This window comes from Pelobates fuscus, chromosome 12 (assembly GCF_036172605.1).
Source record: "Pelobates fuscus isolate aPelFus1 chromosome 12, aPelFus1.pri, whole genome shotgun sequence".
NCBI classification, from domain to species: Eukaryota; Metazoa; Chordata; class Amphibia; order Anura; family Pelobatidae; genus Pelobates; species Pelobates fuscus.
The window spans coordinates 123265239-123337327 of record NC_086328.1 but is presented as its reverse complement, the minus strand read 5'-3'; positions in this window follow the sequence as shown (position 1 = coordinate 123337327).

Below are 72089 nucleotides of genomic sequence, written 5' to 3'. Positions count from 1 at the left end.
CTGGGCCCCTTTAATATTGCCAACCAGCACAGGTCACTTCCTCCCTGTTAACATACATGGAGCTGCGTAGAAGGGAAAGTGAGAGACAGAGAGGGTGGCGCAACTCCCAGCATCAGCCTGTGTGTCAGTTTGTGTTTCTTTGTGTCTGTGTAACTGCATGTGTGTTAGTGTTTGTATCTACTTGTCTGTGTATCTGCACAAGTGCCAGTGTTTGGTTTTTTTGTGTGTTGATGTATCTGCATGTATGTCAGAGTTTGCATCTTTGTGTATGTCACGGTTAGTATCTGTGTATCTGTAAGTTTATCAGTGTATATGTATCTGTATGTCTGTGTATCTGTATATTGTGTCAGTGTGTGCCTATGTGTATCTGTATGTGAATCAGTTTGTTCATATTATTATTATTATTGGTATTTATATAGTGCCAGCGTATTCCACAGAGCTTTACAATAAAAGGGAAATTGACCAAATGAGACAATAAAAAAGTGTAACATGAACAATAGGTAGTTGAGGACCCTGCTCAAATGAGCTTACAATCTAGATATGTGTGTCTGTTTATCTGCATGTATATCAGTGTGTGTATCTGTGTGTCTGTGTATCTACATGTGTTAGCATCTGGGTATTTCCATGTGTGCCAGTGTGTTTATGTGTATCAGTGTGTGAGTGTGTGTGGCAGTGTGTGCGTGTGTGTGGCAGTGTATGTGTATGTTTATATGTGCATATATCTCAGCATTCAAATACACACATATACACCTCTGCATTAAAAAGTCAACACTACATACAGACACGCCTCTATATTAAAACCCCAACATTATAAACACACCCCTGCATTCAAAAACCAACACTACACACAAATTTACACCTGTATTCAAATACCAACACTACACACACATTCATCACTCCTTTCAAATGGAAAAAGCAAAACACACAACTGCATTCAAATGCCAACAGTACACACAAACAAACCCCTATATTCACACACACATACTTCTTAAAAAAGCAAGCTTACATTCAAACACACAAACACTGTTCAGTGCGAATACAACCCTGCACAGATGGGCAAATGATATAGTCCCTGATGGCAAAGTATTGTGGAACTTGTACAACGATGGGGATCTACTTTTTGACCACCTTTGCGATAGGAGGAAGCCTAAAATAAATAAATGATTGCACCAGGGTCATCTCTATGTTAGTTCCACCACTTCTGAGCACATATATTTTTGATCATTTCCAATTGGAAATTAATTAACTAAAAAGCGGAAACTAAAGCTGATTTGCTATTATAAAATCCAGTCCATTTACAGTTAGAAGAAGTTGTGCATGCGCAAATTATATTGCACAATTACTTTTCATGGAGAAATTCATTAATTTAGTAAATAAAGTCTGAGAACATGTGTTCTTTAGATTGTGAACTCATTTGCGCAGGGCCCGCTTCTCTTTCTGTTCCCATTTGTCATACGTGTTTTGTTAGAATTCAGTTTTTGTCTTGTTTCCTATTTGTACAGCTCTACAGCCTATGATGACGCTATATAGATAATTGTAATTGTAACTTTACAAATGTATCACAGAATAACTCCAGGTAATGTTCTCTGCTCACTTTTCCTTGTAACTATAACAGCAGAGAAGGGTCAGGATGAATTTCACTTGTTTGACGGATAAAAAGACAATTCTAGAAGAAAATTAGATGAACAATTCCTAAAACATAGCCCGAGCAGAATAGGGATTAAGTTTGTTAAAAGGGGAGGGTCTCATTCAGAACAAGGAACTTTCTAGGAGTTCAGACCTGCATCTCTTGAGACCTGGTAATGACTTGTAATTAGTAATGTCTCCAGGGCAAAAAAAATCAGTAGAGTTCCCATGTGTGTTTATAAGTAAGGGATTACATGGGGGGAGTCCCGTTGCTGATACAACTATTATATAACCTCTGCTATTTGGCCATTACATGCTGACATCATAATTAATATCACCATGTGCTTTCAGATTTCGAACACTGGGTTATTCAAAATATTTCAAGTAACTACAGAGAAATCTACACTGTGAAATACGAAAAAAAAGAAAAACGTACCGCTTTAAATATTTCATTACGGAAATGGATTTATTCACTAAACCGTGAATTGTGGTAAATTTAGAATTTTTAAAATTGCAAAATGTATGCTATAATAGCCAAGCTGACTTAGAGAACTTTTCCCAGTTATTTTTTTTGGCTAAATTCCGAGTTCCCGTGTTCATCCAATGCAATTCACTGTTTAGGTTAACAATTAGGATAGCAGTGTTGTCCAACCTTGGACCTTGACATGTTTTGGTGCTACAAGCCCTGAAGTTATCGCTGGTATATGTGCAGATTATTATTATTACAATGAATTGTAGTGAAATTTTTATTTTTTTACAAAGTGCAAATTTGAGGTCACAATAGCTAAGTTGGAAAAACTCCACTACAATCACAGCTTAGCTATTTATGACTGAAGTTTGCAAATGTGTTTTCGGTTAACTACATTACTTTGTTTAGTGAATTAAAAGACCAGCCACATCCATAAAACACGTCTGCTTGCTGAAGGGCTTTACGTCTATGGAGTTTCCCATTTTAAAACTAGTTTGTTAAATTTGAAAAATCGGCACTTTTACTTTTAGAAGCCCCTCCCTAACTGATATATATCACCAGGGACATTTTTTTCCTTCCTGATCGCGGTGAAGCATGCGCGTGCTCACCAGGACGGGGAGGATTCTGGGAGTTCTCGATGAGAAATTGTAAGTCTCTTTCAGGGAAAAGGGGGAGGGCTTACAAAGGCTGCAGTCACGAGAATTGCAGTTTTTGCAAGTTCTTTTTAGATATATCCCCAATGACTGCATGCCTGTATTTAGTGGGGATGTATCCACTAAATGGTGATTATTTTATTCATTTTTTTTATTTTTATTATGGAATGTTTCTTTAACTATTCGCTGGGCAAGTAAACGTGACAAATTGATAAGGGATTACAAATTTTAAACAAAATATATGAACATATGAAAATACCACTAGTGTGGCAATTTTTAAACCAAATGTACTCATTGATTACTAAATTAATACCACGAATGTAAAAATATATTCCCTAAAATAGCAGCTCAATCATAGCGTGAAATAATTTTTTTTTTATAATTCTTTATTTTTGTAGTGCTTTGCAGATTTCACATTTAAACATAGACATTGCAAAAGGTGATAACATCCAGTACAGAGCATCACATGTCTGATTCACAGCACTATTTTTTAAAGTAATGTGGTTTCATCATGGGCTAAACTTCTGTGTCAGTTACAGGTTACGACATTGGAGGTACGGATACAGAGAAACATACTGACATTTTTTGTGGGTTATTGGGTCGCAAGCTTAGCCATGATAGGTATAAAGGCAAGTTACCACCCGGTAGTGTGTAGCATACTGGGCAGACATCAGCAGAAGGCATGAAAAAATAAAAAATAACATTCACTTTAACACTAACTGAGGAGATACACATTATCAGTAAATGCAGCCTAAGTGACCTCTGATGTGGCTAACAGTGGTACAATACACGTTGTGTGTCTTGATTCTTGAGGGGGAACAGATTGAGAGCCCTGCTGTATTTGTGAGTTGGCTTTTAAGCATATGCATACAATACAGACTAAGGTTATTAGTTATACGGTCATACTCGGCTTTAAAATAATAAAATAAAACTAAACAAACTTAGCATGCGAAGTCTCGAAAGTGAGGGTTAGTACAGGAGTCCCGCATTATGTGAGTGTAGGTAAATTTTTATGTTGGTGATTTCACCACGTTGCGCCCCGTAGCGTCCGAGATCTCTCTGTGCCCTCATCCGATTCCTAGCTTGGGGGGAGGCTGCAAAGCTCTCGGCCGGCGATTCCCCGCTGGTGGAGTTTCGTCTCTGCTTGTGTTTTCGCCACACTGCGACGTGGGCTGCCGCTGCAGGGATTCGCCATCCTGAGATGCAGTGGGAGTCAGTGCCCCGGCACCATGGGCCTTGTTCCGGTGTCCCGCTGCAGCATGTCCCGTGCGCCCTAAGCGGACAGTGCTCCGGTACCTTCTTGATGTCAGCTACGCTTGTATAGCGTCTCGTAGAGCGGGCAATTTGCGTGTAAGCCCTGAAGTTGCGGCAGTATCTCGTGAACAGGTGTGGAGCTTTAGATCTTCAGGGTAGGCTGGTGCAGATGGTTGGTTGCCATCAGCGGTGTGCCCTCCCTCTGCCTTCTGCTGCGGTGAGCGGGTTTGGTGCTGGCTTAGCGGGGTGCACGGGAGTTTCGCCCATAAGGCGGTCTGGTGCTTGTCGGGCTGGGGTCTGTTCACTCAGCCAGACTGTGCATTTGCATGTTTGAGTGGCGCTTGGCGGCCATCTTGCGGCCCTCCAGAAGGGCACCGTCCGGTAGATGTTGCGCGCTTGGACAGCCGTCCAGGGCCGGCCTGGTGCGGTGGCCGGCACCTTTGCAGACCAGGATATCCCCCCCGGTCCAGAGGGGGGGGGGAGAGAGCGAGACGCCGGTCGGAGACCCGGGAGAGCGGCCGTCTCGTCCCGGCTCAAGCTCCAACAGACTCCGGGCCCCTGTCGGGTTGCTGTCGGTGCTCGGGCGGTATCCCCGGGTGCCCCAGGGACTGTGGGTCAGTGTGGTTCCTGTTGCGGGTCAGTATGCGCGGTTGGCCTCCAGCTAGCTCCGGTTTTCGGGCCCTGGAGCGTGAGCTCAGACGGAGCACGTCTGATCCCGCCGGCGGTCAGGCCCCGCCCCCAACAAAACATTTTTTGTTCATTTCTATTCTAGTTAACCTTTTACCAAGAATAATAAAAAAATTAAATGTAAATATATTTTGTTAATAATATAAATGTATTTTTCCAGATTAAACACTTGCTAAATAAATAATTAGGGATTCTTTTATTTTTATTTGTTTTGTTCATTGTGCATTTTTTTAATGTGCATTAGAAGATTCAGTGCAAGAACATGCGTTTGTTTATCATCATCGAGTACAGACAGACATGACATTAAAAAAACTCACGGAACAGATGAAATTTACAACAAAAAAAAATCTTAAGCTCTCTCCTTTTACTTTAACGTTAACAGCTCTCTGCAAAAATAAACATTTTTGGAGTCCACGAAATTGAGCTGATTCATTTTTGGCGGTGTCAGAATTCAACATAAAATGGACATTTCCTCGTTTTTTGACCCCTGCTGCCTGCCAAGGGAGGTTGTTTAAAAGAAAGGTCTGTTGTGAAAAAAGCAGTCTTCAACATTTGACCTGCAGTTGTTATGTTTCTGAGATTAGCTTAAGTACAACCAGCAGAGGTGTGCGAGAGTTTGCTCATTATCCTTCCATAACATCTGCATGTTATTTGCTGCTGTCTGGCCGATGGTATTTGGCGGCAAGTCTCAGAACTAACACAAGGGGATTGTGTTCTTGGCACATAAGCCCAAAAGTGACTCCACGAGGTGTGCACAGCAACCTATAGGAAATATAAAGAGGGTCTGCGGATTGCGGGAATCGTTCGGTTATTAGTGGGAAATAATAGAGGGAGCGTTACCTGCCACAAGCCCAAGGAAAGGCTTTCAACCATCAGACATGCAGAAAAGAAATATACAACGTAGGTCTTTGCTGGGGTCAGCAAGCCTAGATTGCTAAGGCATTCAGAAGGCCTTAACATAATAAAGCCTATTCTCTGGGGCTTGTTAACTCCTTAGCAGGCCGCCTGATAAATCAAATTGCAGAGTAACACAGGGAATGTGGAAGGAGGTATATTCTCATTGTTTGGCGGGGGGGGGGGGGGGGAATGTTTAGGCCGCAAGCCTTCCTGTGCAGTATACTGCGATTGGAGAAAAAAAAAGATAGGGAATTGGACTGCGCACTGCAGTCAAGTGGCCATTTCTGGGGAATTCAAAGGGAATTCCACAATTTAGGTAAAACTGGTAAAATTCTGTTTTCAGATTGGCTATTTCGGTCTTAAATTTGAAATTCACTTTGAATTCACTTTGAATTCCTGACAATTCTCACTGTATAAAACTGTTCATGCGCACTGATATGAATATTGGTGCACACTCTGCGGGCAACAATAAAGCTGGAAGTTACACCCGACTTTGGACTGCAGTGGGCTGGGTGCTGCCGCAGTGTGCAGACAAACTAAGCAAAACACAAGCTGACTCTGAGCGCACAGGGAAAACACAGTAATAGGATGGAGGGATAGTCTCTGTGTACACAGTAATAGATTGGAGGGATAGTCACGGTGTACACAGTAATACGATGAAGAGATACTCTCAGTGTACACAGTAATAGGATGAAGATATACTCTCAGTGTACACAGTAATAGGATGAAGAGATACTCTCAGTGTACACAGTAATAAGATGGAGGGATAGTCTCAGTGTACACAGTAATAGGATGAAGAGATACTCTCAGTGTACACAGTAATAGAATGGAGGGATAGTCTCTATGTACACAGTAATAGGATGGAGAGATAGACTCAGTGTACACAGTAATACGATGAAGAGATACTCTCAGTGTACACAGTAATAGGATGAAGAGATACTCTAAGTATACACAGTAATAAGATGGAGGGATAGTCTCAGTGTACACAGAAATAGGATGGTGGGATAGTCTATGTGTACACAGTAATAGGATGGAGGGATGTCTCAGTGTACACAGTAATAGGATGGAGGGATAGACTCAAAGAACACAGTAATCGGATGGAGGGATAGTCTCAGCGTACACAGTAATAGGATGGAGGGATAGTCTCAGCGTACACAGTAATAGGATGGAGGGATAGTCTCAATGTACACACTATTAAGATGGAGGGATAGTCTCAGTGTACACAGTAATAGGATGGAGGGATAGTCTCCATGTACACAGTGATAGGATGGACGGATGGTCTGAGTGTACACAGTAATAGGATGGAGGGATAGTCTCAGTGTACACAGTAATAGGATGGAGGGATAGTCTCTGTGTACACAGTAATAGGATGGAGGTATAGTCTCAGTGTACACAGTAATAGGATGGAGGGATAGTCTCTGTGTACACAGTAATAGGATGGAGGAATAGTCTCAATGTACACACTAATAAGATGGAGGGATAGTCTCAGTGTACACATTAATAGGATGCAGGGATAGTCACTGTGTGCACAGTCATAGAATGGAGGGGTGGTCTCAGTGTATACAGTAATAGGATGAAGGGAGAGTCACTGTGTACACAGTGATAGGATGGAGAGATTGTCTCTGTGTACACAGTAATAGGATGGAGGGATAGTCTCAGTGTACACAGTAATAGGATGGAGGGATACTCTCAGTGTACACGGTAATAGGATGGAGGGATAGTCTCGGTGTACACAGTGACAGGATAGAGGGATACTCTCAGTGTACACAGTAATATGATGGAGGGATACCCTCTGTGTACACAGTAATAGGATGGAGGGATACTCTCAGTGTAGTTTCTGTGTACACAGTAATATGATGGAGGGATAGTTTCTATGTACATATTAATAGGATGGAGAGATAGTTTCTGTATACACAGTAATAGGATGGAGGGATGGTCTCAGTGTACACAGTAATAGGATGGAGGGAGAGTCACTGCGTACACAGTAATAGGATGGAGAGGTAGACTCTGTGTACACAGTAATAGGATGGAGGGATAGTCTCAATGTACACACTAATAAGATGGAGGGATAGTCTCAGTGTACACAGTAATGGGATGGAGGGATAGTCACTGTGTACACTGTAATATAATGGAGGGATGGTCTCAGTGTACACAGTAATAGGATGGAGGTATGGTCTCAGTGTACACAGAATAAGGGTGGAGGGATAGTCTCAGTGTACACATTAATAGGATGGAGAGATAGTTTCTGTATACACAGTAATAGGATGGAGGGATAGTCTCCGTGTACACAGTAATAGGATGGAGGTATAGTCTCAGTGTACACAGAATAAGGGTGGAGGGATAGTCTCAGTGTACACATTAATAGGATGGAGGGATACCCTCTGTGTACACAGTAATAGGATGGAGGGATAGTCTCAGTGTACACATTAATAGGATGGAGAGATAGTTTCTGTATACACAGTAATAGGATGGAGGGATAGTCTCCGTGTACACAGTAATAGGATGGAGGTATAGTCTCAGTGTACACAGAATAAGGGTGGATGGATAGTCTCAGTGTACACATTAATAGGATGGAGGGATAGTCTCCGTGTACACAGAATAAGGGTGGAGGGATAGTTTCAGTGTACACATTAATAGGATGGAGGGATACCCTCTGTGTACACAGTAATAGGATGGAGGGATAGTCTCAGTGTACACATTAATAGGATGGAGGGATAGTCTCCGTGTACACAGAATAAGGGTGGAGGGATAGTTTCAGTGTACACAGAATAAGGGTGGAGGGATAGTCTCAGTGTACATAGAATGTGTATAGACAAAAATATTTACTATACTTTACTTTACTTGGTTTGTTACATTTTAATTGTTTGTATGGCCTTTGTACAGGACTGCGGAATATGTTGACGCCAGAGAAATTACAACAGTTATAGAAGCAGTCCATGTATGTTGATCCCCAAACACAGCGGTAAACAGCTTTGAGAAGTCCAGCTGCTGTGCAGAGCCACTCCCAAGAGACCCAGCCAGCTTGAGCTTCAAAAGGCTGAAACATTCATTTGTAAGTCATGGCGGCAGAGTAACCGCGTGGTCCAGCTGACTGCAAAACTAGGAGAGCGCTCTGTGTGCCTGCTCATTGTTCCACTCTTTTTTTCTTTTCTTTTTTTTAAACCAGAAATCCCATCTGCCACAGGATTGCCTTGAGGTTTAATGAAATCCTGTTTTACAAGTTTAGTTTGAAAGAATAGCTGAGCTCATTCATAAAACAGGGAGTGAAGAAAAAGAAAAAAAAAAAGAGTCACAATGGCCGCCCCCCACACAGCCACCCGCGGGATATGTGCAAGCAATGTTTCTTATTCACTCGGCATGAGTGTGTCTAATTAGAGATCCTTACACATTCAGCCTCCGTAGCATGTGTTATAAGAAGTGCTTGCACACTTAAGTTTAGGTATAAAGATTCTCATTTTCACTAGTGTAAGATTGATGTGTGTGGCTGATGTGGGATTATTTAAAAAACCTTATTGCACTTGTATTCAATTATTGCACTAACTCCATTTTAACTTTATACTGTGACAATCCTCCATTTTGTCCTCCTAAACCTGACTTCTTCAATCCTCCATTTTGTCCTCATAACCTAACTTGTTCATTTTAAAACTACCTTACATGACAGAATTTCCCAGCACATCTAATACAATAGAACAAAGACTGTATTTTCTATAAAGACATGATTAACACAGGAATTGCTGACTTTTCCTTAGATTTGCAACATAGTATAGTTTGAAGGCCATGAGAACACAGTAGTAATGAAATGTTCTATTCATAAGAGACCTTGCACCTGGCCACGAGGCCTGAGATCACCGACCGTGTAAAATGACGCTCAAGACCCCTTGTCCCCCACCCGTGTCCAGAACAATCCCACCTCTTGGTGGGTGGACACGGGACTAACCACTTAGTTGTGTGAACCAATTAATAATATTGATAGGAGGACACTAATCCCGACACTTAACAATTAATCCAATTAATGATGTTTATTTGCTGATATTCTAATAATCAATGATGACGTAAAATGTCTCTTAAAAGGACCTGCGCGTCCGCTTTTTAATCACTTGCCAATAAATTTTCTCGAAGTTATTTTAACCTGAACCTTGTGTGTCAGACTTAATTACTTCAGCGTATATACGCAATTTATTTTATTAATTTGGACAGGAACAGATAGACATTTAAACATTTTGGTTTACTGCTAAAAAGTACCATAACAACTTGGCGCCCAACGTGGGGCACCGGGCTATGTCTGGCCGGTGAGCCGTCCTAAGGAAGACGCTGTTGGACGGAGGAATCCAGGGGGAAGGAAAGGAGATTGATCACCTCCAGGTACACGGTAGAGACTTCTGCAGAGCCACCGGTATGTTCCGGCCCCTTTGATTGACCCGTCCACGTGTCTGTGACTGCTTCCCGGGAGGACATCAAAGACAGGTAATATCTTGCCCGGTGTCTCGTTACTCATTTGTTTACCTGCATTTTAGTCTATCTGTTGCCTGGGTGTGTTTGAATTGTGTTTGAATTGTTTGCCTGTTTCCCCATTTTGAGATAAAGGGGGGGGTGGACCTGCAGGGGATTTGCCTGGGGTTCTGTCTTGCTTGTTTTCCCCTTTTTGGGATAAAGGGGGGTGGACCTGAGGGGACTTGCCTGGGTCTTCAGTATATCTGTCTATCTGTTTGTATTTTGCCCCTTTTGGGATTAAGGGGGGTGGACCTGTGGATGCGTTCCTGGGGGTCCTCTGTTACCTGTTTTACTCCTTTTAGGAACCACGGTGCTGTGGTTGTAGGGAAAAGGGGGGGTTGACCTGTGGATGCGTTCCTGGGGGTCTTCTTTGCCTGTTTACCTCTTTTAGGAGCCTCGTGGCTGTGGCTGTAGGGAAAAAGGGGATTGTTGGAACTGTGGATTTTGTGTAGACTCATAATTTCCTGTGATCCTTCTCGTGACACTCTGAGAGCTTAGCTAGCCTCATTGTGCACGTGGTAACCCACGGTTTCGAGTACTGGGGTTAGTGGAATTCCAGGTTTGGTAACCACTGTCCCGAGTACCGAGGCTGGGGGGATTCCAGTTTTGGTAAACCTCAGCTTCGGCTGGGGGGATTCCAGTTTTCTTTTGGTAACCACAACCCTGAGCGCTGGGGCTGGTGGAATTCTAGTTTTTCTGTTTATTTGTGGTAGTGAGACTTATAAGTGGGTTTTATAGGGGCACTACGGGGTTGAGGGAGGTGACTTTGGAGTAAGCACATGAGTAAAGGAAAGGAATTACTGTTGATTTCATTTGAACTGTGATGCATACACTGTATTTCAACTGTATTGTTGTCTTGTTTGTTTAATGAGGAGTCTCATGTACTCCTGTGTCTGTCTCTAAGGATTTTTCCTTGCCTTTCATCTTTTCTACACTTTCTATATTATTATACTATCCACTCCCATTCCTCTTAAAAGAGAAGTGATTGGTCACACACTTCTCACCTCGCTCCAATCCGTGTCTACCACCCCGGGTAGGCGGATTCAGTGACTAGTCTACGTTTTGGGAAGACGCACCTGAGAAAGTCCCACGATTCTCGGGTGGCAGTCGAGCATTGTAGACGTTCCTGTTCAAATTTTCCTTCTCTCTCTCTCTATATCTAGGACGCTGGTATAGGGGTAGAGAGACTATGGGACAGGATTTAGATAAGCCCAGCAAGGGCTGGTTAGCATGTGATTTGGTGGAGAACAGAGAGGGTGAAGAGATGGTTAAAGGTGTTGAAAAGATTGCAAAAGTATGTAAAATCGCTGTACCGACATGTGGGAGATTGCAACCAGAAAGTTGGCGCAAGTTACTAGCAGAAATGAAAGGCAAGCTTACAGACAATGGTTTATTAAAGACTGCTGAAGCGTGGTACAGAGTAGCGAAGGCTATTCAGTTAGAAGGTTGGGTTGAGGAAGAAGTAAATCACAAAGGTGTGAAATTGTTTGTGTATCATAAAAATTGTGTTGCTGGGGTTTTCCCTCAGCCAGCGCCCCAAAATGGTGCCCAGGGGATGTCCGTCCCCAAGGTTCAGTCAGCCATAGGTGATAGCCAGCTGACTATGTTCCCCACTCCCGATCCTCCCGAAACCCATCCCATCACCTCCCCTGTCTGCCCGGTCCTGAATTCTGATGGATCTTTCTTTACCCCTTCCCTTTCTCTAACGGTCCCATCATCCTCAGCCATCCCCACGCTCCCTTCCATGTCTAATCCTAACATCTCATCTACCGCCTCCTCCCTGCAATCCCTCTCTATGGTTAATCCCCTTCCATCAGCACCCGCCCAGCTAACTACTCCTCCCTCCCATGCTACGACTCCTCTTTCTGCATCCATCCCTACTAATCCCGTCCTGTCTCCTCCGATAACCAGCTCCGCCCCAGTCCAATATCCTACCTCCTTAACCGTACCTGCCCACCCTACTCTTTTGCCCTCCCCTGCCTGGCCCTACCCCTTCCCATATCCCATGGCCTTGCCCTACCCCGGTTACCCTCCCTTTCCCCAAGCCACTCCCCAGGTTCCGGTCATGCCCAGTCCGGCCCAATCTGCCCCGGAAGTGCCCATATCAAATATGGCCGCCGCTTCTTCCCTTAATCCCACAGCAACCCCTTTCCCCGCCTCCAATATGGCGGCCCCCAGCTCGGCCCTGATGCCGGTAATTCCCGGTGATTACCTATCCCCAGGTTATGACTCACTGGCCACCCCTGCATCTGGGGCTCTTTCCCAACCACCGATCCTTTCACCTCACGCGGGACCTGCACCGCGTAGAAGAGTCAATATCATAGAATTCGATGATGACGAGATGGACAGGGTGTCCCATGTCTCGTCGGAGCTTGCTGCGGGAGCCCCAACTCATCGTTCTATCGATGATCCCTTCGGCCACAAGGGTCGGGGAGAACAGGCCCCTCCTAAATATGTAGCCTTTAACCCCACTCAAGCTAGTGCTCTGATGAAATCACTCCCTGACCCAGAAAAGCAGCCTATGCCCTTCTACCGAGGGATAGTTCAAATTCAAAAGACTTATTCAGCCGCATGGCGTGATCTATTGAGCATTTGTGCTATTAAAGCAGGGGATGCATATTGGCCAAGTATGGCCCGACACCTCAGTACAGATCAACTCAACAGTGATGTTGATTACCCCTCTGGAGTAACTTTTTGCACCCAATTAAGAGAATGGGCTAAGGACAAACTTGCGGATCAGGCTGCTGGCCTTACTGATGTTATTCAAGATAAGGGAGAATCAGTGGAAAGGTTTCATGCAAGACTGTATCAAATGTTTACAGATTTGGGGTTTGATCTTACTGACAAGATTCATTCACAAATGCTGTCAGGTGCGTTTGTCCAAGGTGTTAAGGACTCTATACGCAAGGGAATCATTGCTGCACGCCCTGAATATAAGGTTGTTCCCCTGGACACCCTACTTTTAGTTGCTAGAGGTTTGGAATCCGCTCAGACCCCAAGAAGATCCACTTCAGCTCCTCTTATGGTATCTCGCTCCACCCCAGTCCCAAAAGGTACAAGACCGGAGGAGGGGGGACATTGTTTTAATTGTGGAGCCAAGGGGCACTTTAGAAGTGACTGTCCGGAACCTAAAAAGGAGCCAAGGGAGCCCAGAAAGCCCTCCAAACCTGCCCCGGCTCCCAAAGCCACCAAACAGGTTCCGATAGTTGAGGAACCGGATGATTAGGAAATTGGCAAGCCTGTGTCTGTAACCCCTGTAATGGCAGTTTCTACAGGGGATAAGGGGGGGCCACTTGCCACAGTGACTTTGCCCATTGAGGGCCACCCTACCACATTTCTAGTTGACACAGGTGCAGCCCGTAGTGTTCTGCGAGAACAAGACCTGCCAGACCCATCCTTTCTGTCAAATATTGATGTCTCTTGCGTTGGAGTAGATGGCCAACCAAGACATAGCCCTTTAACAACTCCATTACGAGTTGGCTCTAGCCTGCTTGCCCGCTTTGTGGTATCCTCCACATGTCCAATTAACCTATTAGGTGCTGATGTCCTCTCACGCCTGCAAGCATCCATCACCTTTACCCCGGATGGGCAGGTGGAAATGTCCACACCTCTATCTGAATCAGACACCTCAGCCTTGTGCTCCTTGCCTCTCATGCTGCATTTAGAAAAGCCCCGTGAGAAAGCAGCAGAATTAAGGTCCAATTTCCCAGAGGCATTAAAAATACAGGTGCCCGCCAAGTTATGGTCCTCAGGCCCAGAGGACATAGGTCACCTAAATGTTCCCCCTGTGGTGGTAAAGCTCATTCCAGGAGCTAAATTACCAAGAAAACCACAATATCCATTAAAACCAGCACAGGCCGCTGCCATTTCTACCCACATCAAGGCACTCTTGGAGAAGGGTGCCCTGGTGAAATGTAAATCTGAATGCAACACCCCATTATTCCCTGTGAAAAAGAAGACTCCCAAAGGTGAGCCAGAGAAGTACAGGATGGTTCAGGATCTCCGTGCTGTCAATGAAGCTACCGTCCTGGACACCCCTCTTGTACCAAACCCCCATACTCTGCTCTCTGGAGTCCCACCATCTGCAAAATTTTTCACAGTCATTGACCTAGCAAATGCTTTCTTCAGTGTCCCACTGGACCCATCCTGCCAATACCTGTTTGCTTTCACCCATGAGATGCAACAGTATACCTGGACTGTCATGCCCCAAGGGGCACAAAATTCACCAAGTCAATTTGCAAAGGCCATGGCCACCATCCTTGACCCATGGCAAGCTGAGCACCCAGAAGTTGTCCTGCTCCAGTATGTGGATGATTTACTGCTCTGTGGAGATGATATACCCACTACTGAAAAGTGCTCAATTAGTCTGCTTTGTTATTTGGCAGAACAAGGATGCAAAGCTTCGCTCATCAAGCTACAGTTCTGCCAACCCTCAGTAATTTTCCTTGGACATTGCCTATCTCAAGGTACCAGACATCTTACCCGGGACCGGGTGAGAGCTGTACTGGATATTCCAACTCCAAGGACTTCGAAATCCCTCCATGCCTTCCTAGGCCTCATTTCCTACTGCAGAGCATGGATCCCAGAAGCCTCCCTGCTCATGCAGCCTCTCTATGACGCACTTAAGTCTGACCCTTTCTGTTTGCCTAATGAAGCTCTGGACAATTTCAATGCTCTCAAACGTGCCATTGCTTCTGCTCCTGCCTTGGGCCTACCTGACTACTCAAAACCTTTCAAATTATTTGTCTCTGAAAGACAAGGCCACGCAACAGGAGTTCTCACCCAAACTAATGACTTAAGAGGCCGCCAAAGGCCTATTGGATATTTCTCATGTCAACTGGACATTGTGGCCAGAGGGACTCCTTCCTGTCTCAGGGCTGTCTTTGCTGCAAGAGAGCTCATAGAAAGAACCTCAGACCTGGTCCTTGGCCACCCTCTGGTTGTTTTGGCCCCTCATGACATTTCTGCCATCATCAACCAAGTCCAGCTCAAGCACGTGTCTCCAGCCAGACACCTACGCCTCCAGTGCCATCTTCTTCTACCTGACAATATTTCCATCCAAAGATGTCAAGTTCTTAACCCATCCACTCTTCTTCCACTCCCTGAGGGGGGTATCTATTATGGATTTATCACAGATGAAACCTACATTTACCTGCTTTGTGGATGTATCAAGAAAGTCATGCATCCACATTTGACATTTTATGAAGATGAGAAGCCTCTCTGTGAAGGCCCAGATTACGCCTTCTGTACCATGTGGTACAAACCAGACATTACTCCCGAACCTTGCTATGAAGATGAGCTTTACCACTGGACTGATGTGAAGCTCACTGCTCAAGATTTCTATTGTGACTCTGAAGGCAATAGCATGGTCTTGATCCAACTACCTCAACAACTTAACTACCTCTACCGCCATTGGGATACTGCTATCCCACATATTCCTGTTACCAAATTGAAGACAAGGTCATGGAATGACCTTGGGCCCATGGCAAAGCTATGGGCCACCATGGATGAAGAACAGCTACAGGAAAATGGTGTTGTCAAATACCCAACAACTGACCTTCTGGAAGCATGGCCACGCCACTTCCTAGAAAAGGAATTTCAAGATCTGGTCATAGTGAATGATTATGACCCTGAAACACCTCATGACTGTTTTGAACAGATGAAAATGGAGACAGTACACCTACCAACTGTGCATGAGAATCCATTACAAGATCCAGATTTTACCCTGTTTGTGGACGGCTCAAGATATGCTGATGAAGAAGGAAGATATCATACAGGATATGCCGTAACCACAACAGACGAAGTTATCAAATCATCATCCTTGCCGCCAGCAATGTCTGCGCAAGAAGCTGAATTACAGGCTCTGACTTCAGCATGCAAAATTTCCGAAGGAAAACGTGCCAACATCTATACAGATTCAAGATATGCTCTGGGTGTGGCACATGACTTCGGCCTAATTTGGAAAACAAGAGGATTTCTTACCACCGCCGGTACACCAGTCAAACATAGTACTGCAATCAAGGAGCTAATGGATGCCCTCCTACTCCCTGAAGAAGTGGCCGTTTTGAAGGTAAAGGCCCATGGGAAATTGGATACAGATGAAGCAAAGGGCAACCATTTGGCTGATCAGGCTGCTAAGCTAGCAGCCAGGGATCTGCAGGAAGTGGATGAAGAAGTGTCCGGACAAGAAGAAGAAGAAGAAGAAGTCCCTATTTTTGCTCTGCAAACTCTTCCTACTGATTTGCGAATTTTGCGAGAACAGCAAGCTGCAGTCACTCCTGAAGAAACCCAAAAATGGAAAAATAAAGGAGCTGTCCAAAAGGACGGAGTATATTACAACAACTTCAAATTTTGTCTTCCAAAAAATTTATATCCAGCAGTTGTCCAATGGGCACATGGGCCTGCACACCTGTCAAAGGAATTGATGGCCGCCCTCATACAGAAGTATTATGAAGCACCCGGAATCACAACATTGATCAGCAGCTTCTGTAAGGCCTGTGTTATTTGTGCAAAATGCAATCCAGGAAGACCAATCAAGGTGCCTGCAAAACACCTGGCAAAGCCCATGTACCCCTTCCAGCGAATTCAAATTGACCACATCCAAATGCCCAAGAGTGGGCCCCATGAATATGCACTAGTCATAGTGGACATGTTCTCAGGATGGCCAGAGGCCTACCCAGTGGCCAATATCACTGCGAAAACAACCGCAAGACGCCTACTTACAGAGATAGTATGTAGGTTTGGACTCCCAGAAGTCATTGAAAGTGATCAAGGCCCAGCCTTCACAGCAACAGTGACTAAAGAAATTTGGACTGCTCTAGGGGTGACCCTAGCCTTCCACACCCCTTACCACCCACAAAGTAGTGGTAAAGTAGAGCGCATGAACGGCACTCTAAAAGCCAGAATGTTAAAAATGTCGCAAGAAACAAAGATGCCCTGGCCAGAAAGCCTGTCAATAGCTTTATTTAGTGTTAGGCACACACCTAGAGGGAAACATTCACTGTCCCCATATGAAATTCTATTTGGGACAGCACCCAGACTAGGTTGTTATTATCCGCAGCAGTTACAGCTCCAATCAGATGTTTTAGTAGATTATGTAACTGAACTTGCAAGTGCCTTGAACAAAATACATGCCCAAGTTTTCTCTTCAATTCCAGATCCCGATTTGGACACAGGTACCCATAACCTGCTTCCCGGAGATTGGGTTCTGGTCAAGAAGTTTGTGCGGAAAAATACCCTGGAACCAAGATTTGACGGTCCATTCCAAGTTCTCTTGATTACCGCAACCTCCGTCAAACTGGCCGGCAGGCCAAATTGGATCCACGCTTCCCACTGCAAGAAATCTCCAGCCCCTGAGGAAGCAGATACCGCACAAGCATGTACCTCTGGTACACCTTCTCCTTAATCAGCCTTATAAAGGCCCAGCAAGTAGCCATCACCAAAGATATTAGTGGGTATACCTTTTGGTACAATTCATCATGCACCCATGTGGCTACTTATACCTTTGACTATTGTGACATTGTAGAATGCCCGTTCCCCACATCACAAATCCAGAGTATTTACAGAGATATCCCTCATTCAAAAGACCCATATGTTTGTGTAGTTGACAAACAATGGGGGCACAATTGTAATCATTGGGGGGCGGCGGGATGGAATGCCGGGCCTGCCTGGGGTTACAAACCAAAAAGTGCCTTATCTAAAGTAGATGAACAAGGTAGATCCCTTCTCCAGAGAATGACTTTGAGAAAGCCTGGGGGAGGTACACCAATGAAATTAATCCTTAACATTGAGCATCCAAGCCCAACGGATGCAGACCAGTATGTGATGGGAATGTATTGGAAAAAGGGTTCCTACCGTAAATTAGGGCATTTCTTCCTAAAAGATATGTGCAACTCTTCCGAGTGGCAAGGGGCCACCCATATGGTCCCTAACCCATTAAAACCTCATATCCAGACCTTTCAAGACATGATGGCCATTGCTAACCCCACCTTTGAAGATACCATGGCCGCTGAAACAGGTTTTAATGATGTAAATTTATGGTTAGAATGGATGAAATATAATGCTAATAAGCATAATAAGACTGCATGCTATGTGTGTGGTGGTGCCCGGCCTCACCTGGGTACTGTACCTCTAATCCTGCCGGTAGATATAGAGGAATGTGTTTTAAGCCTTTTTGCCTATCACTATGATTTTAACAGGTCCATATGTAGTGCATGGACAAAGGAGTATCCTCTCCTAACCAAGGATGTCAAACCCCCAGACGGTATTACCGTGTATAAAGGTAATTACACTTGTTATGCTAATTATGATGGAATTGGTAGATTCTTGGGTAACTTCTCTAAGGGGTATTGTGCTACCTACAGGAGTGTCTCTATGGACTTGTTGCAGTTTCACACCAGGTCATTAGGGGATATCTACTGGTTGTGTGGGGATTTACAGCTGAGATCCAGAATGGACAAGGAGTGGTGGGGGGAGTGTACTTTGGCTAAAGCTATTATGCCTATACATATCATCTCTGACACACACCTCGTCACCCATGAGTCCAGGCACACTAAGGTTAAGCGTGACGCCCCAGTGAAAGGAAGTTTTGATCCTCATGTTTATATTGATGCTATTGGGGTGCCTAGGGGGGTGCCCAATGAATTTAAAGCAAGAGATGAAGTTGCTGCAGGATTTGAATCACTTTTTGCCATAGTTACCACAAACAAGAATTTAAATTGGATCAATTACATTTATTATAATCAACAGCGTTTTGTTAATTATACCAGAGACGCCCTCCAGGGGTTGGCCGAACAGTTGCAGGCCACATCCCAAATGGCTTTCCAGAATAGAATGGCCCTAGATATGATCTTAGCCGAAAAAGGAGGGGTTTGTAAAATTTTACCTGACACCTTGACCTGTTGTACCTACATCCCAGAAAACACAGGCCCTAATGGTAAAGTTACATTAGCCATAGAAAAATTAAATGACCTGTCTATAGAGTTAAAAAGGAATTCTGGGATACAAGATCCCTGGGAAAGATGGTTTGGTTGGATGACAGGATGGCAAAAGGCTTTAATGCATATTGGTATGGCTATACTAATTTTTCTTTTTATCTTTGCTCTTCTCTTTTGTTGTATCCTCCCATGTCTGAGAAAATCCCTCCTGAAGACTGTTGACCAAGCGGCACCCACTTTCACCCATCTCGAAGTTGATGACCAAGAGCTCCAAGACATCAACTCACCCTGTCTGCCGCTGCAAACAATCCCTTTTGTTGATAAAGTGCAGGAATTCTAGGAAGGGACTAACTTAGGGACAGCATCTGTCAGTGAATGGTAAAGGCCCCGTGTTGGAGAAGTGGTGGGTTAGCTGCCATGGGATACCCATGGGTGTGAAGTGTTCGAGAGCCATACTGACGGATGAGTTAGCCTATCAGGGTCAGAACTAGGGACAGCCTTGCACTTTGCATTAACACCTAGCTAGCGGCCACGGGGTTTCTGTGCCTTTGGGTTAACACGTCTTCCTGGTACTAACTTAATAAAGTTTTATCTCTTAGAATCTAACATTTCATAGGGGGGACTGATGTGGCATTATTTAAAAAACCTTATTGCACTTGTATTCAATTATTGCACTAACTCCATTTTAACTTTATACTGTGACAATCCTCCATTTTGTCCTCCTAAACCTGATTTCTTCAATCCTCCATTTTGTCCTCATAACCTAACTTGTTCATTTTAAAACTACCTTACATGACAGAATTTCCCAGCACATCTAATACAATAGAACAAAGACTGTATTTTCTATAAAGACATGATTAACACAGGAATTGCTGACTTTTCCTTAGATTTGCAACATAGTATAGTTTGAAGGCCATGAGAACACAGTAGTAATGAAATGTTCTATTCATAAGAGACCTTGCACCTGGCCACGAGGCCTGAGATCACCGACCGTGTAAAATGACGCTCAAGACCCCTTGTCCCCCACCCGTGTCCAGAACAATCCCACCTCTTGGTGGGTGGACACGGGACTAACCACTTAGTTGTGTGAACCAATTAATAATATTGATAGGAGGACACTAATCCCGACACTTAACAATTAATCCAATTAATGATGTTTATTTGCTGATATTCTAATAATCAATGATGACGTAAAATGTCTCTTAAAAGGACCTGCGCGTCCGCTTTTTAATCACTTGCCAATAAATTTTCTCGAAGTTATTTTAACCTGAACCTTGTGTGTCAGACTTAATTACTTCAGCGTATATACGCAATTTATTTTATTAATTTGGACAGGAACAGATAGACATTTAAACATTTTGGTTTACTGCTAAAAAGTACCATAACATGGCTACTTACCCTCAGATTGCTAGTACCAGTTATAATGTACGGTATGTGTAATTCCATGCTGTGTGCTGTGAAACTTGTATCAAGAGTTCATTTTCTCTACTTTGTGTTGAGTTTTATCAAGTGTCTTTTGATAACCATACCTTCCAACTGTTCCGAACCTCATGGGACAGTCCTGACTGTGCCATCAATCAGCCACACCATCTCTTGTTTGAATTATTTACCTACCAGTATTGGTAGGTATGGATACTCGTGCCCTGGGAGACAAAATAGAAAGATGTAGTATATTATCTAGTATAGTATTTTGCAATGAAAGGTTTTAAGAAGTTGCTCCCTTTGTTAAAGTGACTCTACAGCACCTTAGCTTTCTTTTTTTTTTCATTTTACAAAAAGTCTAGATTTCAATAGAAGTTGGCACATTTATAAATTAACCTTGATACATCCCCTTGGCTGTCAATCAGGCAGCGGGTCCTGATACTTCCTGATTTGGTTAGCTCAGTGAAGCTAAACCCAAGAGGCAGCAATTGTTCAGAGCACCTGCCTTGCAAAGACCTCACATTGAGCTGCATTGGGAAGTCTTTGATTAGACAGTCACAGAAAGTCTGGGTGGGGCTGAAAGGGGAGGGCTTGTTAAGGGAGAAAACAGGAGATCTGCAGCTTTTGCAAGATATACCCCAATGAAAAAATGAATAATTAAATGCATGTTTTTATTAGGGGTATATCTACTAAACAATAATTGTGATGTTTTTATTTGGGCAGCAGAGTGTCCCTTTAAGTCTACGATTCACAAATAGTGTAAATTGTGATAAATAAATGAAGTGCAACATTTAAAGGACCACTATAGTGCCAGGAAAACAAACTCGTTTTCCTGGTATTATAGGGTCTTTGGATCCCCCCACCCTCATGGCCCCCCTCCCGCCAAGCTCAAGAGGGGTAAAGGGGTTAAACACTTACCTTTCTCCACCGCCGGGCTCCCTGGGCTCTGGGGAAATCTCCCTCTTCCGACGTCAGCGCTGAATGTGCACTCATTCAATCAATCCATAGGAAAGCATTTCTCAATGCTTTCCTATGGACGGCAGCGTCCTCTCACTGTGATCTTCACAGTGAGTAGTGCGCAAGCGCCTCTAGCGGCTGTCAATAAGTCAGCCACTCGAGGCTGGATTAACCCTTATGTAAACATAGCAGTTTCTCTGAAACTGCTATGTTTACAGCTGCAGGGTTAAACCTAGAGGGACCTGGCACCCAGACCACTTCATTGAGCTGAAGTGGTCTGGGTGCCTATAGTGGTCCTTTAAGTCAAAGAAGCCAATGTAAAGTATATTTCCAGCTCACATTTTTGTGATCATTATTTGCAATTTTATTGTTACTCTTTAGTTAGTGTCTCCCCAGATCTGCTATCTGGAAAAGTGTGATGTTGTTGTGAAAATTGAGAATTCATTCACTGGAGTTCCCCATTCTGCATTCTTCAATATATTTACGTCAATTTCCTAATTTGTTAAATAACTCTATGAGAAGCAAAAAGTGGTTGTGAGATGGAGTTTATTCTATATAAAATGATTCTCTGTAAAGTTGCATTGGGACACGTTTTCTCAGGTTTCCATTGCCAGAACCTTGCAGGGATTTAATGTTTGAACCTTAGTTAAACAGTTAATATTTCTAACAGGGATAAGATAATCATTGCGCAGAGTTGAAGGGATACTCCAAACGCCTAAAGCACTTTAGCTTATTCAAGTGTTTTATGTGTAAAGAGTGTGTCCTTATTTTCTCATTTTTTTCAATAGAAATTGGCACGTTTGTTAATTAACCTTCTTAATCACTCCACTCCACCCCGACTGTCAATTATACAAGAGGTCCTGTGACTTCCTGGTTTGTTTACCTCAGTAGAGCTAAACTCAAGAGGCAGCAATTGCCCAGAGCACCTGCCTTGGAAAGACTTCTCGTTGAGCTGCATTGGGAAGTCTGTGATTGGACAGCCACAGAAAGTCTGGGCGGAGTTAGAAGGGGAGGGCTTGCAAAGGCTGAAGACAAGAAATCTGCAGCTTTTGCACGCTATATTTAAATATAACTTCAATGGATAGAAATGCATAATTTATTATGTTCATGTTGTTTTTATTGGGGTATATCTACTAAACAATGTTTTTTTTTATTATTTGAAGAGTAGAGTGTCCCTTTAAACAGGTACAATAACACCTGTAACAGAGATAAGATTCACATTGCAAAAAAATGGCACTATAAAACCTAGAGTGAGGTTGTCTAGAGAGGTGTAATAGGCATGTGCATGGGGAAAATTTTCGGTTCGGCTCGGCATTCCGAAATTCGGGACTTCCGCAATTTGGCAACTTCGGCACTTCGGAACTTCGTAATTTCGAAACTTCTGCATTTCGGAATTTTGGGACTTCAGCACTTCGGGACTTCTATTGCAGCCGCTTAGTAGACAACGCCCTAATTCCCACGGTATTAGAGAGTTATCTACCAAAAGGCTGAAAGACCTAAATTGGTCTTTCAGCCAAATTTACTAATACTAAGTAAACATTAGGTCCCCCCTTATTAGTATTTAGAGCTTCCACCCACCGCTCAGGGGTGGGGGCCAGGAGGGAGGACATTAGGTCCCCCCTTATTCTAATTTAGGGCCCCCACCCACCGCTCAGGGGTGGGGGCCAGGGGGAGGACATTAGGTCCCCCCCTTATTAGTATTTAGGGCCCCCACCCACAACTCAGGGGTGGGGGCCGGGGGGGAGGACATTAGCCCCCCCCCCTTATTTTACTGTAGGGACCCCACCTGCCATTCAGGGGTGGGGGCCGGGGGGGCAATAGGTCGGGAGGGGGGGAACTTTTTTTTTATATATAGCCATAGGCTGCTCACTGTTTAATAGACATGCCCCTACTCGCTGTATAGCGAGTAGGGGCATAATTTACTAATACTAAGTAATCTTTACTTGTATACAGTGTAACATTCTTCATTCTTTCACTGGGTAAGTATATTTGTTCTTAGGTAATACTGTGCTTCGGAACTTCGGCACTTCGACACTTTGGAACTTTGGCACTTCGACACTTTGGAACTTTGGCAACTTCGGAACTTCGGCACTTCAGCACTTCGGAACTTCAGCACTTCGACACTTTGGAAATTCGGTATTTCGGAACTTCGGGACTTCGACCATTCGGCTATTCATCTTTTTGGACATTTTGGAAGTACCCGAATGTCCGAATTTCCCGAAATTTGTCCGAATTCACATTCGGACCGAAACGAATTGCACGTCTATAATAGTATTTTTTAACTTAAGTATTGATTACCCTATCCCTGAACCATCTATTTAGCTGCCATTTTACTATTTTTATAAAAGGATAAGGAATTCTACCTGGGAAGGATTTGAAGTGCTGCCTTGAGGTATCATAAGTCCATATGGTATGGAATGTGGAATTCACAATCTGAAAATAAAATTAGCAATTTCACGTTCCTATACTTGACACGTGGCACTCACATAATCTAATCAGTGTCTAACTGCGTGAAACATGCTGATTGGCAAAAGTGCGGCGTTTTGCAACACATGCACAATAGCCACCCCACGCTTTCCTATGAGAAAGCATTAGATTGGCTGAGATCAACAAGAGTGATGATCTCAGCCATGGAGGTGGAGCCAGGTGGGGGCAGCGACATAGATGCGGCATGGAATAAAAGGTGAGTTAGATCACTCTTTTACTGCGATAGGTGGACGGGAACCTAAATAGTTAGTTTAACCCTATAGGATAGGATCATGGATACATGTTTGTGTTCCTGACACTATAATGTTCCTTTAAGTGTCTGTATGTGAATCACAATAGCTTTATTCATGCGAGCCCCAGAGATGGTCACATCTTGTCACCTAATCTTATTCTTCCTCTCGTGCCGTGTGCAGTTTGTCTCTCTCCTTGTTTCCCTGTTCCTTGGCTGCACATTCCAGGCTGAGTACCCACAGCTCAAGGATTTTCCAGTGTGAGAGGATTAGACTGTTAGGAGACAGTGGTGGCTTCACTGTAACTCTATGCATGAAGCTGGGGGTGGGGGGGTGAAAGACAAGTCCAGGACCAGTTTTTCTAAATCCTCTTTCTATCCGGAAATTAAGCCATTGCTATTCAAGAAAGGAATAATTTGTTTAAAAAAAAAGAAATGCTATGTTTTTGAAAATTATATTGATTACAGCAAAAGAAGACTGCCTTTCTCTTGTGGTGTCAAGGGAGCAGGGCAAACATCTTTCACATTAGACAGCAGACCTCCCAACTGTCCTGGGTTTGGTGGGACAGTCACACTGTTGACTTCTATCCCTCTGTCCTGTGTTTATTCCCTGACGTCCCACTTTTGCGGACACTAGGAGCTTGTTCCCAGAAAGCATAGTGTAAGATCATATTAAGATGTGTTCATTCTATGCGAAGGGGAGAGAGCTCAAGGCAGAGCACTCTGCACGTACTGAGCCCTTAGCTAGACTGTCATGCCCCTTTTTAGTTGGGCCTGTCCCCTTTCCTAGCTTGGTGGACCCTTTTTGTCAGTGCCAGTAATGTGGATTGTGTCACTGGCCAGCATTCTATAGTTAGACCCACTCCTGACACAATTTCTCACCTCCTAATGTTGAGAGTCATGGGGTGGTGGATATATTTATCTTCCAGAGAAAAAGGCCTTCACACTTATTCACGTACTTGAGATTTTTGAGAGCTTTAATGTTAAATGTCAGTTGAATTTAACAATGGAAAATGTTTTGGCTATACAACATTTTGACAGGGTAACAGAGTAACATAGGGTAACACTAACCGAATATTAATGACAGTATTAATTGTGACAAACAACAGCTCTAGTTGAGTGATTCAGACTGCCACTAGAGGTGATTCCTATTTCAGTGCTGCACAGTGTGCAGCACTTACATTCAGCATCTCTACACTCTGCAAGGAGACACTGAATGTTTCCTATAAAGATGCACTAATTCAATACCTCTCTATGAGGAGATGCTGATTGGTGCAGCTTTGCATTTTGCCGTGCATGCGCAATAGTCTCCCAATGCTTTCCTACGGGAAAGAATTGGATTGGCTGAGATTGTCAAGATTGATGACGATGGAGAAAAGGTAAGTAACATAACTTTTTACTCCATTCTGTGGGGAGCCTAATCTAAACAGGCACTCCAGCACTGTTGTATGGAATAGGAATACATATTTGTATTTCAAACACTATAATGTTCCTTTAACCCCTTAAGGACACATGACATGTGTGACATGTCATGATTCCCTTTTATTCCAGAAGTTTGATTCTTTAAGGGGTTAAATGTCAATTAGTAAAAACAAAATATATATATTTTGAATGTCCCTGTTATATAGGGCAATCTTCTAACGATACTGTGTCCATATATTGTGCCAATACGGTGGGGTTTGGGTTAGGGATAGGAGGTTAAAAAATGGGTTGGCATCAACGGGGGACGTAGGGTTTATATTACTGCACACCAACGCTGTACACCACCAGGTACAGTGTCCGGCAATTATACCAATAATAAAACTACATTTTGTTTTGACTTTTTATAATCAAGATTTTTAAACAGATAGATCCTTATCAGGTGTCCAAGTCAAACTATTCTGCCCTGAGCAGGGTAAGTGGCACCATGTACCCATGTCCCATGTACTACTCCTGGTCAATCGTCGCTCAACTTGCTGCCGAAAGGACTTTTTCTTTATCAGACGCTATGCACTTCTTTGATTGATCCCTCTCCCTTTACTCCCTTTATGTTTTAGACCACCACTTTCTATGCCTCGAGGCTGAGGAGCTCTCTGGGGCATTAATGGCCAGAGTCCTCTGAGCAGAACCATTGCAAGTACAGATCTCAGCTCCCCTGCTGATACAAGAGATTGCTGCCATTCTGGGTCTCTTAGTGAACACATACCTAAATTAACTTGTTGTTCAAGGATTTTCCAATAAAAGCTGCACATGTTTTATTATCCCAGCTGTTAAGCCTTCATAGAATGTATTCTTTAGGGTTTGCCCTGCTTTTCACATCTAGCCGTAGGTGTGGTCCATAACCTTCATTCATACATCATCTGCATACCTGGGAGGCATACTGTCGTTGGCAAGTAGAATCGTCTCACCTGTAGAGACAAATATGCAGACTTTCTCCAATTCTGTTCAAAGCATTACAATGTGTCCTAAGCATCTGCTTAAGAAGGCATATTTCTTTAATACTGAAACCAATTATTTCTACTTGTGATTGAAGGCAATTATGACATGTCAGATCAGATATGATAATCTGCTGCTTGCCAGAGGGTCCATAAATATGTGAAGAATAAATGGCATTATATACAGTTGCAATAAAAAGTATGTGAACCCCTAGACTAATGACATCTCCAAGAGCTAATTGGAGTGAGATGTCAGACAACTGGAGTCCAATCAATGAGATGAGATTGGAGGTGTTGGTTACAGCTGCCCTGCCCTATAAAAAACACACACCAGTTCTGGGTTTGCTTTTCACAAGAAGCATTGCCTGATGTGAATGATGCCTCACACAAAAGAGCTCTCAGAAGACCTATGATTAAGAATTGTTGACTTGAATAACGCTGGAAAGGGTTATAAAAGTATCTCCAAAAGCCTTGCTGTTCATCAGTCCACGGTAAGACAAATTGTCTATAACTGGAGAAGTTCAGCACTGCTGCTACTCTCCCTAGGAGTGGCCGTCCTGTAAAGATGACTGCAAGAGCACAGAGCAGACTGCTCAATGAGGTGAAGAAGAATCCTAAAGTGTCAGCTAAAGACTTACAAATGTCACTGGCAAATGCTAACATCCCTGTTAGCGAATCTACAATTCGTAAAACACTAAACAAGAATGGATTTCATGGGAGGATACCACAGAGGAAGCCACTGCTGTCCAAACAAAACATTGCTGCACGTTTATAGTTTGCACAAGAGCACCTGGATGTTCCACAGCAGTACTGGCAAAATATTCTGTGGACAGATGAAACCAAAGTTGAGTTGTTTGGAAGAAACACACAACACTATGTGTGGCGAAAAAGAGGCACAGCACACCAATATCAAAACCTCATCCCAACTGTGAAGTATGGTGGTGGGGGCATCATGGTTTGGAGCTGCTTTGCTGCGTCAGGGCCTGGACGGATTCCTATCATCGAAGGAAAAATTAATTCCCAAGTTTATCAAGACATTTTGCAGGATAACTTCAGGCCATCTGTCTACCAGCTGAAGCTCAACAGAAGATGGGTGTTGCAACAGGACAATGACCCAAAGCATAGAAGTAAATCAACAACAGAATGGCTTAAACAGAAGAAAATACGCCTTCTGAAGTGGCCCAGTCAGAGTCCTGACCTCAACCCGATTGAGATGCTGTGGCATGACCTCAAGAAAGCGATTTACACCAGACATCCCAAGAATATTGCTGAACTGAAACAGTTCTGTAAAGAGGAATGGTCAAGAATTACTCCTGACCGTTGTGCACGTCTGATCTGCAACTACAGGAAATGTTTGGTTGAAGTTGTTGCTGCCAAAGGAGGTTCAACCAGTTATTACCACCTTGGCCTGTCCAGTTCAAACTCCACGCAAAATTCCAATTTTCACTACGCCCTCTTCCGCCGCTGTGACTAAACGGAACTGCTAAAAATAGGGAGGGTGGGTGGGACAATTTACAGGTAAGAGAGGCTCTGGTTAAAATGGCCCCTACTCTAACATGGCTGCTCTTTATACTCCCTATCTCCACCCCCAAGCTCAATTACCCTAATCCAACCCCCAAACACAAGCACCTGCCCACTCCCTGGCTCTGTCAAGGCCCACTCCCCCACTGCGTTGTTCCATGGGCTTCAGGATGCTCGTGCACAGCAGATCTGAGTGGATGGAGGCATATTATGCCTCCATCAACTCAGAAGTCCCTCTGGTTCACTCTGAGTGACTGCAACTGGAGGTGTTCCTAGCTTTCAATGTAAACACTGTATTTTCTCAGAGAGCTATAGTTCTCACCTGAACAACCTCATTAAGCTGAAGTTGTTCAGGTGACTATAGTGTCCCTTCAATAAGACTGCGAAAGACTGCGCAGTTGCCCTGGTGTTCAAAAGGACACTCCAAGCACCATTAAAACTTTTTGCATGGTTGTGGTTGCAGGACATCCTTTGCCCCGTCTCACTGCACTCAGGTGGTAATAATTGTAATAATGTGCTGCTAGTATTCCTGCAGGTATTAGCCCGACCTACATATTATTTATGAAGCACCAACAAATTCTGCAGCGCTGTACAATGGGTGGACTAACAGACAAGTATTTGTAACCAAATGGAAGAAAAGAAATGTACAGGCACACCTGAGGTTTCTTCTAAAAGACAGTCTTTTTATTCAAAACAAGAAAGTGGAGACAACGTTTCGCTCCTCTTTGAGCCTTTATCAAGTCTGATTGTGGCTGTCTAATCACAGACTTCCCAATACAGCTGCTAACACAACCAGGAAGCAAAATTACCTGTCTGATTGAAAGCCAAGGGGGTGTAGCCAGGCTAATTTATAAAAGTGTACGTTTTTGTATGAAATCTGCACTTTTGCAGAGTACACACTCTTCACACATAAAGCTTTTCAGCAAATTAAAGTTGTTTAGGAGTCTGGAGTGACCCTTTAATTATGGTAAGTACTAAAAAAAGAATGTTATCTATAGGATCGAAGGAAAATTAATAATCTTGCACATGCTCAGATATATTAAAGGATCTTAGTTCAACAAGTTCTTTCTTTACACATGCTCAGCCCGGAGATTATTCATTTGGATATGCACCTGTGGGAAGATTTTAAGAACTTGGCATTTCAGATCTTGTGTATTGTACAGACTCCTGTTGCTAACCTGTGCCTTGTGTCTGCCGCCTGCTTTGACCTTTGCCTGCACTTAACGTGCCCTAACTCGATTAGTCCTGACTGTCTGATCTGGTTAATCTACCTGTGATACATCACACAGCCCCATTCGTTATGTAAAACGCTGCCATATTAGTTAAACATTTTATCATTCAATTGCTTTCCCATGTCCATTACGTTTGAATAAAACTTAAGAGCAACCTGCAAAAATAGTTTAGAATTTTGTACAAAATGCTGCTTTTTTTAAGAAAACTGGGAGAAGCAGCATATTAATTGCTTTTGTATTGACAACGTCTAGCATTTGAGAGTGTAATACAAATTGATAATTGAAGTACAAGAAGCAAAAGATAATGGCTAAAGACATAACCTTTGGAGAAATAGGAAAACCTTTACTGAAATATGTTAACAGGTGTTTAGTATAATAAACTAATAATTTAAGGTCAATATATGTCCCAAATAACTTGAAAGACCTGCTTTTTTAATGACTGCTTGTGTCTTACATTCTGTGTACATTGTGCCCGCACTTTAATTATTTCCTCCCCACTGGGTTGGTTTAAGTCTTTCATTTTTCTGTCTTTGGGAGCTGGAATTATAATGTGATTTTATTTTCAACTATTTACCTGGTGGGGTTCAGAGGGGGCTGAGATCGTGCTACATGGTAGTCCTGTGGGGCTGTAATCCTGGCCCTATTCATTTATTGTCATGTAGAGCTGTGAAGCTGCTCCATGGTGGTCCTATGAATGGAGCTTGTAGACTGCATGTGGTGCACATCTACATGTGGTGCACACCAAATGTACTGCGCTGTGTCAGGGTGCTCCCTCATAACCAGTGCTCAAGGTGACTGGCTGACTATCCTAACGCCTGCCCTGTTTACTATTCTACACAATATATTATGGACCAAACTTCTGGAATAAAAGGGAATCATGACATGTCACACATACCATGTGTCCTTAAGGGGTTAATTCCTTTAGCAATGCTAAATCAGCATGTGCACCAAACAATTGAAAATTATTTTAAAAGCTATTGGGATTTTAATTCTAAGTTTTCTGGAACATCTTCCTAACACCATAACCACTTTAAAAAAAGGCTGCAGTGGTTATTTATCTGGAATTCACCTTGAGAATGTGCAGGACTGGAGTCTTAAATCTGAGTATCAGGGGGCCCACTGGAACTGTTGCAGGAATAATGGGGGTTTTATATACAAAACAGATGCTGTGTGGATAAAACCTACAGGTAATAGGCTAAAACTCAGTCTGTATAATAAGTCTTGGTCAAGAGGTTCCCTTAATGTTAGAAACCACATCAAGATCCATTTATTTTTTCTTTTTGGGCTTTACCTATCCTTCTGCTAACGTGTATCCATGGAATGAATTAGAATCAGAAGGGCTCCTCTGTTTTGGAAACCACAATATATGAAAAGGTCTTTTCTCTTAAGACCTCCCAGCAGACAGATTAAATAGACTTCATATGGTCACTGCAATGTGCTGTGCGGGATCCCCCTGGAACGTGCTCTTTGAATGGTGGACATTATGATTTATTGAAATATCCTATTATCACATATCAGGAAGTTGAGTTCATTTGGGCACATGCTGAGACAGAAGGAATCACTTGCCTGCGTGTTGTGATTATCGTTATTGATCTTATCCTCTCTAGGTAACTATGTTTACCTTTCATCAATAAATCAACCATTATGCCGTAATCCCAACCTTGGACAAAAATAAATAAAATGGCATTCCAGGGCGGATTCGAAAAATTATTTAAGTGCATTATTGACTTAATACGCAAAATATATTTAGATCATAAAAGATTCGCTGAATGTTTCACTTTGCAGTAAATTCTTCGGTTCTGATTCTTCTGCAGTCAAATCCCCTTCCATCAGGACATGGCTGATATTTGACATCAAGCTCTGGTCCTTCAAAAAAAAATTATGAATGACAATTACTCATAAATTCTCTAACCGCTTCCGTTCACTTGTGCTACAAGATTTCATTCATTTTTTAAAAAATTTTTTTAAGAATGAGTAGTCACAATATGTCCTGTTTGCACATTTTCTGTAAACCAATAGAAAAAAAATTGCGTAAGGATTTAACTCCTTCACTGAAGAGCATTAGTTGGGACAAGAAATATTTTTGTAGACATAGGACAAACGAGCAACAAAGTGCTGCTTGGGGATACCTAATATATTTATATATAATTCAGACTGTGTTAGTTTTTCATTTATTCTTTACGTATATTCTTGCATTTTTTCAGAATGGTTCTAAAATATTAGCATACAAGGATATATATATATATAGATAGAGAGAGATGAAGGAGGTGGTCCGCACTCTCTGTCTTGTAAAATGTAACTTTTATTGATTTACATTAAAATATGCAGAGTTTGTCAACGTTTCAGTCTTGTTTCGGGACTTTCCTCAGGACAGCACCAGGACTGAATTGTCATATACATTACAGTTGTAACAAAACAAACAAAAAATTTAAAAATTAAAACAGCCAACTCAGGGGTATTGCAAATAACCTGATAGCATTTTTTGAGAATGTAGATTCCCAATACATGAGTGAAAAGTGAATGTGTATGTACGTGGGCATAATTACCAAATAGAGTAGATGTAAAATAAAGATTGTTGATATATGTTACATAGTTTCCAAATAACTGAAAGCAATCTATAAAATAAAGCTTGAACGTTTGCCCTGCAGAGAGTAGTGAGCCCTTCTAACTGCCCCATCGGTTGCTGTTATAATGCAACCTTTTATTTTGTGAACATCTTTAATCATTGGCGTCCAGTGAGAGGGTCGGTTATCACAGTCTCTCTGCCTTATGCAGAGTGACTAAATGGAGCATCAGCAGAACACTCTGAGATCCATGAGCTGCCGTGTAGCAAAAATGTATTAAAGGGATACTATAGTCACCAAAACAACTATAGCTTACTGAAGCAGTTTTGATGTATAGATCATACCCCTGAAGTATCACTGCACAGTTTTGTTTTGCCATTTAGGAGTTAAATCACTTTTATTTTTGTTTATGCAGCCCTAACCACACCTCCCCAGGCTATAGCTGACACGGCCTGCATGAAAAAATAGGTTTCATTTTCAAACAGATGTTACTTTAGAAGGTTTTATCTCCTGCTCTGTATATTGAATTCTAATCACACACAGGAGGCTCGTGCCAGGTCTAGCAAGCTACTAACAGAGCAGGGGATATGAATTTCTCAATTGAATAGAATTTGCAATAAAGGAAGTTTAAACATTAGATCTCACTTTACAGGAAGTGTTTAGGGAGGCTGTGCAAGTCACATGCAGGGAGGTGTGACTAGGGCTGCAAAAACAAAGTGATTTAACTCCTAAATTGCAGAGAAATGAGCAACAAGACTGATCTATACACCATAACTACTTCAATAAGCTAAAGTTGTTTTGGTGACTCGAGTGCCCCTTTAAACACTTTAATGTAGATACTGGTTTTTAAACATTAAACACCACATAAATCAATCAACAGTGCTGATGGCGTAAAAAGTATTTACTGGTACTCCCTGCTGCATCATTACATCATGTTTAATGTTTAAAGGCAGTATCTATAATATTTTGTTACGGCTGTGAGATTTTTTTAAAATTTTTGCTAATATTTGCAAACTGAACAAGAAACACAAATGTATCTAAACTGCAGTGCATTTGGATCTGAATAAAAAAGAAAAAATGAAATAGCTGATCTAAAAAAAAAATCTCAGAGCTCAAAAAAAAATCTCAAAAAAAAATTCAGCCAACTTTTTTATTATTTTAGCACCAATTTTACTATTCAGATTTAGATTTTCTACAATTTGTAGTTTAGCAAACAAAACCTTTTTTTATTTATCAGGAGAGTGGCCGATTAAAGTCCTTTCAAAAATAACTTTGAAGAGTACAGGAAACAATTTAGTATTTTTTTTTTAATGATAAATACCAAACAAAATGTGACCGAAAAGTTCCACTTCCCGTACTTATTTTAATAATGAGTTATTTGTGTTCATAGCATAAAGTATATGATTCAACCGTTTTAAAAAGGATCTCAGCTACTTCTGCAAAACTTGTAACATAAAAGATGAATGGACCTGATTTTTGTATTTGTGCAAATATAGAAATACAGTATACCATTTGTGTTATATCGTTTCCAATTCTTAAACACCATATATACATTTTATGTGAATTGACGAATTTTATATGACCTCACTTGACATTGGAACTAATGACCTTGTACATGTACTGACGATTTCTTATAAATAAAAAAACACTAAATTAAAAAATAAAATAAAAAATAAATGCAGTATATAAAAGAAATCTAAAGGAATTTGGGTCCAATGTGAATACTGAAAATGTATGATAAGCCCTTTAGGTTATGTTTGTCCGAGTGTTAAAGAAAAAAAAAACAGCCGTATCTCGGATGTTTGGAAAAAATGCTATAAAAACTCTACGGAAAACATCTTGTGACATTTTATCACTCTCTCCTCCTGACTAGCAAAATAAGTAAATAATACCACAGTGTTAGGGAGGGCACAGAGAAAAATTAATTTGACTCTGAAAGGATCCGTGGCTGAACATGCCCCTTTCTGAGGCTTCAGGCCTTAAAGGTCACCACCGACAACAGCTATGTAGGCTTGTCTGTTTTTAGGTGTGTATTTTGTTTACACTGAACGTCTTTGGTTTTAACCATGTCTTCTGTAAATTACATTTCTTAAAACTACTAACATTAAGGTAAAAATTGTTTTTTACATTTCTGCATTTGGCATAATAAAAGCAGAAGTGTCTGTGCTGTCCACTACATCCGTTCATGGAAAAAAAAAGGAAATGGATTTATGTAACACATTTATCATTGTCTTGCCACCCATGTGTCTTGTATTACACTTTGCATCAACACAAAGAAAGTGTTTGTTTGTGCTGTGCTGCTTGTTGATGATAATCACATCAATACGTAAAGTTTTAAAATATGCGACAAATTTCGTGCTATCCCTTCGGAAACTTCAAGTAATCTCATTACTGTGACTGTGAAGTAGGTATGCTTAAAAAATATGTTCAGGAAAAATAATAAACATGAGAAAAATGTTTCTATTTGACAATATGTCAAAAATTACAAAAATCCCCAGAATTCTCCAAAATATAAGTTTATTTGTTCTTTTAAATCTGTCATTAGATGTCTGGAGAAAAAGCTCATATTTAAAAAAAAAAAAAATAGATCGAAGGAAGAAACTTGGAGATTATACATCAATACAATTTGTGTACAGGGTAAGTTGGATCCAACAGCTTTGTTCGCGGTGCTGTAGGATCCAGCATGAAGTGAAAAGGACATCTTTCGTGGGATAGGCATAAGGCTATCCTAACTATAAGATAAGGCCAGGGACTAATGAAAGTATTTAGAAAATTGGTCAGACTAGATGGGCCGAATGGTTCTTATCTGCCGTCACATTCTATGTTTCTATGTTTTTTAACACTTTGCCCAAAAGGCAACCTGCTATTTCAAATACTGTACGTTTTAGCAAGCTATGTAATACATATTTATGAATCTTACATACTGCTCTATTCGTATCTGCAAGATGTCACACATCAGTCAGTTGAACCTCCAGCAGACAGCTTTGCCCATCTCTTCATTTTCCTAAATTAATTTAGGCTTTTTCTTTGATATTTCAGTAGAGCAAGACCTTAAAAAGTCAATATATCAAATTGGTGCATATTCCAATTTTTGGATTCCCACCAAACCAAAAAACCATGGTCTGTATCTGTTAATACTCTACAAAAATGTTCTCAACATAGTGGTTGTAACCTGTTATACCTCGTACACATACCTACTCTTGCTAGTTTCACATAATGCCCATTGGAACCCTCCTTGTCTCTCTAGAAATAATTGTCAGTCAATAAACACCATTACCCGGGTCAGACACTGATACATAATATTGGTAGGAGTTAGCTCAAAATCATATCATTGTATATATATATATATATATATATATATATTTATGGTTCCTCTTCGCAAATGTACTTCCATGTTTAACTTGTCAAATAGTAGAGACTAATAAATCTTTTCCTCAACTATGAAACCAAACGAGAATTCTTTCTCAGACTGAGGAAGAAATTATCTACGAGTCAGCTTTGGCGCACGTTTCTTGACGATTGTCTCAACGACTGAAAACAAGGCATGAAGTAAGAGCACTACTTACGACGGACTAGTGTCTGGTCTTCAGTGTTACTTTGCCGTGGGTCCTTGCTTGCCATATTGTTCATGAGGCCTCGTACCCAATTACCCTCTTACTAGTGGGGTGAACTGAAGAGGGGAGTCCACCAGTATTGATCTCGAAATGTGAAGGATCTGGAGAGATTCTGCATGGAGGAATGGCCGACTTCATCAGGCATTACAGGAGAAGACTCAGAGCTGTTATCTTGGCAAAGCGATGTAGCACAAAGTATTGACTAAAAGAGTGCCAACAATTGTGTCACACATATGTAACAAAGATATTTATTTTTATTATAAACCTGTGCTGTGTTTGCAATTGTTTGATATCCATGAGAGCAGAATATTTTTGTGTATTTTTTTTGAAAGATCAAAAGGATAAACAAAAAAAGTCTTCTTTGCTCATATTTAACGCGATGCACAGTACTGTACCTGTAAAGTGAATTTAAAGTGAGCTGTCTTCAAAGATGTGAAGCACTGCCCAAGGAATTCTTTACAGATATTTCATGACACTTAATTGCATTTTTTGTGCTCATTCTATACAGTTCATTTCTTGAAACATTTTTGGGATATCTTTGCACACCTGAAAAAAAGAATCATGATTGCCATGTGAATGTAATAAATAGACAGCCCTCACATGTTAACTGGTATCCATCCTTCTTAAGATCCAGTCCTATTTCTTGCTGTCAGGACGGAGCCTGTAGGAGAGCTGGAGAGAGTCCTAGCGTCTCAGTACATGCAGGGCAGATTGTAGCATGCCTTAACGCAGAGTCGCCTAGCAGCAATTGTTCACCTTATGTGGGCTTTCAACTCTGGATAGAGCCCACCGCCTCTGAAATGGACTTCAGGCATTTTCATAGCCTGTTCTGCATGAATAGCCACAGCCTTTTGACAACTGTCATCCCCCCTACTTAAAAACCTAGCTCTGCCAAAGGCCTTTTGAAGACTGCTTACAGAGCGCCACACAGTAGCTAGCTGCATTGTTGGGACAGGGACGCATTGCAGCAAACCAGGTTCACAAAAAAAGGCCCGGGTGACATCTGTATTAATTTGAAAACTTGTGTCACTGTTTTTAGAAAGAAAAAAAAAAGATTAACCACTTAAGGACCAAACTTCTGGAATACAAGGGAATCATGACATGTCACACATGTCATGTGTCCTTAAGGGGTTAAGTGAAAGAGACAGTATTTGATGCTGCTGTTTGTAGTCACTGTATTTTAAAAGCACCACAATCAGGAACTGGTTGCACCCGGCTGAGTATTGTTCTAAGAGGCTAAGCATGATGAGAATTGCGCTACGTAGACCGCCACCAGAGTTAACCTAGTACTGACTACATTTAATGCTGCAGTATAAATTATATTTTATTTTAACGTGTTGACATTTAAAGTGACTCTATAGATTATAGTTGTGGTCGTACAGGTTAAGGTGCAAGGAGATTTTTGGTCAGTCCCTCCGGTTTTAACAGCTAAGTGCAGGGCTGCCATCAGAAATTTTGGGGCCCCTGACACAGCTCAAGGTCTGGGTCCCCTGGCGCCTGCACCCGAGTCCCCCCCCCCGAGTCCGCCCACAGGGATGCAGTGTCTGCAGGGCCGGTGCAAGGATTTTGCCGCCCTAGGCAAAAGTAAAGTTTGCCGCCCCCCCATGTGACATCACAGTGCCCCACCCATATGATCTGCCATGTTAACTAACACAGTGCTGCAGTGCCGCCGTGTTTACAATAAAAGGCCTGCAGGGACAGGCTATAGACACCAGAACCACTACATTAAGCTGCAGTGGTTCTGGGGACTATAGTGTCCCTTTAATGTGAGGTAAATTAAAGATTAGTGCCACGAATAATATACTAGATTGCCTACTTACAACCAGATGAGGATGATGATGGGCTTCAGCTGCCGTCTGGCTCCACTGGTCTGGTGTAGAACAGGCTCCCTGGAGGTGGTTTGTAACTGTGGTCACAAAAATCAATGTTCTGGGAGAACGGGAAGCAGCTCCATTTTTTGAGGGCCCTTTACACAGCTCAAGGTCTGGGTCACAGGGTCCAACTTCATGTTCCACGAATGAGTTTGTTCACAGGGGTGTGTGGGGTGGGATGTCCTGATGTGTGTAAGGAATGCATTGTGTGAATCTGTGTTTGTATGTGTAAGGGCTGCAAGGTGAGTTTGTGTATGTATGGGATGCAGTGTGTGTGTCTGTAAGTGATGCACTGAGTGTGTGGAAGGGGTGCATTGTGTGTTGCTGTGTGTAAGGGATGCATTGCTTGTGTATGTGTGTCTGTGTGTAATGCATTGTGTGTTTTTCTGTGTGCAAGGGGTGCATTGTGTGTGTGTGTGTGTGATGGATGTCAATCTCTCCCCCTACCCCCGTCAATTTCCTTCTTCTCCTCCCCCTCCAATTTCCTTCTTCTCCCCCTCCCTCTCATTGCCTTCTCCCCCTCCAATTTCCTTCCTCTCCCCCCTCTAATTTCCTTCCTCTCCCCCCTCAAATTTCCTTCCTCCCTCCCCCCTCAAATTTCCTTCCTCCCTCCCCCCTCAAATTTCCTTCCTCTCCCCCCTCAAATTTCCTTCCTCTCCCCCTCCCTCAAATTTCCTTCCTCTCCCCCTCCCTCAAATTTCCTTCCTCTCCCCCCTCCCTCAAATTTCCTTCCTCTCCCCCTCCCTCAAATTTCCTTCATCTCCCCCTCCCTCAAATTTCCTTCCTCTCCCCCTCCCTCAAATTTCCTTCCTCCCCCCCTCAAATTTCCTCCCTTCCTCTCCCCCCCCCCTCAAATGTCCTCCCTTCCTCTCCCCCCTCAAATGTCCTCCCTTCCTCTCCCCCTCCCTCAAATTTCCTCCCTTCCTCTCCCCCCTTCCTCAAATTTCCTCCCTTCCTCTCCCCCTTCCTCAAATTTCCTCCCTTCCTCTCCCCCTTCAAATTCCTACCTCTCCCTCCCCCTCAAATTTCCTTCCTCCCTCCCCCCTCAAATTTCCTTCCTCTCCCCCTCCCTCAAATTTCCTTCCTCTCCCCCTCCCTCAAATTTCCTTCCTCTCCCCCCTCCCTCAAATTTCCTTCCTCTCCCCCTCCCTCAAATTTCCTTCCTCTCCCCCTCCCTCAAATTTCCTTCCTCTTCCCCCTCCCTCAAATTTCCTCCCTTCCTCTACCCCCTCAAATTCCTACCTCTCCCTCCCCTCCCTCAAATTTCCTTCCTCTCCCCCCAAAATTTCCTTCCTCTCCCCCACATCACATTTCCTCCCTTCCTCTCCCCCCCACTCATTCAAATTCCCCCCCAACCCCCACTCCCTCAAATTTCCTCCCTTCCCTCTCCCCCCCACCCCACCCCCACTCACTCAAATTTCCTGACACCCGGCGGGCACGCGAGGGAGCACTCTCCTCTGAGTGCTTCCTCTTCAGCTCCCTCGCGCGCCGCGTACTGATGCCGGAGCCGGAAGATGACGTCATCTTCCGGCTCCGGCATCAGTACGGTGCGCGAGGGAGCTGAAGAGGAAGCACTCAGAGGAGAGTGCTCCCTCGCGCGCCTGCTGGGTGTCAGCAGGGCCAGCCTCTGGGGGGCCCTGAGGTGACCAGCTGCTGGGCCCCCCAGGAGAAGAGGCTGGCCCAGTGGGAACATACTGGGGTCGAAGGGCCCCCTGTGACCCGGTATGTTCCCACTGAATGTGGGGCCCGGACGACCTGAGCAGTCCGGGCCCCCCAGGACCGCCGGGCCCATGACAACCGTTGCGGTTGTCATGCCCTGATGGCGGCCCTGGCTAAGTGTGCAGGTTAGTCCTATACATAAATATAACATGCATGTATATTAAGATCTTTTAATTATTTTGTATCTATATAGTTAACTTCTATACTCTCCTAGATTGTAAGCTTGTTGGAGCGGAATACTCTTCACCTCTTGTTTCTGTCAACATTACTTTTTCAATACTTATATAACTGTAAAACTCTGAAGAATGTGTTGGCACTATATAAATGCCAATAATAATAATGTTCTTTTATTGCAGAAAAAAAACGAAGATTTAGGTTCGGGCCTGAATCCAAATGGTTATTGCAGGTACTGCCGCCTTAATGATGGCTGAGATTAGACTTGCGCATTGGGGAAAAAACAGTGATCGTCCAGAAAAAAAAAACCATTCTTGGGCAATTAGGATTTTGTTTCAGGAAAAACAATTTGGACTAACCAAAATGGCACAAAAAGTGGCCAATCCGTTTACTGCAAAATATAAATATAAATATTAGGTATATATTTTTCAGCACACTTATAGGCGCATTTTTGCGCCATTTGGTTTACATATCGCGTGAGAAGGAGAGACCAAAAGAGCGGGAAAAGGAGGAACAATAAACTATCTATATTTAAATTTTAAATATTTATTAAATATATAAAATATAATTTTTTTTTATTTATTTTTTTTAGTACAAGCAGCCATACAGGAGTCAAAAATTAAAGATAACATGTACAACCACCTTGTTATTTTTACCGTTTTTAAAGGTATTAAATAAGGAAAAAGATGGTAAAAATAAAAGAATGAAGATGGTAAAAAGGGAACGACAGAGATATAAGGGGATAAAAGGAGGGTATACTTTTTGTACTGCTCCTCCTTTGTTTTCCTTCATAGGTCAATTCTTATTTGATCTGTAAATACAATTAACACTTAGTGGCTGTCCCCTAACCGTCAATCATCTTTTTTTCCCAATCAATCATCTTTTCTTTTGGAGCCACAGATGGAACTTTGAATCACAAAACAAACTAAACGATTCGTCCATTGTCTGTTTTGTTTGTGTCGTGATTCGTCCATATAGTGTTTTGGAGTTATGGAATTTGGATCAATCACGCTCGCCCAACATTCGTACAAATCACTATGGATTTGAAACCGAATTCACAAGTCTAGTTTAGATATAGACTGACTGTGCGAACACATCTGTCTCCTGGAACCAAAGGGAAACAGTCTTGCATTCACAATTGATATAAAGTATGGACAGCTGCTGCAACATGACATAGGCACTGTCGTTATTCGGCAGGTGTTAGTTTAAATTACCTTTAATAAGACTCGGACACCAATTATTCTGTTGGAGTATAACGTCCACAGCTTTTATTAAATCTTAAACAAATTAACATATTTAGGGTCATTGTCATTTCTGACATTTCGTTACTATCCCCCGTACAATACCCCTGACAATGACCCTAGCACTTAAACAATAAATAACATTTCAATAACATTTAACTTATAACACACGGCCTACCAAAGAGGCCCCAACCAAACGTTACTGTAGGGGTGTACCCAGACACCCCTACCCCCTAGGTTCGTAGCCACCGAAGAGCTTGAACCTACCAACACTCTTATCCACCTGGCCTACTCCGGCCTAGGCCTTGGCCTATCCACTTCCAATTCCAGCCAACTTCCGACTTTACCATGCTCTGTTCCCGCCGCTGTGACCAAACGGGAACCCAACCAAAACCTAAAGGGTGGGTGGGTGGGACAAAGAACCGGTGAGTGAAATTCTGTTAAAATGGCTCCTCTCTAAGATGGCCGCTATTTAACTTGCTCTTAGACCACCCCCACGCTGCATTAACCTAAGCCCACCCCCAAATCTTTTCCCTGCCCACTCTCTGGCCCTGTCAAGGCCCACTCCCCCTCTGCGTTGTTCCGTGGGCTTCATGACATAGGCACTGTCGTTATTCGGCAGGTGTTAGTTTAAATTACCTTTAATAAGACTCGGACACCAATTATTCTGTTGGAGTATAACGTCCACAGCTTTTATTAAATCTTAAACAAATTAACATATTTAGGGTCATTGTCATTTCTGACATTTCGTTACTATCCCCCGTACAATACCCCTGACAATGACCCTAGCACTTAAACAATAAATAACATTTCAATAACATTTAACTTATAACACACGGCCTACCAAAGAGGCCCCAACCAAACGTTACTGTAGGGGTGTACCCAGACACCCCTACCCCCTAGGTTCGTAGCCACCGAAGAGCTTGAACCTACCAACACTCTTATCCATCTGGCCTACTCCGGCCTAGGCCTTGGCCTATCCACTTCCAATTCCAGCCAACTTCCGACTTTACCATGCCCTGTTCCGCCATAGCACATGCCTTGACCCCTTAAGGACATGCGCGACCCCCACCACATAAAAACAGGGCTCTATCAATACCTTCTTGAAAGCCCAGGTTCAGTAAGTCAATCCCTACGTCTGACAAATGAACCCCGTCCCTCCTGAAATAACCAGGCAACATGCCCTCCAACTCCTTGTGCCGAACAACTACACCTCCCAGACGCCTAATAAACACTGACATAGCCCTATTAACCTTGCCCCTGCCACCGCAGCCGGGTCCCTAGCGTGCCTCCACGCAAATCGGGGAACCATCTCTGACCACACCACCACCACGCCAGGGACCAGCTCCACTAGCCGATCCATGTCCCTCTTCATCCGCCTCACTAACTCCCTCTGAGGAACAAGCCCTAAATCGTTCCCCCCGCCATGCAACACTACCACATCTGGCTTCTCCCCCCCATAGAATTTCCTGAACAATACACTGCTCAAACCTTGCCAGTTAAACCCCCTAAAACCAAACCATGAGATCGCCACCCGCTCCCGAGGAAAGCCCAGCTGTGTTCCGCTTCTTCTAGCTGCAGCTCTCTTCTGTGCCCAATACACAAACGAATGGCCGATCACCCACACTTTCCAACCTGCAACGAAACAAAAGTTAGTACCTCGGCCTCCAATGCACAGTCCCGTTAACAACACCTTCACCACCCAGTTTTTTTTTTGTTTTTTTTTATTTATTTTTTTTATAACATTTTTATTTTACACCAACCTGTCGGGCCTCACATACGATCGGAAACGCAAGGATTCCCATCTAGCAATCCTTTTAATCCTATCGTCACCCAAACCTAACCTCGCCGCCTCCGTTGCGGCCCCAATACGGAACGAAGGAGTACCGAACTGCATAGGCTCCAGGCCCATCCTCCCCAGGCCTATCCGGAAGACCCTGGTAAACTGGAAACGTGACAACGCTGACCCGTCAGCGTGTATGAAAAAACAGCCCTTACCCTCTGGTCGGAGCGCCAAATAACTTGCTCCCCGTAGCACCGGGCAAACCTTGGACCCTGGCAACCCATACAAGACCACCGTGCAGCCTTTTCCAAAAACGTCAGTTTTTGACCTGCACAGCCTGATACTCACCCTGTCAGCATAGATCACCACATCTTCTTGTTGCAGACCCCCAACCCCCGCCTTGTTCCCACTCACCAGCTCGCTGACACGAAAAGCCCCAAAAAAGGCCCACACAAATGCACCTGCGAACAATTCAACCTCAAATGGCGAGCGGCATATCGAGGGCAGCAGCTCCACCAACTCTTGAAGTATCCCGAAAGACACCGGCCGCCTCGAGTCAGCCGTTTTCTTCCCTCTCCTGAAGCCCTTGATAGCCTGCCGAACCAAGAAATGTTTAGTAACATCTTCCCACCCATTAAACTTGAATGAAAACGCCAAGGCCGACATGTGTCTGTCGACCATGGCCGGAGAGGCCTGCTTAACGAAAAAATGGCAAAGAATCAATAACAAAACATCCAGTCTCCGATCCCCGGAAAGCTCCCCCCCTACCTGATTCACCGTTTCCTCCCATACTTTCCAGACCTTAACATACGCCGACCAGGTGCTTGGTGCCAGCGACTTCCTTATGCACTCCCCAAGCAGGCCATCCCGAGTTGCCACATTTCGACTGGGCCCTATCTTCGCTGCACCAGGAGCCGCTTCCCAAAAACGTTCCCACTGCAAACGAGATAGAGCGCCAGCCACCACATTCTTACACCCCGGAATGTGCCTAGCCTTGAACACAATGTTAGATGACATGCAAAGCAAAACCAACCGCCGCAACAAACGCACCACCGGTGGTGAGCTAGCAGACAGGCTATTAATCGCCTGCACTACTGACATGTTGTCTGAATGAAATGTGACCCTTTTGTTGGCAAGTTCACCTCCCCAGAGCGACACCGCGACCACCACGGGAAACAGTTCCAGAAACGGCAGGTTTCTGATAAGCGAGGATGACAACCACATTTCTGGCCACCTCTCCGCGCACCAGTCTCCCGCCAAATAAGCACCAAAGCCAATGCTGCCCGACGCGTCTGTAAACAACCCTATAGCCTCAGACGACACAGACAGCTCCCTAAAAAACACTGTCCCATTAAAGTTGCTCAAAAAATGATCCCACACCTCTAGGTCCTCTCTCATGTCGGCAGACACCCTAATATAGTGAGACGGCCACCGCGCCCCGCTCGTTGCCTGAGCTAACCTTCTACAGAATACCCTCCCCATAGGAACGACCCTGCATGCAAAGTTAAGACTCCCTAGAAGTGATTGCAGGCCCTGTAACGTAACCTTCCTCGCCCCTTTGGCCGTGCCTACCAAGTGTCGCAAATTCAGCAGCTTATCTACCGGCAACCTGCACTCCCCAGCACACGAGTCAATTTCCAGACCCAAAAAACAAATGCACGTAGTGGGGCCCACCGTCTTATCCGCAGCTAAAGGCACCCCGAATGAATGCGCCACCCACTGCAGAATCCCCAACAGCTTACCGCACCTACCCGAATTTCGAGGGCCGACACACAAAAAATCATCTAGATAGTGCACCACCGATCCTCCCGCTGACTCTTTGCGCACCACCCATTCCAAGAACGTGCTGAACTTTTCGAAATAGGCACATGACACAGAGCAACCCATAGGCAAACACAAATCAACAAAGAACCCGCCCTCGAAATAACTACCTAAGATGTGATGACAATCCGGGTGAATCGGGAGCAGCCGAAACGCTGCCTCCACATCCACCTTCGCCATTAACGCCCCCCGACCTGCTCTCCATACCAGCTCGACGGCTTTGTCGAATGATGTATAGGAGACCGAGCACAGGTCCGCGTCAATGCCATCATTTACCGAACCCCCTTTCGGGTGCGATAAATGATTAATCATACGGAATTTACCCGGCTCTTTCTTGGGAACCACTCCCAAAGGGGATAACCGCAGATCCGCCAATGGCGGGGCCGCAAACGGTCCCGCCATCCTCCCCAAGGAAACTTCCTTCAGCAACTTTTCCCCCACCACCCCCGGGTGTTCCTGCACTGACTTAAGATTCGCGCTTACCCCACTCGGACCTTTGGCTTTGAAGGGAATCCTGAAGCCCTCCGTGAAACCTTTCCACAAAAACTCCGCATCGTGCTGACTATCGTATTGCCTTAGCCATGGCAACATCGCGCCGACTTTCACTGGGGACCGCCCCAGCGGTAGTCGCTGTAGCAGCTGATCCTGTCGTACTTCCCCCTGTGCTACTCTTTCCTTTCTTAAAGCATCGATTGACCCCGTGGCTCCCGCCGCAACCCGAACACTCGTGTCTAAACCTACACGAAGCCCCCCATTTACACTGGCCTTCGTTATACGCCCAGCAAAAACCTTTTTTCGGACCCGCCGACACAGCGCTCCCAGTGGCCGTGCCGGCTGTCCCCGGAAAGGGAGCAGATTTCTGCGCCATCATCAGCCGCATCCATAGCGGCAAGTCCATTTGGTCCCACCGCATGGATGCATTCGCTGCCAGCCGCTGACGAAATTGCTCGTCGTACTTCCACCACACCAGCCCCCCATAAGTCCGGTACGCATCTCCTATCCCGTCGAGATAGCAAAATAGCTGAGAGCAGCAATCCGGACGCTTTTCGCCTATGACGCTGGCCAAAATACAAAATGCCCTCAGCCAATTCCCAAAAGTTTTCGGGATCTTCCGATACTTACGCCTCTTTTCCTCTTCCTCTTTTTTGGCGTCCTTCTTGTCCTCTTCCTTGAGGTCTAAGAACTCCTCTAGGGGGAGAAGGGAAAAGATTTCTACGAACTCACCTTTCCATATCTTTTCTTTCACCTCCACTTTCAAATGACAGCCCAGGGGCCCCGCGAATGACACATGCACGTTTTGCCGTGCGGCCTCCGAAATGTCACCGAACCCCACTGCCTGCTCCGACACCCCTTCGGTCGAGTCTACAGGCGGAGGCGCGTCACCCGCGTCTCCACTAACAACCCCTCCCGATATCGAACCCCTACTAGCAGCTACCTTACCTTGGTCTGCGGCCCATACTCTACCAAACCGCTGTGACTCCCTACCTTCTTCCCACGTGTCCAATAAAGATTTTAAACAGCCTATGAGTGTTCCTGGATGTAATGCAGAACTCGACTCCCCGCTGTTGCCCCGGCCGCTTCAGGCCCAGGGGATGCCGTCCTTCCTCCAGCCCTGTCAGGCCCCGGAGCGTCCATGAATCGCCGACTCCTGATCGCCTGGTCCCTCCTCGGAACCGCAGGTGTGTGACTCCGCGACCTGTAAGGAGAAGACAACCTGGGCAGTCTGTTCAATCGGTCCCCTGCCCGCCCATTCTCCCTACGCTCTTCTCTATAGTCCCAATCCCGGCTCTTCCTTGCTGCCCGACTGTCCCTGCTGACAGACCTCCGCCTCTGTTCCCGGCAACTCCTGTCAGAAGAACCTGACGCACTCCGCCGACTACTCCCCCTCCAATTCTTGGAAACTGACCTCCGCTGCCTGACTCCGCTACTGGACCTGGAGCCGCTACGCCTGTCCCGCGACGGGCTCCTACCTCCACTCCTCCGACCACTGTCCATACACCTGCTTCTGCTGTGCCTGGCGCTAACGCTGCGCCGCTCTTCACTCCTTCCCCTCCAAACACTAGCCCTTCTATCCGCACCCCCCTGGGAGCTGCCTGTCGGGCCCTCCCGCTCCTCTCTGCCTTGCCTGCTTCCACCTGCCGCTGTGGTCCCTCGCCCCTCCCCGCCTGGCAGGCCGCTGCACGTCGTCTCCTGTCCTTTGCTGACCACTACCGACTGACCACCAATAGATTCCCTGGCTGTTGCCGCTTTCTTCAGATTGTGGCTGACCCTGCTGTGCCCCTGCTCTCCACCCTCCGTCATGCTCCCCGACCTGGCCCTCGGTAAGGCCGCCCTCTGTGTACCGCTGTCCAGATCCCCTTGCTCCTGTGGCAGGACCGCTAGATAAGAGCCAGCAGCATGACTCTCGCCCTGACTCCCCGAACCCCCCTGGTGCCCTACTCACCGTATCTGGATATTCCGGCCTCCCTGGCCTCCTGGCCGCTTCCCGACCCGATCATTTGTACGGCTGTCCTGGACACCGGCTCCGCTCCCGCCGTCCTGCCAGCCGCAGATCCGCGGGGCGCCATCTTCCCGCGTGCTCCTTTAGTTGTGGCCTTCCTCGCCTGGCCAGCCGTCCCAGTGACCGGCGCCGGCCGTCTCGACAAACCGCTGCCGGAACCTGTCGCCATCACCCTGTCAAGGCCCACTCCCCCTCTGCGTTGTTCCGTGGGCTTCATGTCTTATTTGAGCAGGAACTAATACTAATACAAGTGTCTCAGCCATCGTCAGAGCCAGAGATTCAGGGCATGGCTGATGGAATTGAGTGATAAACCATTGTAGGCTCCATGCCCCGGTATTATCAATATCAAACTGTAAATCAAATCACAGAATGTACATCGAAACTCCTAACAAGATGGGGTACACTTTGTCGCCCGCATGGCAAAGAGGGGTACTGTATAAAGATTTCTCCCCAGAAATGTTAAGCCCATTATGAGTTTCTGTGACTTCAAATTTCTTCACTTTATCTCCTATATTTTTTTATTTATTTTTGTTTTTTTACGTACATCATAATTGTATGTTACACATTATTATAATTGTGCAATGTTTGTTATGTTTAGTTTGACTATACCCTGTATGTTTGATGTATGTGAGAGTAAGGGAGAGAGAAGGAGAGATACAGCCCCCAGAATTCATTATTTTTTTAAATTTTTTTTTAAACTCTTACTATGTATTTTAGCAACACAAGAAAGATAAATAGGATTCCACCGTAATAAATATATCAAATCAGGAAAGGATCAAGGAGACCTTTTACAACACAAGAGTATTAGATGTCATGAAATGAGAATATGTTTATATATCCTTTGTTTATACATTAGTCTGTCTTGCCTGGCAAAGTGCTTGACTGCGGACTGGTTTAATAAAAACAAATGCATGGTGGAAATAGGAACTTGCAGAATGTAGAAAGATCAAGAATGCATGTTGTAATGCATTTTTTAGATTGTGAGCTCTTTGGGCAGGTTGCTGTACACTTACCGTTCCCGTTTATCATTCACGTTTTGTTAGAACTAAATGTTTGTCTTCTTCTTGTCATATTCATGCATGTCTCTAGAAGCACAGAAACATAGAATGTGACAGCAGATAAGAACCATTCGGTCCATCTAGTCTGCCCAATTTTCTAAATACTTTCATTAGTCCCTGGCCAGTGGCGTACACACAACCCATGGGGCCCCGGTGCGAAAACTGATCTGTGCCCCCCCCCCGCGCGCTTACTCTGCGAAAACTGGCGGTGGGCACCTGGTCAGAGGGGTCACAGGGGTACGCCAGTGCATGCAGATAGACATACAATTAAAGGACCACTATGGACACCCAGATCACATCAGCTCAATGAAGTGGTCTGGGTGCCAGGTCCCTCTAGGTCCCTCTAGTTTTAACCCTGCAGCTGAAAACATAGCAGTTTCAGAAAAAATGCTATGTTTCACTGAGGGTTAATCCAGCCTCTAGTGGCTGTCTCATTGACAGCCGCTAGAGGAGCTTCTGCGATTCTCACTGTGAAAATCACAGTGAGAAGACGCTGAAAGTCCATAGGAAAGCATTGAGTAATGCTTTCCTATGGGCGGTTTGCATGCGCATTCGGAACTGAGTGGCGGAGAGATCCCCAGCGCCAAGGGTGTCCGGCGCTGGAGAGAGGTAAGTGCTTAAGACATACACACTCTCATGAACAGACGCATACACACTAGCTAACAGACACACACACTCAGTGACAGACATACACACTCACTCACTTACAAAACACAGACTCACTAACAGACACACACAGTAACACACTCACTGACACACTAACACACACACACACTCTAACACTAACAGACACACACTCTAACACTAACACACACACACACTCACTAACACACACACACTCACTAAAACTAACAGACACACACACTCTCTAACACACTAACACACACTCACTCACTAACATACACACACTCACTAACACACACTCACTCACACACACTCACTAACACACACACACTCACTAACACTCACACACACACACACTCACTAACACACACACACTCTCACTAACACTGACACACTCACTAACACTCACACACACACACTCACTAACACTTACTAACACACACACACTCACTAACACTCACACACACACACACACTCACTAACACACACTCACTCACTAACACACACACACACTCACTAACACACGCTAACACACTCACTAACACACACACACACTCACTAACACTCACACACACACACTCACTAACACTCACACACACTCACTAACACTTACTCACACTCACACACACACACACACACACACTAACACTAACACTCACACACACTAACACACACATTTTTTTTTTTATTTAACCCCCCCAGCCTCCCTACCTTTAGAAGTGCTGAGGGGATTCCCTGGGGTCCAGTGGTGGTGGTGCTGCTGGGTAGGTTATCTGGCTGGCGGGCGCGCGAGGGAGCACTTTCCCCTGAGTGCTCCCTCTTCAGCTCCCTCGCGCGCCGCGTACTGATACCGGAGCCGGAAGATGACGTCATCTTCCGGCTTCGGTATCAGTGCGGTGCGCGAGGGAGCTGAAGAGGGAGCACTCAGGGGAAAGTGCTCCCTCGCGCGCCCGCCAGCCCGGTGATACCACGGCCAGCCTCTGGGGGCCCGGAGGTGGCCGGCTACTGGGCCCCCCAGGGGAAGAGGCTGGCCACAGTGGGTACATACCGGGTCGCAGGGCGGCCGGGCCCCCTGGTGGGCTGGGCCCGGTCGCAGCCGCGACCCCTGCGACCCTGGTATGTACGCCACTGTCCCTGGCCTTATCTTATAGTTAGGATAGCCTTATGCCTATCCCACGCATGTTTAAACTCCCTCACTGTGTTAACCTCTACCACTTCAGCTGGAAGGCTATTCCATGCATCCACTACCCTCTCAGTAAAGTAATACTTCCTGATATTATTTTTAAACCTTTGTCCCTCTAATTTAAGACAATGTCCTCTTGTTGTGGTAGCTTTTCTTCTTTTAAATATAGTCTCCTCCTTTACTGTGTTAACCTTTACCACTTCAGCTGGAAGGCTATTCCATGCATCCACTACCCTTTCAGTAAAGTAATACTTCCTCAGTGGCGTACACACAACCCATGGGGCCCCGGTGCAAAAACTGATCCGTGGGCCCCCCCGCGCGCTTACTCTGTGCGGGCTGGGGCCGCAACACATGGCGGCGGGCACCGGGTCGCAGGGCTGCGACCTGTGTGACCGCGGTATGTACGCAAGTGCATGCATAAACACATACACTTAAAGGACCACTACAGACACCCAGATCACATCAGCTCAATGAAGTGGTCTGGGTGCCAGGTCTCTAGTTTTAACCCTGCAGCTGAAAACATAGCCGTTTCAGAGAAACGGCTATGTTTCACTGAGGGTTAATACAGCCTCTAGTGGCTGTCTCATTGACAGCCGCTAGAGGATTTTCTGCGATTCTCACTGTGAAAATCACAGTGAGAAGACGCTGAACGTCCATAGGAAAGCATTGAATAATGCTTTCCTATGGGCGGTTTGAATGCGCGCGTGGCTCTTGCCACGCATGCGCATTCGGAGCTGAGAGGCGGATCGGGGCGGAGAGATTCCCAGCGCCAAGGGAGTCCGGCGCTGGAGAAAGGTAAGTGCTTAAGATACACACACTCTCATGAACAGACGCACACATTTACTGACAGACATACACACTCACTAACAGATGCACACAAACATACTCAGTAACAGACACACACACTAACACACTCTAACACACACACACTCTAAGACTAACACACTAACACACACAATCTAACACTAATACACACTCACACTCACAAACACACACTAACATACACTCACACACTAACACACTCACACTATAACACACTCTAACACACTCACACACACTAACATACACTCACACACACCAACACTCACAAACACACTAACATACAAACACACACTAACATACAAACACACACTAACATACACTCACACTCACAAACACACACTCACACTCACAAACACACACTAACATACACTCACACTCACTCACACACACTCTAAGACTAACACACTAACACACACAATCTAACACTAACACACACTCACACTCACAAACACACACTAACACACACACTATAACACACTCACACTATAACACACTCTAACACACTCACACACACTAACATACACTCACACACACCAACACTCACAAACACACTAACATACAAACACACACTAACATACAAACACACACTAACATACACTCACACTCACAAACATACACTCACACTCACAAACACACACTCACTCACACACACTCTAAGACTAACACACTAACACACACAATCTAACACTAACACACACTCACACTCACAAACACACACTAACCGGACCTCTCCCCGGCCGTCCTGCAACGTGTCACTGCTTGCCTCTCTTCCATCTCTGACTGGATGTCGTCACGCTTTCTCAAACTTAACCTCTCTAAAACTGAACTCCTTGTCTTTCCTCCTCCTAATACTGATCCTCCTCTCTCACTCTCCCTTCAAGTCAGTGATATCCACATAAGTCCATCCCTACAAGCGCGCTGTCTTGGCGTCATACTTGACTCTGGTCTCACCTTTGAGTCTCACATCCAGTTTGTTGCCAAGTCCTGTAGGTTCCAACTCAAAAACATAGCCCGCATCCGCCCCTTTCTTACGCAAGATGCTACCAAGGAGCTTGTCCATGCTCTAGTAATTTCCCGCATGGATTACTGTAACCCTCTCCTGATTGGTCTCCCCAAAAGCCGTACTGCCCCGCTACAGTCTGTAATGAATGCTGCAGCTAGACTGATTTTCCTATCCAGTCGGTCCTCTCACACCTCGCCCCTCTGCCAGTCCTTACATTGGCTCCCTGTATCCTATAGGAGTCAATTCAAAGTGCTAACCCATACATTTAAAGCATTGAACAATTCCAGCCCCTCTTATATCTCTTCACTGATCCAGAGGTATGCCCCTCCTCGTACCCTCCGCTCTGCCCGCGACCACCTCCTGACCGCTGCTCGCACCCGTACGGCCAACTCACGCTTGCAGGACTTCTCACGGGCGGCTCCTCTCCTATGGAATAACTTGCCTACTGCCATCAGACTCTCCCCTAGTCTTCAATCATTTAAGAAGGGCCTTAAATCCCATCTCTTCAGGAAAGCGTATGGCCTCCCAGAGTAATCTCTCCCTTACATACCTGTCCCTATGGGATAGTGCTCTGCTCTCTCCTCCAGCTCTGCTTCACTCCTACTTGATATTTCCTATCCTAATGTTTCTAATACCCCACCTCCTATAGACTGTAAGCTCATTTGAGCAGGGTCCTCTTCAACCTATTATTCCTGTAAGTTTTCTTGTAATTGTCTTATTTATTGTTACATCCCCCCCCTCTCAAAATATTGTAAAGCGCTACGGAATCTGTTGGCGCTATATAAATGGCAATAATAATAATAATAATAATAATAACATACACTCACACACTAACACACACACTATAACACACTCACACTATAACACACTCTAACACACTCACACACACTAACATACACAAACACACTAACATACACACACACACTAACATACAAACACACACTAACATACAAACACACACTAACATACAAACACACACTAACATACACTCACACTCACAAACATACACTCACAAACACACACTCACACTCACAAACACACACTAACATACACTCACACACACTAACACACTCACTCACACACACTCACACACACTAACATACACTCACACACACTAACATACACTCACACTCACAAACACACACTAACTAACATACACTCACACACACTAACACACTCACTAACACACACTAACATACACTCACACACACTAACATACACTCACAAACACACACTAACATACACACACACTCACTAACACTAACATACACTAACACTCACAAACACCTTTTTTTTTTAAATCCCCCCAGCCTCCTTACCTGTGGGAGAGCTGAGGGGATTCCCTGGGCTCCTGGGGGGCCGGTCACCCGGCGGGCAGTCAGGCTGGCCGGTCCTGCGGGCGCGCGAGGGAGCACTGTCTCCTGTGTGCTTCCTCTTCAGCTCCCTCGCGCGCCGCACTGATACCGGAGCCGGAAGATGACGTCATCTTCCGGCTTCGGTATCAGTGCGGTGCGCGAGGGAGCTGTAGAGGAAGCACCTAGGTGACAGTGCTCCCTCGCGCGCCTGCAGGACCGGCCAGCCGGGTGACAGCAGGGCCAGCCTCGGGGGGCCCTGAGGTGGCCGGCTCTTGGGCCCCCCAGGAGAAGAGGCTGGCCCAGTGACATACATACCGGGGTCGCAGGGCGGCCGGGCCCCCTGGTGGGCCGGGCCCGGTCGCAGCCGCGACCCCTGCGACCCCGGTATGTACGCCACTGTACTTCCTGATATTGTTTTTAAACCTTTGCCCCTCTAATTTAAGACTATGTCCTCTTGTTGTGGTAGTTTTTCTTCTTTTAAATATGGTGTCCTCCTATATTGTGTTGATTCTCTTTATGTATTTAAATGTTTCTATCATATCCCCCTGTCTCGTCTTTCTTCCAAGCTATACATGTTAAGATCCTTTAACCTTTCCTTCTTTCCTATTCTACAGCGATGCAGCCTATGTTGACGCTTTTTAAAAAAAATTGAAATTCTAATGTGTCTGGTGTTATTATTCTGTGTATGTGTATACGTGTTGCATTCTCCAGAGTAAGGGTAGAGTTAGCTACAGTGTCTGTTCAAACCTCACGGCCAAATGTTTAATTCCTGGCAGTTACAAGTCAGCCTTCCATCCTTCAGTGACATATTTGTGATGGTTAATTGAAACCTGTTAAGTTTGAGATTTTGTGCTGCATGCTTTGCAACATCGCCGGAATACATTTTGCTGTCTGCGTACAGGAGAAAAAGTGGCATATAAACACATTTACTTGGACACACTGGCACAGGAGTAACAGCACTTAAGAAGTGGGCAAGAAAGGAGTAATGGAACTTGGAGGTGGGCACAGGAGTCACAAGAAGAGTGACGGTAACAGAGATATAGACACTGGAGGCGTAATATTATCTTAATGGATCAATTCCAATGCCAACTTTAACTCCTCTACTCTACTCAACAGTTTTGTCCAGGACACTTCTCTCCAGACATTGCAATGATCTGCTTTAGTAATTCAGCATCTCTTAACCAGAATACAATCCCCATGTAAAGAGTGTGGATATCTATATCAGGGTTTATTCACCATGGCAAGCTTACAGGGTCCATGGCACATTCAACAGGCTAAATTTTTACTCAACAAAGGCTAGTGGCAAATTCAAATATTGATCCTTAGCTATTTTGTATAAATAGTGGCAGTAGTGCAGGGGTGGGGGTAGTGTGACCAGGCACCCTGTTTTTTTCCAGTCAGGGGGCTCGCTGAACGGCAGGTGTCTACTCTGCCTAAATACAGTGTCCAGTGGAAGGCTCTAACCAGGAGGTGAATGAGCTGTCATCTTCTTGATCTTCTTGCCACACTTACCCTGGCATTACTAAACAGAACGTGAGGGAATAGTGAGGAAGATCAAGAAGATTAATGCTGCCAGAGGATCCCAGGGAGAGGAGGACGCACTGGACCCCACTCCAGGGACAAGAAGAACCACTGGACCCCATGGAGAGGAGGACCCTCACCAGTTCTCCCAAAGATATGGAGGCTGGGTGGGCCTTAAAATAAATTTAAAAAAAAACAACAACAAAAAACACTATAACTAAAATTAATTTGTTATTGTGTGTGAAAATGTGTATGTGTGTGTATGTGTCAAATTAATGAATGTGTGGGTCAGTGAGTTTGTAATTGACAGTGCCCTTTCTGTCATAAAGTGTGTGTCTGTCAATGAGTGTATGCCTGCCAATGTGTATTAAATCAGTTAGTATAAATGTCTGTGAGTGTGTCTGTCAGTGTGTGTCAAATCAGTGAGAGTGTGTGTCATTGTTTGTAAAATCAATAATAGTGTGTGTTTGTCAGTGAGTGTATGTGTCAGTGATAGTATGGCAGTGTGTTTCTGTGTGATGATGTGTGTGTGTCATTAAAATGTGTTTTGGTTAAACAGTGTGTGCCAGTGACTGTATATCTGGCATGCTCTCACTGGACAGTGTATGTGTATCAGTGAGAGCATGTGTCTGTCAGTGTGTGTCAAATCAGTGAGTGTGTGTGTCTGTCAGTGTGTGTCAAAATGGGTGAGAGTGTGTGTCAAATGGGTGAGAGTGTGTGTCAAATAGGTGAGAGTGTGTGTCAGTGTGTGTCAAATCAGTGATAGTGTGTATGTGTCAGTGATAGTATGTCTGTGTGGAAATGTGTGTGTCTTTCATTGAATGTGCATGTTGGTTACACAGTTTGTACTGGCAGTATATGTGTATCAGTGAGGGAGTGTGTCTGTCATTGAAAGTGTGTGTTGATTAGTGTGTGCGCCAATAGCTGCGTGTCTGGCATACTCTCACTGACAGAGAATGCATATCAGTAAGAGCATGTGTCTGTTATTGAAAATGTGTGTTGGTTAAACAGTATGTGCCAGTGACTGTTTGTCTGACATACCCTTACTGGCAGTATATGTGTATCAGTGAGGGAGTGTGTCTGTCATTGAAAGTGTGTGTTGGTTAAACAGTGTGTGCCAACGGCTGCGTGCCTGTCAGCAAGCGTGTATGTCAGTGTATGTGTATCAGTGAGAGTGTAAGGGGGCCCTTCTTTGATTCTTGCACTGGGGCCCTGGCATTCCTCGTTACACCCCTGGATTTATAGTACGACAGGGAAGATTTATAGGCATGTATGGATGGGAAAAGATTTAATCTGACAGTAATAGTTCCTACATAATCAAATACGGGTCTATCAGAAATTGAGGTGCCTTTGGGGTGAGAAATGTAACAATCGTAATTGGAACATATTTGGCATATTTTGCTTGGGACATAATCTGTTTGTAACTAAATACATCTACTCCCTTTGATTGCAATAATCCACATTTCATATGAGACACAGTTTAATTACTTAAGAGCAATAATCGCACTTTACCCAAGAGAAAAATAAGAAGCATCATAGCATTCTTGTTGTAGGATGATGAAAGCCTGATTAAATGCTAGATTTCAAAACATTAAATAGTATAATTAAAATGCCTCAGTTCAAGGGAAATTCGCCATCGGACCTGTCTTTTCATGCTGTGGGTGCACTGAAGCTGTTTGTTTTAAGAAGATGTATCCTGGCCAGGCAATCTTTACAAATGTTACAGAATGACAGCAGGCGTAACCTGTTAAGCATTTTATTGGGTGGTAAATTCTTATGTAAGCACCTGGATTTCAAATTGGGACAATCTCAACATTTGACATTGTATTGGAAAAGGAAACTATGTATCTATTTGTTAATAATTCCCCCCCGATTTACGGAATAATGATTTGCAGTTCCTTTGTCAATTCTGCCCAAATCCCAGGGAAGTCTAGGAGCTAACAATCTACAGATAGACTAACAAACTCTCTCCTTGCTTGACTTGATAAATGCATAGTTCAAATATGTGTTACATTCTAAAATTACAGAAGGATAAATGCAGACTATACTATCCAACCTCAGATTGGAGGTTACAGGGATAAGTGTAGCAAGTCTGGTGTTGCAATGCTTTCTGTTGAATTGTTGATGCGACATTGCCCTAGGTAGAATCGCAAACAAAACGACACCATTCCATGTTAGTGTTTGGAGGTGGACATAGTTGGCAGTATTTTAAATAGTCCAGGAACATATTTCTCGGGAGTCGGGAATGCAGAGCATCACTGGTGGTGTACATTCTGCTTATAGGGGTCCTGTTATCCACAAAATGTGTGAAAGAAACCACCGTCACGTACGTATATCTGGGGTCAATTCACTTAACACAGAATGACAACCCAATGTCATTCTCACATATTGGCTGTTTTAACCGAATGTAACCCATTCAGCAATTCATAAAAAGCCATTTCAGTTATTTCAACTGATGCAAGACACAAAATTGCACCTATAACTTAAGCCCCCTAATTCTAAGTAAGTATAAACCCCCTGCCCCCCTCCCCCCCCCCCCCACCATAGCCCACAAAATGATACCCTATTTCCTTCCCAAATTCTACTCTTACCTAAGCAACATTACTTTTTTTTCTTGTAGCAAATAAATACAGCCGCCATTTGGTTGCAATTCGGTTGAGATATTTTCAAATTAACCTTACCGGCCAATAAGATCGATCCAAATGACAGTTCAATTCCGTTAATTTTATCCAATGAATGGAGCCAGATTTGCTTTATCAGATACAGAATTTAGAAACTTAATGCCCATTGTGCTGGCATAATATGCTGGATATTTGTTATGAATGAAATTATTGGCAGATTAATTTATAATTATTTTATGTTACATGTCAAAGTTCATTTTACGTTAAATAAAAACCTTGCGTCAGTGATATAGAAAAACACGGAAGCAGCAAAGCGTATGTACTAATATGTGTATTCTAGAGCCTTTTTTAAATGACCACACCAGGCTTCATAAACACTACAACACACTGCAGTGGTTATGGTGCCAGAAGTGGCTTGGCGCTGCCCCAATGTAACTGTCTCTTCTTTTACTGTATGGAGAGCCAGAAACCCCTGTTAGCTTTCCTGCTATAAGCCCAGCAGTCATGCATTGGCTTAGCTCAGGCAATGCACATCCACCTATCAGAGGGGCTAACAGTTTCACTTACATTGCGGGGTGCCGTAGTGGTTATGGTGATTGGAGTGTTCCTTTAAGAAGTATTATGTCTGCACATGAATTGTTTTTGTTATTCTTTATCCTCTTTATATGTTAATAACTTTATGGTTATTACACTTACTGTGAATCCCATTTTATGTTTTAATGACCTCTTACTACTTAATGCTATTTCATGCTGAAATGCTTAGCCAAAAGGGTATAGATGGATCTGTAAAGGTAATGATATTTAAACACATTGTGAATAGCTGGATCTGTAAAGGTAAGGATATTTAAACACCTCATCTGGAATATCCAGAGCTGTTGGCAGCCCTCAGACTCTCATTGAGGTTCAGTCTGGAACATAGACGAAAAGCTCAGTTGGAGCCAGCATGGTCAGTCGTACCAATTTTTTTTTTTTTTTTTTTTAAATGAGATAATTTTTCTTTGATAGTTTATTACGTGATTCGTCTCCTTCCTCTCACCTTTACATATTTTATAGATTGTCAAGTAATTTTAATGGCTCTGCCAAATGTGAGTTCAATAATTCCAAGATTATATATACATTATATTTCTTATATTTCACTTAAATGATACTGAAAACTGCATTGTTCCATCGGTTTTTCTTTTCACTTCAGTAGTCAAGCCATCTTCTCTTTTTTGTAACGGGTGGCTACTGTTTGCTCAGTGTTCTAGGCTCCCACTGAGGAAAGAGAGTGTCTGTAAAACTGGCACTTTAGCCTCCTCCAGGAGTTATAAAGAGAGTAAAAAAACTAAATTCACACAGGCAGAATCATATCTTATATACGCCTTGATTTATTTCTATTAACTGAAAACAGTAGATAAATATTTTACCACAGGTGGGGGTATGATCAATTAACCCCTCATTCTTTAATGTGCATACCCCACCCGATGTCCACACATGAGGTCTTAGGGGACACCTGTGCCAGGTGCTCCTGTATGTTATTAACATCATAACTACCTAGTCGCCACTGATCGAACGCTGTTTAGCAGACATACCCCTACTCATGACATAGCGAGAAACGGCATTGCACATGTAATAAACTTCTCTTGTATTAATATGGGGTTCATTTGATCCCTCATATGCTTTTTTGTTTTCCCAACTATTTGCCCCCTGGCTGGAAAAAAAAAAATTCTCAACAGCTTCTAGCAGTCAATATTTTCAAAGACATTTATCTAGGATTATGTCATTGATAATTGGAAATAAATCATCAGATCCAATAAATTATATGTTAAAAAATAGTTATCAGATTCGATACCCAAAACAATATTTATTAATATTTACTTCCAATAAGCCTTTACCAATGGGATTTAAATTAATCAGAACAAATTAAAATGTATCGGCTGGGACATGTATCGGCTAGGCCATAGCTAGAAATCAAGTGAAAATACACTGAAGAAGTACTTGGGCTAGGCTTACAGAAGAATGTGAAAGGTAGCTCAGACACGCACCATATATAAAGGAAACATGATAGTATTTGTTCAACAAAATACCTTTATGTCTATATAACTATGGTCTGCACCCGTAAGCTTCCGGCCCCAGGGTTAATATTCTTTGAAGAATCTGGAGTGCCTACTCAATAAAGTAAGAGTTTGAAAATAAATAGTATACTAATTTGTGGCTGAAAAGAAGCATATGTCTTGATATTAAAGTATATTATTAGGGTATAAAATATTTTTTTAATTTCAATTAATTTTGGTCCACTTTTCATCTAAAACTTTTAATTATGTGGTAGAGGCTTCTGTTCTGGTGGTGGCCAGCTTTGGACAGGCGCTTTCCCCTCCTGATACATTTAAACTCGTTCTTTATTTAGCTCTGAATGGTTAATGCATTAAATATGTGAACCCTGAATGTGAAGGGACTTAAAGACCCTCAAACAGTGATCAAAATCATTCCCCAGCTGGGGATTCGGATAGAATTAGACTAAATCAGAACTAAGGTCAAACACCTTACACTAGGTGATGTTAGCAACTTCCTTCTCTGTTTCACTATTCCGACTGGATTTTTTACGGAAGGTCCAACAAGAAGGACACGTACTTTGCCTATAAGGTGTAGCCTAGGGGGTGCGTCAGATGATCTCATCTATGAGGTGTAAATCTGGGGAGGTGACCTCCACTCCCACTAAAAGAATGGGGGCTCTTTTGTGAAAGCTTTACAAACTCTCTTTCACACACCCCAAAACACTGAATTTTTGGTGAAAATAAATTCTGCCTAGACAGCTGGCATTTACCTTTATATGATTATTATGATCAATATTCTGCAAATATTAGAATGATACTCCACAAATTGTCCTCCCCTCTATAACATGCGCACGTGTTTTTAAACCTTGCTGTTAGCACGTTGTCTATATCATCATCAGGAATGTTTGAGGAGTTTGGAAACAAAATGAAACTGAAAAAAAAATTAGGAGCTTCCATGATGGAAGTCGTGAGCTATACCAACAGATCTTTGGCACAACTTGGGACTATCACAGATCTACAAAATGGCCTCTCGTTCCAAAGCCACTAGAAAATCCCTAATTTTCTGCTAGGTGATAAAGAAGGAATAAAAAATTCTGGGCTCAGATCAGTTAGGCAAAATGAGATCAAAAGTTCACCTAATTACACGAACCCATGATGTTTTATTCCATCCAATAATATGGGCTTATGGCAGTATGCTGCTATTGGACATGGCCAATTTAGTATCATATACCAAGATTACCAAGATGTTGACATATTAATACTGTGTTTTATTTGCCCGTCTGAATCTTAAAGGGACACTCCAGGCACCCAGACCACTTCTGCCCATTGGAGTGGTCTGAGTGCCAACTCCCACTACCCTTAACCCTGCAACTGTAATTATTGCAGTTTTCATAAACTGCAATAATTACCTTGCAGGGTTAACTCCTCTCCTAGTGGCTATCTACTAGACAGCCACTAGAGGGCACTTCCGGGTTTATAGCACAGATTATCTGTGCTATAGCGTCGCTAGACGTCCTCACGCTGTGTGAGGACCTCCTGCATCGCTAAAATCCCCATAGGAAAGCATTGAAAAGCATTTTTCAATGCTTTCCTATGGGAGGTCTAATGCGCGTGTGCAGCATAAAACACACACACACATAAACACACACACACATACAGATACACAGACAGATACACAGACAGACACACATACAGACACACAGGTAGATACAAATACACACAGCTAGATTCAAAGACACACATACAGATACATAGACATCCATACAGAAAAACATATACACATACAGGCAGAATGTACACATTTTTTGAACGACCCTCCTGTTTCCTATGTTCTGGGTGCAGGAGGGTAGCTTCCCTGTGGTCCAATCAGCTGTCTAAGGATGCTGGGAGTCAGAGGTTATCCCTTCCTCCTCCCTTCCTTGCGGCTCTGTGTTCTTTGGGAGGAAGTGACCGGCCATCACTTCCCCCTATCGCTGACATCTTCAAAGGGGCTAGTCGCATGGGCTGCCCGATGGGTCCCCTAGGTGTGTGGGCCCCGGTGCAGCCTTTTATCTTTTTTTTTTAGCCAAACTAAAGATATTTAAATAGGATGAAAAAGAAAAAGATAATGTATGAGGCCAAAACCTATCAAACTCACCTAAAGGGACACTACACACCCTAAGGCACTTTAGCATTCTGAAATGCTTTATGTGTATCCTCTTTTTTTATTCTACAAAAAGTGCAGATTTCAACAGAAAATGACACTTTTATGAATTAATCTTGTTACACCCCGTGTCTGTCACTCAGACAACCGATCCTGTTACTTCCTGGTTTGATCAAGAGTGGTCACAGCGCTAGCAGGTCACAGAAAATGGCAGCACATCTATAGAAATGGTGTTCCCTCACAAACCCCACAATACAAATATAGTTAATAAAAAAAGAGAGAAAAAAGGTAGCGCCTGTATATTCAAATAAAATTACAAATGTCCAGATAAAATACTCCAAATGAGAAGATAAACTTTTAAACAGAGCAGCCACCTGTTGATAGCAGTTCCTAGGTCAAACACAACTTGGGATCCAGGGGTACATATAAAAAAGCAGAGAGAAGGACTCCAGTGGTACAGCATGTATATAAAATTAAATCAAGATATGTATGAGGTAGGTATTACTCACATTTACCAGAGCTTAATCCAGCTCTGGTTTGTAGGGCGTAGAGTGGTATAATCTCCACTTCTTGGATATGTGTGGTATTCCGGACCGCCAATACTGTGGTAACAGGGGGGACTCCAACCAAGAAGATAAAAATTGCAACAAAATATAGTGCTCACTGTAGCTTCGAGGCTAATAGTGAATATTAGACTATAAGAGATATAATCACATTTAACCGAGCAGGCTCACTGTATAGGGCACTGGTGGTATGATCCCCACCTTGGATTCTTTAGTCCTCCTTGGAACAGTGGGCAAGGGTGTCAGGCAGTAAAATAGAATAAAAATAAATAAAATGGCAAAAAGGAATATGGCAAACGTATAAAGGTAGCCCAAAATTCCATTATTAAAAAAAAAAAATTCTAAACTGCTTTTTGCCTCACAGGGCTTCCCCAAGTAGAAATTAGTATTGGGTAACAAGCCTGACATATCCCAGAAGTGGGGATTATACCACTCTACGCCCTATAAACCAGAGCTGGATTTAGCTCTGGTAAATGTGAGTAATACCTACCTCGTACATTTCTCGGTTGAATTTTATATTCATAGTGTACCATTGGAGTCCTTCTCTCTACTTTTTTATATGTACCCCTGGATCCCAAGTTGTGTTTGACCTAGGAACTGCTATCAACAGTTTGCTACTCCGTTTATAAGTTTATCTTGATATAAGTTTATCATTTGGATTATTTTATCTGGACATTTGTAATTATATTTGAATATAAAGGCTCTACCTTTTTTTCTCTTTTTTATTAACTATACCTCCTGGTTTGTTTACCTCAGAGCACCTGCCTTGCAAAGACTTCTCATTGAGTTGAATTGGGAAGTCTGTGATTGGACAGATACAGAATGTTTAAACTGGGTTAAAAGGGGAGACATTGCAATGGCTGCAGACAAGAAATCTGCAGCTTTTGCAAGCTTTTTTTAAATATACACCCAATGAAAAAAAATGCATTATTAAAGGCTTGCATGTTTTCATTGGGGTTACATCCACTAAAAAGTTATTTTAATTTTTTTTTTATTCAAGCAGTGAACTGTCCCATTAAGCAGTGTTGGTGGCCAGAATATTTATTGTATGGCTTAATTCAGTGGAAAATTAAATCCATGAGTTTTCTTCTGAATCCCTACCATATTTAGCTGCTGAGCAGTGTATTGATAGGAGGGTGACGGTATACCAGCCACTTGATGAACAGATATTTGTAAATTAATATCTGCACCTTCTGGTTGAGAAGAAGCTCAACAATCTTTTCACCTGACCTCTAATCATCCCAACATGGAATTACAGTTATTTATTTTTTTACATTTACATTTATTCTATTTTTTTTTTTTTTTTTAAATCACCATATATTAGCTTAAATTGAAAGTTAGTGGGTTCCCATGTAATACTCCTTAGAGTTTTTTTCACTAAACAGGGAGTTGCTGATGACAGATTTGCTAAATTTGTGGCTGAGTTGGAATAATTAAGGTAGAGTTATGTTGCCCAGCATTTTGTAATTCACTTATCAACTCATCACAATTTAGTGTTTAATGAACGAACCCGTATTCCTGTCCTACAGAAATGTATGTTAATTCAGTAACTGCGGGTTGACAAACTGCACTGACACAATGTATTTTAAACAGGTAAGACATGTATAATAGGTTGTGACAATGTGGCACATTTCAGTCAACAGTTAATTTTTGTTTTCTTTATATCTTTGTCTTTTTTTTGTCTGTCAATCACCAGTTTCACAAAGTCACAAAAATTAGACTCTCACTGCGGACGTCATAAGTAGATCAATGAGATTTAAATTCTAAACAGATGTATTTCAATTCAGTTCTTTTTTTCAAAAAGCTTTTTATTTAAAGGGACACTTTTTGCACCATTAACACTAAAGTTCAATGAAGACTTCACGAACCGTCTCCCCGACTAACGTCAAACCATTTACGTGGTTTGATAAAAACGTGTAACTACCCAAAGTGGACTTCTGTTTTAGCACATAACATTTTGAGTGCCAACTGCATGTCAATAGTGCTGCTTTTTTGTCGAAGCACCATTAAACGGTTACACGCGGGGCACCCAAAGCCTAGTTGCACCATAACCACTACAAAGTTTACATTTTTTTTGCCACAGTAGGTGTTTGTGAAGAAAATCTTTTCTTATGCTTCTAAGCAAATCTTTTATAACTGGTCACTGATATTGTGAAATAAAATAATTGTATAATTTTTTTAAATACCGGTATCTGCATCTCCGATACATTTAAACCCCAATATTTCTGTAAAGGATGTGCAAATAAATTATAAAATTATAATTGCATATATCTGTATATTTTTAGTGTCTATATGTTGAAGTGCTGTTTTGTGTTATGTGCCAGCTGTTAATCCCACTGTTAAAATACATTTCAACCTGATTGATTGACTAATTTTTGAAAAACTTAGTAGTAAATGGGTTAGGATACAATGTCTTGTTGTGTACGTCTCCTGCAATGGATCTCTCACATTGTAAGCAGTCGCAAATACTGTCGGTTTCAAGGGTTTCACTAGTGTGGAGATGAACATGTTTCTCGAAGAGCTGTTTGTGTTTAACTACACACCTGCCAAAAATCATGTCTGGATAATCTGTACAGCAGGTCCTGGACATCACACGCCTCTCTGCCTGGGACCTGTCGGCACTCCCAATATGAAGCAGTGTTCCCCATCAGCATCACCTCTCGTGTCAGCCATCAGTGCCACCCATTGTATGCCCCTTCTCGGTACTTTCTCACAGAGTTCTAGAGAGATTGGCATTTACCACTAGAGATAGATCCCATAATCTAATTTGTTTATAAAAACAGGTGTCAATGTGGGAAGAGTGACCGGTTCTTTTGTTGTCTTATCTTCTTTAGCTTACTATAATTATCATCACGGTCTAAGCTACTGCCAATATAGACAGCGGGATACTGGTAAGATTTAGGTCAAGGGTGAAGAAAGGTATACGTTATGCTGGTAAAACTGAGCTATGTAAAATAAGCGGGTCTAGTGAGCTAAAAGTAAACTGGGCAAGTTTGATGCAATACAACTGGCAGATTGAGTACATTGTAACACTGCCTACATTGTCCCAACTTCCGTATTCTAAAATACTTCTATATTGCTGCTTAAAGTGACATCTCAGTTCCTTGAAGTTCTTCATTTATATACTGCAATATCTCTCTGGTAGCACAGTTGTACATGTGATCAGGAAACAACTCAAATGTTTCTGGCAGATGTGGTGCAACTGCTTTTATAAGCAGATGATAACACATTAACAAACGTACAAATGCCTGTAAACTTTACTTTGAACAAAACTGAGGCAAAACGAGAGATGCAAAAATCTGCTCGACAGCTTCTTCACTCTAAAAACTCTGCAGAAAAACAGTAGGTGTAACAAATTAATGATACTTGGGTAAAATGTTTGCAATTTTGGGAAGAAATCTCTTGATTGTGGAAATTATATTTTTCATAAAATGTTGACTCAAAAAAATCAGAAGAATAGAAAGTTAGTAGTTTGGTAAAATACAAAAATAATGTAAATTCTGTTAATAGCAAAAAGCCTTTTCCTCTTTGGGCAGCACATTATGTATACCTATATATGTGGCTATGTTTCTTATTCTCTGCTATCACTCCCTCCACCGACGATATCTTACGATCTTTGTCCATCTTTACCCAATCTCCCTCGAGGTCTGCAAAAAACAAATTGATTATCTTTCCCTCTATTTCTTCATTCATTGCATCTCTCCACCACTATGAAAAAAAAAACTTCATTTTCAACTCCTCCTACTTGCATTTTCACATCCACTCCATTCAACAGAGTGTGCACTCCGCGTGTACATCATTTCCTCAATCAGACTCAAAGTTCCTTGACCTCTTCACCAACTTTGATACAGTTACTTATCCTACCCTCCTCTCTGTGTTGGGTATCTGGGCCTGTTCTTGCTGCCTAATCCAAGTCTGTGTTGCTACACTATCTTTTGCAAAATGTATCCACCCCACCCATCCTAACTTCTAGAGGGTGTACCTCAAAACCCAGTCTTCGTTTCACTTCTCTTCTCAGAAAATATTTCATCATGTCTCCTAGACCTTCCTCAACACCACATTAGCTAATTTCAGCAAGTTGAAAATTCTTCTTCCTGCATCCTACTCAAAATGCCTCTTGCAGTTCATGTTTCTGTACCATCAGCATAGACATCAAAGAAAATCTGCGTATGCAGCCTTTCAAAATAACCCCAACCCCACTTAAGGAACATCCCTTAAACCATGCAGTTCTTTACAGCAAGAGCCCATTGGCCTGGTGCTGACAATTATGATGGGCCTAATTACAGAATCTTATCGACAGAAAACACTAAAAGAGTCATACCTCCCAAGTGTCACGTATATGGTGGAGGTGGTGCTGGAGGGATGCTCACCCTATGCTTTCATCTTTCAAGTAAATCCATACCATCCCCCATAACAGTAGTGTTCGGTGACGCAGGAATTCGGTGGGCAGGTTAAAAGGGTGGGTACCTGATGTGAATCATGTAACCAGAACCGCCCAAAGGGACAAACATGCCCAGAAAAGGGGCATGTCTGCACAAAGAATTAGATGGTCAGCCTGGCGTGAATGCACGTCAGGCTGCCTGCCAATCATGCACGATGGCCAACCAAGGGCACACTGTGCAGACAGCACTCTGAGCTTGGCATAAATGTATCTAATGATGCACTAGCTCAACACTTGCTGGTCCACTCCTCTCCTAACCTTCTTACTAGCAGACAGAAGCTCCTGTTACATAGTCTGAGGAAAGCTGTATGTATTGAGTGTAGAAGAAAGGGAACATGCCACAGAGTTCGAGAGACTGAAGCAGCAAGAGCATTTGTATAGTGTGCAAAGTCAGCTTTACCTTAACTAATTTCATTGTCAGCCAGTCCACACATGTTTTGTTCCCCCACATCCCTCTTAAGGTTCCATATTTAAGCAAGAGCAAGTGAAGAGTAGTTAAAAATATATATATATTTTTTTCTTTTGTTTAAATAACTGGGCCTACTTCCTAAGCATGGGTCTGGGCTGCAGCTCCATGTCCCTATGTTAATCCTGCCCTGCTCTACAGACAAAATGCTATATTATCACTATGGACTCTAATAGTAGAATGGGATAATCAACTCTTAACAAATGCTTTGTTTTTCTTATCTTTCTAAAACAGTGAAACCTATGATCTTAAAGCAACTCTGTCAAACCAGTATTACCTTTCTTCATTTTAGTCCTCTTTTCTTACTCAATTCTAATCAGTTCTTCTTTTATGAACTTTTTCTCTTAAAATATGAGGCAAAGTAGGGACCACTCCACTTGACCAAACGCAAAGTTCCTGCCATCAAGTTCTGTCACTTCCCCAGTTCTCGCTAGAGACGGCTGTGGAAAAAGGTGTTGCTTCGCGCATTGCGAGACACTTTCTATGAAGGCTCATGTGGTCTTGTGGGATCTTCCATGGACATCAGTGTTGCACTGAAATGGGCTCCAGGTGGGTGAAGACCCAGGAGCTGAAATAAAAAGATGGTGGCATCAACAGGGAACAACATTGGGTAAGTATATCATATATAAGCTATTTGTGGCAAATAACTCAGGTAACGACCTTCTGAAACTCACCATTTAGTGAAAAAAACAACAGATTCTTTCTGTGTAATAAAATAACCTAGATGGGAGAGGCACTAAACTGGGAATTGTCCTCAGAAAGGGACATTACTCAGCTACTTTACAGCTAGGGTATCCTGGCCTGAATTTTGCGATTCCTGCTAAAGTCCTGACAATTCTTGGTTTACTGAGTTACTCTGTTAACATAAAAAAATGGTTTAACCCTTTTGTCAAAGAAAAATTCAATGAAAACCTTTATTCTACTAGGATTACCCTTCCCCCATATTGAGTACGGTAGAGGAATTTCCTGGTCAGTAACTTATCTGTCATTAAATAAAATAATGAGGAGTATGGCAGACAAAGAACTTCAGGGACCTTACACGCTGAGGCTTTTGTGAAGATATTGGACATGAAAGAGGGGTCAACAAAGGGGGAGAGGTCAGGCCAGATAAACTCAAATCCTCCATTCACATATTTTTTTTTCCCTGAAGTGAGAAGATCTTTCTTTCTGAATGCAGGTCTGTGGGAAGCTGTAACTGGGAGAGAAGCTCTCAATGTCAATGGTGGTGGCCCTGTGTTTATGTAAGGTTCCTGCCTTTCATCCTGGTAATGTTATGGCCCGTTATTTCCAGGGCAAGCTGCTTCATTTTCAACATAAACACCGACCCCCTTCACTCCAGGCTCCTGGCAGCTGGTTTTTAAACTAGCAGAAACATTGTTTGGAGAGGGTGACGCCTTGTAGGAAACCGACATACCAGCCTATTGATTAGATTCTGATATTATTGTAATGGACATAAATTATTCTTAAAGATCCAACATATTCCGGATCACCTGGCCAGTATTTTACCAGCTCAGCCAGTATTGGAGGCTGTCTGGCCAGTGCCGGTATTGAAAAAAAATACCAGCAATGCAAAGATACAATAACACATTCTCAGACACAGCATGCACACACTGCTATACACACACGCAGACACAGTATACACACAATGACACTGCTAAACACACACTCAGACACAATATACACACATTGACTATGTACACAAACAGACACAGTCTGCACACACTCAGACACAATATACACACAATGACTCAATGCTATACACTCACTCAGACATAGAATACACACACTGCTATACACACAGGCACAGTATGCACACATTGACACACTGCTATGCGCACACACATACACTCAGACACATTATACATACATTGCTATACACACTCACTCAGACAGCATACACAGTGGCGGAACTACCGCGGTCGCAGGGGTCACAGCTGCGACGAGGTGCCCGCCATCAAGTGTTGCGGCCCCGGCCTGCACTGTAGAAGCTGGGAGGAAGTGACTGCCCCGGTCACTTCCCACCAGCAAACAGAAAGAGCTGCACGGGAGGAAGAGAGGAGGAACTCTGACTCCCATCAGCCTGAGCCACTGGACCCCAGGGAAAGTCACCCTCCTGCACCTAAAAGGTAGGAAACAGGAGGGTGACATTTTGCATGTGTCTCTGTGTGTGTCTGTGTGTGTGTCTGTATGTATGTGTCTCTGTGTGTGTGTGTGTGTGTCTGTATGTATGTGTGTCTGTATGTATGTGTCTCTGCCTGTGTGTATATGTGTGTGTGTCTGTATGTGTATGTGTATGTGTGTGTGTGTCTGTCTCTGCTTGTATGTGTGTGTGTCTGTATGCATGTGTCTCTGTATATATGTGTGTGTATTGGTATGTCTGTCTGTATGTGTCTGTGTGTGTGTCTGTATGTATGTATGTATGTATGTATGTGTGTGTGTGTGTGTGTGTGTGTATGTATGTGTGTGTGTATGTATGGGTCTCTGCAGCACCATAACTCTCTAGAAGCCAAAGCCCGGACTCTCCACTGACCACAGTGCTTGCAGCCTGACATACCCATCAATGCTTGGGCAATGTAGGACAGATAATGCGGAATCGTGCCTTCAAACTGCAGAGGGGACCGGATTTGGGTATAGTTTCTTTCTTTTCAAACTACACTATAAAGGTTTGACAGAAAACCCGGGAATGGCATCGAATGACTCTAGCACCATAACCACTACAGTGAACACTGAAGTACAGTGCAGAGTGTGCCTTTAAGTTTTGTTTTATTTTAAGAAAGGATTTATTCACAAAACAGTGAATTATGTTGAATTTGGGAACTTTAACTAAAATAGCTGCATTTTAACCCCTTAAGGACACATGTGTGACATGTCATGATTCCAGTGGCGTACATACCGGGAATGTAGCCACAGGGCCAGCCTCTTCTCATCTTCCGGCTCCGGCATCAGTATGCGGCGCGTGAGGGAGCTAAGAGGAAGCACGCAGGGGAGAGTTCTCCCTCGCGCGCGCGCGCCAGCCGGGTGACAGCAGGGCCAGCAACACCACTGGATCCCAGGGAATCCCCTCAGCTCTCCCACAGGTAAGGAGGCTGGGGGGATTAAATAAAAAAAAAAAAAGTGTGAGTGTGTGTTAGTGAGTGTGTGTTTTTAGTGTGTGTGTGTTAGTGTTAGAGTGTGTGTGTTAGTGAGTGTGTTAGTGTTAGAGTGTGTGTGTGTGTTTGTGTGTTAGTGTTAGTGTGTGTGTGTTAGTGTTAGTGTGTTAGTGTGTGTGTTAGTGTTAGAGTGTGTGTTAGTGTGTGTGTGTGTTAGTGTTAGAGTGTGTGTTAGTGTGTGTGTTAGTGTGTGTGTGTTAGAGTGTGTGTTAGTGTGTGTGTGTGTTAGAGTGTGTGTTAGTGTTAGAGTGTGTGTGTGTGTGTTAGTGTTAGAGTGTGTGTGTTAGTGTGTGTGTCTGTTACTGAGTATGTTTGTGTGCGTCTGTCACTGAGTGTGTGTCTGTCAGTAAATGTGTGCGTCTGTTCATGAGAGTGTGTGTGTGTGTGTCTTAAGCACTTACCTTTCTCCAGCGCCGGACTCCCTTGGCGCTGGGGATCTCTCCGTCCCGATCCGCCTCTCAGCTCCGAATGCACATGCGTGGCAAGAGCCAAGCGCGCATTCAAACCGCCCATAGGAAAGCATTACTCAATATCAGGGTTAATCAGGGTTAAAACTAGAGACACCTGGCACCCAGACCACTTCATTAAGCTGATGTGATCTGGGTGTCTGTAGTGGTCCTTTAAGTGTATGTGTTTATGCATGCACTGGCGTACATACCGCGGTGCCCGCCGCCATGTGTTATGGCCCCAGCCCGCGCAGAGTAAGCGTGCGCGCGGGGGGGGGGGGGGGGGGGGGGCACGGATCAGTTTTCGCACCGGGGCCCCATGGGTTGTGTGTACGCCACTGCATGATTCCCTTTTATTCCAGAAGTTTGGTCCTTAGGGGGTTAAACATAATGTTGTTGAATTTTTTTTGCAGTTTCACTATTTTGGATTATAGTAGCAATTCCATTTTCAATTCCTGACATTTCTTAGTTTAGTAAATAACTGAGCCAGCTGGAAACCGATCAGCTATTCACTTTTATTTCTTATTTGGTTAATCTGACCCAAGTTCCCAAAATTCATGTTCATCACAATTTAAAGGTTTTGAAGGTTGCGTCCATTAAAGAGTAACTATATTAAGAATGCTCTGCAATTTATTCAGAAGAGAAATTGGTGTACTGATATATACACACAAAATCCATTGCAGTGACTCTGAGAAGCATTTTGGAAAACCGAATTGCTGAAATCTAAAAAATAAAGGAATGTTATCATGAATAGCAACAAAAAAAAAATCTAAATTTGCACAAAAGCCATACTTCTATAAATTGTTTTCACTTTGTTTTGTAGAGTGGAAGAGCATGTTAAAGCAAAATGTATCTAAAATATATACTGTGCGTCTCTGGCCAGTTTAGCAAAAATACTGTTAAACAAATTATTAGCAATCCTGAAATTCAGTCAATGGGAAGGGTATTGTTTAGTCTATGGAGAGCTATAGGGTTAAGATAGATTTGACAAGGTTTTGAAGGAGAGTTAAGACAAATACACATTCAAGGCACACTGTAGTCACCAGAACAACTACAGGTTAATGTAGTTGTTCTGGTGAGTATAATCATTGCCTTCAAGCATTTTCAGAGAAAAGGCAGTGTTTACATTGCCCCAAGGGACACCTCCAAGTGACCACTCCTCAGATGGCCACTGGATGTGCTTCCTGGCTTAGTGCTGCATAGTAGACAGCTCTGCCGTTCAGCATCCCCACGCTCATGGGGATGCTGAATTTTCCTCTTAGAGATGAATTGATTCAGTGCATCTCTATGAGAAGGTGCTGTGTTTGGCTCTGCCTCCTTGCTGATTTTAGCCAATCCAATGCTTTCGCCATGGGAAAGGATTGAATTGGCTAAAAATCATAAATTCTGTTGATTTCACCAAGAGGGCAGGGCCAGTGCCGGCGGTCCCGTGTGGCGCTGGAAATAAGGCGAGTTTTTCATGCTTTTAAGAAGGCTAAGTGGGGTGCAAGCCACCTTAAAGGTGGGTTTTGCACTATAGGGTATAGGAATGCATGGTTATGTTTCTGACCCTATGGTGTTCCTCTAATGACTTATTCACAAAACAGTAACATTGTCAGGAACTCAAGGTGGATTTCAGATTTTAGGCCATTGATGAAAAGATACATAGGTTACTTGGAGAATTTCTCAAGTTTTGGATTGAAATTTGAAATTCACGTTGAATTTTCTATCAATCCAGACTTTTAGAAAGAGTACTGCATGGTATGCTGCCTCTGTAAACATAGTGAAATTGTTAGATGTAAGTACAAAGCTTGCTTGCCTGATTTGTCTCTGACCGACTAAATCAATAAACCCAGAATGTATAATTAACTAGATATCAGGGATGGACCATGCAACCATTGGATGTCCGTCACCAGCATACTATGTGTGATATCTGATGACAGACGGATTCTATGCACAGAGTTAAAACAACTTTAGCTTAATTAAGCAGTTTTGGTCTATAGATCATGCCTATGAAGTTTCACTACTCAATTCACTGTCATTTAAGAGTTAAATCACTTTTGTTTCTGTACATGCAGCCCTGGCCAGACCTCCCCCGGCTGTGACTCACACAGCATGCA